Source organism: Ambystoma mexicanum, chromosome 9 (genome assembly GCF_040938575.1).
Source record: "Ambystoma mexicanum isolate Mex_15411 chromosome 9, UKY_AmexF1_1, whole genome shotgun sequence".
Taxonomy (NCBI): domain Eukaryota; kingdom Metazoa; phylum Chordata; class Amphibia; order Caudata; family Ambystomatidae; genus Ambystoma; species Ambystoma mexicanum.
The window spans coordinates 724,607,320-724,679,408 of NC_090931.1; positions in this window are offsets into that span (position 1 = coordinate 724,607,320).

Sequence of the window (72,089 nt, forward strand, 5' to 3'; positions counted from 1 at the left end):
CACGGGCGACTGTCTTCACCAAATTAGACCTGCGGGGTGCTTACAACCTGGTCCGTATACGTCAGGAAGACGAGTGGAAGACGGCATTCTGTTCCCGACAGGGTTTATTCGAATACCTGTTAATGCCCTTCGGGCTTTGTAACGCCCCTGCAACGTTCCAGCGTTTTGTCAACGAAATATTCACAGATATCCTTGATGTTTATGTAGTGATCTATTTGGATGACATCTTGGTCTTTTCGTCATCTCTGGAGGAACATATACTCCATGTCAAGGAAGTGTTATCCCGCCTTAAAAGTAACCACCTGTTTGCTAAACCAGAAAAATGCATCTTCCATAGCAATGAGCTGGATTTTCTGGGCTTCCACATAACACCTGGTGGCCTGTCCATGAACCGGTCCAAAGTCCGTGCGATCACTGAATGGCCCGTCCCATCTACCCTAAAACAGCTACAAACTTTACTTGGTTTCGCCAACTTTTACCGACGATTTATCGCCGGTTTTTCATCAATTGTATCCCCGCTTACAGCCCTGACTAGTCCTCTTGTTCCGTTTTCTTGGTCGCATGAGCAACAGCACACCTTTGAAACGCTTAAAACCAGGTTCACCACGGCCCCTGTTCTACAACACCTTAACCCAGACCTCCCGTTTATCCTAGAAGCTGATGCATCCTCCTTTGCCATGGGGGCCGTTCTATCACAGCCTTGCCCGACCACCGGTCGCCTGCATCCGGTGGCATACCATTCACGAAAATGGACATCAGCAGAGTCCCATTACACGGTCACCAAAAAAGAATTGCTAGCCATCAAGTACGCACTTCAAACATGGCGACACCATCTTATGGGGGCTAAGCATCAGACAGTGGTCTACACCGACCACAAGAACCTGCAGGATCTGGCCAGCCTAAAATGTTCAAACAGTAGACAGGTCTGTTGGCACTTGTTCTTTGCAGCCTACGATTTTGTGGTGAAGCACAGACCTGGCATTACCCATGGTAAAGCGGATGCTCTCTCTCGCTCTCCTGGGGGGGATTCCCTGTCTCAGTTTCCTGATACCATACTAGACACAGGCCATGTCATTTGTGTGTGTACCCCGTCCCCTCCCATGATCTCCATCATTAAACAATGGGTTTCCGATCACCCGAATGCTTTGACAGAATGGGATGTGGTACTTCAGGCGGGATTGCCTTTCAACCAAGGGAAACTGTTTCTTCCCTCTTGTGAGGTACGAAACCAGGCGCTTGTATGGTCCCATGACGCCGCCATCAACGGTCACCCGGGACAACATCGTACCTTAGAACTATTACAAAGTTGGTGTTGGTGGCCGTCAATGAGGCGTGACGTCGAACACTATGTAAACACATGTTCGGTATGTGCACAAAGTAAATCACGTAGGGGTCGTCGGTTAGGCTTACTCCACCCTTTGCCTATTCCTCCCAAGCCCTGGCATACAGTTACTATGGACCTCAGCATAGACCTGCCCCGCAGACGAGGTTATGATACAATCTGGGTTGTAGTTGATTCCTTTACAAAAATGGCCCGTTTTATACCCTGTACCGGGATACCGTCGGCTCCAACCCTAGCCCGGTTGTTTTTTTAGTCCGTTTTTTGTCTGTTTGGCCTACCACAGGTCATAATCTCAGACCGCGGCACGCAATTCACGTCCCGGTTTTGGCAGGCACTTACTAAACTCCTGGGTATTGACTCACACTACTCCTCAGCTTACCACCCAGAGAGTGATGGCCAGACCGAAAGAGTAAACCAGGCCCTCGAACAATATTTACGATGCTTGACCCTCCAATATCAGGACTCCTGGCTTCGGTTACTCCATCTTGCAGAATTTGCCTACAACAATTCACAGCATTCATCTATTGGCTTTTCCCCATTCTACTCATTGTACGGTCAACATCCGCGTACACTACCTCTTCCCGAGTTTGCCTCCGCAACCCCTGCTGCCAACGCCTGTTTACGGGATCTAGTTACCATACATGCCCAGACCCTTGTCCATTTACGTGAGGCCCAGACAGCAATGAAAGCCAAGGCAGACAACAAACGGTCGGAAGCCCCTACTTACCGTGTGGGCGACCGTGTCTGGATGTCAACACGTCATCTTCATATTCCCGGCTGTCGAAAACTACTGCCTTGTTTTGTTGGCCCTTACCGGGTCGCCAAGGTTCTAAACCCTGTGGCTTATCGCCTCTCTATTCCTCACTCCTGGCGCATCCATCCTTTTTACCACACTTCCTTACTCAAAACTTGTCCTGCTCCTACCCGTCTCCTTGTACCGCCTGCCCCTGTCTCTGTGTCTTCCCCGGATGTCTACGAGATCAGTGCTATTTTGGGTTCCCGTTTGCACAGGGGTAGGCTCATGTATTTAGTGGATTGGTTGGGTTACGGTCCTGAGGATCGCTCCTGGGTCCCTTCCTGTGATGTCCAAGCCCCTCTGCTGGTTTCCCGTTTTCATAGGGACAATCCCTCCAGCCCACGGGGTCGTGGGCCTTTGAAGGGGGGGCTCTGTCACGTCCACCAGGGTGCACACTGATGCAAGGAACAACCCGCAGTCACTCGCAACCCAACAGAACCTTAAACACTCACATGCTCACACACGATTACACAGGCAAAGGCAACGGTTCCCTACCAGTACGTTTGGTAGTTCAGGCGTTTACCGACCCTCCCTCCTCTGGCAACTGAAATGGAGGTACCCTTTCCTCTGGCGCAGCTATCGGCGCAATCGTCACGGCAAAACGGACTAGTTGTCACTTGATCGGCAGCCAGTATCACGTGACTCTCCTGCACGTCGACCGTGGCTTTGTGGATCTGTCACGTGACTGCTGCTATTTTGCTTAAAGCCCGCTGAGAACTCGGAAACGGTGCTTCTCAGCTGCGTATTCAACTACTGCGTGGTGCTTTGTATTCTACTGGATTTTCGGAACCTACGACTACGGATCTCTTTTGGATTTTGTTTCTGGACTCTACCCCCTGAACTGTTACGTCGCCTTGGATATATCGATTGCCTTCCTCCTACTGACCTCGGACTTTGCTTAATGGTTTTCCCTACGGATTTGCTTCAACGGATACCACGTGGATTGACTTCCTTTTGATCCTGGTGTGTGTGTTTCCCATGGTTCACCACTTTGTTGGCTCCTACCAGACTGCAACATAACACCTGTCCGCTGGTTGTCATTTGAGACCCCTTTCATATTTCCTACCTGGTGCCAAGTCCCCTCTACTCCTTTGTTGCCAGTTCATACGCATCCTTAGGTAAGCAGTGTTTATATCACCTGTGTATTCAGTTTGCCATTCTTGCACTGCTTGATTACTTGCCTATTGCCTTTCAGCGTTCAAGGGGTCTCTTCGGCAGTTCCTGGTTCCACCTTGACGACCTACCACTCACCTGTGGCCACAAAGACTTCACAGGCAGTGATTATATTCTGCCTGTGAGGTACTTGGGGACGGAGGTATCACATAATCTGCACGACCATCAAGGTTTCAGAACAGACTGAGAAGCCTCTTGGTCATCCAGATTATGGATACCTCTGCCGGGGACCCTGTGACCGCTCTAATGCAGGCGGTTGCGGCTCTTAGGACCGACATGGCCGCAGCCACAGCCGCGATTCACCATCGTCTTGACACTCTGCAAAGTGCACACCACCCGTTACCCGCAGATGCGGAATTAGGTGACCCTGGCCCTCAAGTCCTGCCACCACCCACGCCTCCCACAACACCTACCCCAGTCTTCCTTTCGACCTCATTTCCACTTGCGGCTCCTGAACGATACCAGGGTGAACCCTGGAAATATCGCACTTTCATCAACCAGTGCAAGTTACACTTCTTATGTAAACCTCAGGCTTTCTCCGATTGAGTGACTAAGGCTGCCTTTCTTCTCTTCCATTTGTCTGGTGTGGCGGCGACCTGGACAAAAACCCGTTCATGGAAAACAATCATCCTGCTTTGTATGATTTTGATCTCCTAGTCACAGAGATGGCAAAGGTGTTCGACACCAAGTATAAAGCCCAATCTCGAGATCTAGAACTCCTGGACCTTACGCAAGGTAGATAATCACTGATTGAATACATCACTCGCTTCAATCAACTTTCTGCGGAAACCTCATGGCCCGAAGAAAAAAAGGCAGTAGTGTTTTACAGAGGTTTTAGTAATGCAATGAAAGACGCATTGTCTGTGGTACCATCCCTTCCCTCTGTCTTTTCGGACCTAGTCGATCTAACCCTTCAGGTGGACGCTCGTAAAACTGAGCGCAAGACCGAGGCTGGTCATTTCAATCAATCCTCTCTAAGCCTGGCACCTGCAACCACTACCTCAGAACCCATGCAAATAGGCGCGATTCGGAGTCCCATAACTCAGGTCGAACGGGAACGCAGGAGGACGGACAATGCCTGTTTTTACTGCGGGATAAATGGGCATTACGTGAAAGAATGCCCCCGCCGACCTAGAAATAAAACTACGGTTTTCAGAAGGCTCGCCCTTAACATTGGGTGTACGGACGAGCACTTCACCAACCCCCGTTCAACCAGCTTTTGGTCCCATTAGACCCATAGTAGTCCAAGCAGTACTAAAACCCACCAAGGAAATCACCCACCCAGTACACTTAGTGATTGACTCCGGAGCCTCTGGGTGCTTCATTGACATCTCACTAGCACAACGGCTCAATCTACCACTGATTAAGAAAACACATCCAGAACCCGTGCAAGTTGTGGATGGGACCACTCTTGCTTCTGGTCCAATCATCCACCAAACCGCACCATTAGAAGTAGTAATCCAAGATATCCACAAAGAAACCATGTCCTTTGACCTCATTACTACTCCGTAGTTTGGTATAATATTGGGGATTACCTGGTTGAGACAACACAATCCTTTAATCAATTGGGGAACAGGTCAGGTGGTTTTTGAATCGGACATTTGCCAACATTTCTGTTTATCAGAACCCGACTCAACCACCTCTCCCGCCAGTCTCCTCGGCGCTATGGCCGCTTCCCATATTGCTGACAGTGCACCTGACGTCCCCACAGCACACACCGTGGGGGCAGTGATAACCAGCATTCCCATCGAATATCACGAATACTTAATGGCCTTCGATAAAGCCTCATCCGAAGGTTTGCCACCACACAGACCTTATGATTGCCCCATAGATTTGGTACCGAATGCTATGATTCCAAAGGGTAGGGTTTATTCCTTGTCACAGTCCGAGGAGAAGGTTTTGAAGGAATACATCCAGCAAGCACTAAAGTTAGGTCATATCAGACCCTCTTGTTTCCCTGCTGCTAGCCCTATCTTCTTTGTGCCAAAAAGAGAAGGGGATTTACGCCCTTGTGTCGATTATAGACGATTGAATACCATTACCATTAAGAACAGATATCCGATTATCCGATTCCACTCATCTCCACGCTGCTGGACGGGTTGTCACGGGCGACTGTCTTCACCAAATTAGACCTGCGGGGTGCTTACAACCTGGTCCGTATACGTCAGGAAGACGGCATTCTGTTCCCGACAGGGTTTATTCGAATACCTGTTAATGCCCTTCGTGCTTTGTAACGCCCCTGCAACGTTCCAGCGTTTTGTCAACGAAATATTCACAGATATCCTTGATGTTTATGTAGTGATCTATTTGGATGACATCTTGGTCTTTTCGTCATCTCTGGAGGAACATATACTCCATGTCAAGGAAGTGTTATCCCGCCTTAAAAGTAACCACCTGTTTGCTAAACCAGAAAAATGCATCTTCCATAGCAATGAGCTGGATTTTCTGGGCTTCCACATAACACCTGGTGGCCTGTCCATGAACCGGTCCAAAGTCCGTGCGATCACTGAATGGCCCGTCCCATCTACCCTAAAACAGCTACAAACTTTACTTGGTTTCGCCAACTTTTACCGACGATTTATCGCCGGTTTTTCATCAATTGTATCCCCGCTTACAGCCCTGACTAGTCCTCTTGTTCCGTTTTCTTGGTCGCATGAGCAACAGCACACCTTTGAAACGCTTAAAACCAGGTTCACCACGGCCCCTGTTCTACAACACCTTAACCCAGACCTCCCGTTTATCCTAGAAGCTGATGCATCCTCCTTTGCCATGGGGGCCGTTCTATCACAGCCTTGCCCGACCACCGGTCGCCTGCATCCGGTGGCATACCATTCACGAAAATGGACATCAGCAGAGTCCCATTACACGGTCACCAAAAAAGAATTGCTAGCCATCAAGTACGCACTTCAAACATGGCAACACCATCTTATGGGGGCTAAGCATCAGACAGTGGTCTACACCGACCACAAGAACCTGCAGGATCTGGCCAGCCTAAAATGTTCAAACAGTAGACAGGTCTGTTGGCACTTGTTCTTTTCAGCCTACGATTTTGTGGTGAAGCACAGACCTGGCATTACCCATGGTAAAGCGGATGCTCTCTCTCGCTCTCCTGGGGGGGATTCCCTGTCTCAGTTTCCTGATACCATACTAGACACAGGCCATGTCATTTGTGTGTGTACCCCGTCCCCTCCCATGATCTCCATCATTAAACAATGGGTTTCCGATCACCCGAATGCTTTGACAGAATGGGATGTGGTACTTCAGGCGGGATTGCCTTTCAACCAAGGGAAACTGTTTCTTCCCTCTTGTGAGGTACGAAACCAGGCGCTTGCATGGTCCCATGACGCCGCCATCAACGGTCACCCGGGACAACATCGTACCTTAGAACTATTACAAAGTTGGTGTTGGTGGCCGTCAATGAGGCGTGACGTCGAACACTATGTAAACACATGTTCGGTATGTGCACAAAGTAAATCACGTAGGGGTCGTCGGTTAGGCTTACTCCACCCTTTGCCTATTCCTCCCAAGCCCTGGCATACAGTTACTATGGACCTCAGCATAGACCTGCCCCGCAGACGAGGTTATGATACAATCTGGGTTGTAGTTGATTCCTTTACAAAAATGGCCCGTTTTATACCCTGTACCGGGATACCGTCGGCTCCAACCCTAGCCCGGTTGTTTTTTTAGTCTGTTTTTTGTCTGTTTGGCCTACCACAGGTCATAATCTCAGACCGCGGCACGCAATTCACGTCCCGGTTTTGGCAGGCACTTACTAAACTCCTGGGTATTGACTCACACTACTCCTCAGCTTACCACCCAGAGAGTGATGGCCAGACCGAAAGAGTAAACCAGGCCCTCGAACAATATTTACGATGCTTGACCCTCCAATATCAGGACTCCTGGCTTCGGTTACTCCATCTTGCAGAATTTGCCTACAACAATTCACAGCATTCATCTACTGGCTTTTCCCCATTCTACTCATTGTACGGTCAACATCCGCGGTCAACATCCGCGTACACTACCTCTTCCCGAGTTTGCCTCCGCAACCCCTGCTGCCAACGCCTGTTTACGGGATCTAGTTACCATACATGTCTTGTCCATTTACGTGAGGCCCAGACAGCAATGAAAGCCAAGGCAGACAACAAACGGTCGGAAGCCCCTACTTACCGTGTGGGCGACCGTGTCTGGCTGTCAACACGTCATCTTCATATTCCCGGCTGTCGAAAACTACTGCCTTGTTTTGTTGGCCCTTACCGGGTCGCCAAGGTTCTAAACCCTGTGGCTTATCGCCTCTCTATTCCTCACTCCTGGCGCATCCACCCTTTTTTCCACACTTCCTTACTCAAAACTTGTCCTGCTCCTACCCGTCTCCTTGTACCGCCTGCCCCTGTCTCTGTGTCTTCCCCGGATGTCTACGAGATCAGTGCTATTTTGGGTTCCCGTTTGCACAGGGGTAGGCTCATGTATCTAGTGGATTGGTTGGGTTACGGTCCTGAGGATCGCTCCTGGGTCCCTTCCTGTGATGTCCAAGCCCCTCTGCTGGTTTCCCGTTTTCATAGGGACAATCCCTCCAGCCCACAGGGTCGTGGGCCTTTGAAGGGGGGGCTCTGTCACGTCCACCAGGGTGCACACTGATGCAAGGAACAACCCGCAGTCACTCGCAACCCAACAGAACCTTAAACACTCACATGCTCACACACGATTACACAGGCAAAGGCAACGGTTCCCTACCAGTACGTTTGGTAGTTCGTAAAACTGAGCGCAAGACCGAGGCTGGTCATTTCAATCAATCCTCTCTAAGCCTGGCACCTGCAACCACTACCTCAGAACCCATGCAAATAGGCGCGATTCGGAGTCCCATAACTCAGGTCGAACGGGAACGCAGGAGGACGGACAATGCCTGTTTTTACTGCGGGATAAATGGGCATTACGTGAAAGAATGCCCCCGCCGACCTAGAAATAAAACTACGGTTTTCAGAAGGCTCGCCCTTAACATTGGGTGTACGGACGAGCACTTCACCAACCCCCGTTCAACCAGCTTTTGGTCCCATTAGACCCATAGTAGTCCAAGCAGTACTAAAACCCACCAAGGAAATCACCCACCCAGTACACTTAGTGATTGACTCCGGAGCCTCTGGGTGCTTCATTGACATCTCACTAGCACAACGGCTCAATCTACCACTGATTAAGAAAACACATCCAGAACCCGTGCAAGTTGTGGATGGGACCACTCTTGCTTCTGGTCCAATCATCCACCAAACCGCACCATTAGAAGTAGTAATCCAAGATATCCACAAAGAAACCATGTCCTTTGACCTCATTACTACTCCGTAGTTTGGTATAATATTGGGGATTACCTGGTTGAGACAACACAATCCTTTAATCAATTGGGGAACAGGTCAGGTGGTTTTTGAATCGGACATTTGCCAACATTTCTGTTTATCAGAACCCGACTCAACCACCTCTCCCGCCAGTCTCCTCGGCGCTATGGCCGCTTCCCATATTGCTGACAGTGCACCTGACGTCCCCACAGCACACACCGTGGGGGCAGTGATAACCAGCATTCCCATCGAATATCACGAATACTTAATGGCCTTCGATAAAGCCTCATCCGAAGGTTTGCCACCACACAGACCTTATGATTGCCCCATAGATTTGGTACCGAATGCTATGATTCCAAAGGGTAGGGTTTATTCCTTGTCACAGTCCGAGGAGAAGGTTTTGAAGGAATACATCCAGCAAGCACTAAAGTTAGGTCATATCAGACCCTCTTGTTTCCCTGCTGCTAGCCCTATCTTCTTTGTGCCAAAAAGAGAAGGGGATTTACGCCCTTGTGTCGATTATAGACGATTGAATACCATTACCATTAAGAACAGATATCCGATTATCCGATTCCACTCATCTCCACGCTGCTGGACGGGTTGTCACGGGCGACTGTCTTCACCAAATTAGACCTGCGGGGTGCTTACAACCTGGTCCGTATACGTCAGGAAGACGGCATTCTGTTCCCGACAGGGTTTATTCGAATACCTGTTAATGCCCTTCGTGCTTTGTAACGCCCCTGCAACGTTCCAGCGTTTTGTCAACGAAATATTCACAGATATCCTTGATGTTTATGTAGTGATCTATTTGGATGACATCTTGGTCTTTTCGTCATCTCTGGAGGAACATATACTCCATGTCAAGGAAGTGTTATCCCGCCTTAAAAGTAACCACCTGTTTGCTAAACCAGAAAAATGCATCTTCCATAGCAATGAGCTGGATTTTCTGGGCTTCCACATAACACCTGGTGGCCTGTCCATGAACCGGTCCAAAGTCCGTGCGATCACTGAATGGCCCGTCCCATCTACCCTAAAACAGCTACAAACTTTACTTGGTTTCGCCAACTTTTACCGACGATTTATCGCCGGTTTTTCATCAATTGTATCCCCGCTTACAGCCCTGACTAGTCCTCTTGTTCCGTTTTCTTGGTCGCATGAGCAACAGCACACCTTTGAAACGCTTAAAACCAGGTTCACCACGGCCCCTGTTCTACAACACCTTAACCCAGACCTCCCGTTTATCCTAGAAGCTGATGCATCCTCCTTTGCCATGGGGGCCGTTCTATCACAGCCTTGCCCGACCACCGGTCGCCTGCATCCGGTGGCATACCATTCACGAAAATGGACATCAGCAGAGTCCCATTACACGGTCACCAAAAAAGAATTGCTAGCCATCAAGTACGCACTTCAAACATGGCAACACCATCTTATGGGGGCTAAGCATCAGACAGTGGTCTACACCGACCACAAGAACCTGCAGGATCTGGCCAGCCTAAAATGTTCAAACAGTAGACAGGTCTGTTGGCACTTGTTCTTTTCAGCCTACGATTTTGTGGTGAAGCACAGACCTGGCATTACCCATGGTAAAGCGGATGCTCTCTCTCGCTCTCCTGGGGGGGATTCCCTGTCTCAGTTTCCTGATACCATACTAGACACAGGCCATGTCATTTGTGTGTGTACCCCGTCCCCTCCCATGATCTCCATCATTAAACAATGGGTTTCCGATCACCCGAATGCTTTGACAGAATGGGATGTGGTACTTCAGGCGGGATTGCCTTTCAACCAAGGGAAACTGTTTCTTCCCTCTTGTGAGGTACGAAACCAGGCGCTTGCATGGTCCCATGACGCCGCCATCAACGGTCACCCGGGACAACATCGTACCTTAGAACTATTACAAAGTTGGTGTTGGTGGCCGTCAATGAGGCGTGACGTCGAACACTATGTAAACACATGTTCGGTATGTGCACAAAGTAAATCACGTAGGGGTCGTCGGTTAGGCTTACTCCACCCTTTGCCTATTCCTCCCAAGCCCTGGCATACAGTTACTATGGACCTCAGCATAGACCTGCCCCGCAGACGAGGTTATGATACAATCTGGGTTGTAGTTGATTCCTTTACAAAAATGGCCCGTTTTATACCCTGTACCGGGATACCGTCGGCTCCAACCCTAGCCCGGTTGTTTTTTTAGTCTGTTTTTTGTCTGTTTGGCCTACCACAGGTCATAATCTCAGACCGCGGCACGCAATTCACGTCCCGGTTTTGGCAGGCACTTACTAAACTCCTGGGTATTGACTCACACTACTCCTCAGCTTACCACCCAGAGAGTGATGGCCAGACCGAAAGAGTAAACCAGGCCCTCGAACAATATTTACGATGCTTGACCCTCCAATATCAGGACTCCTGGCTTCGGTTACTCCATCTTGCAGAATTTGCCTACAACAATTCACAGCATTCATCTACTGGCTTTTCCCCATTCTACTCATTGTACGGTCAACATCCGCGGTCAACATCCGCGTACACTACCTCTTCCCGAGTTTGCCTCCGCAACCCCTGCTGCCAACGCCTGTTTACGGGATCTAGTTACCATACATGTCTTGTCCATTTACGTGAGGCCCAGACAGCAATGAAAGCCAAGGCAGACAACAAACGGTCGGAAGCCCCTACTTACCGTGTGGGCGACCGTGTCTGGCTGTCAACACGTCATCTTCATATTCCCGGCTGTCGAAAACTACTGCCTTGTTTTGTTGGCCCTTACCGGGTCGCCAAGGTTCTAAACCCTGTGGCTTATCGCCTCTCTATTCCTCACTCCTGGCGCATCCACCCTTTTTTCCACACTTCCTTACTCAAAACTTGTCCTGCTCCTACCCGTCTCCTTGTACCGCCTGCCCCTGTCTCTGTGTCTTCCCCGGATGTCTACGAGATCAGTGCTATTTTGGGTTCCCGTTTGCACAGGGGTAGGCTCATGTATCTAGTGGATTGGTTGGGTTACGGTCCTGAGGATCGCTCCTGGGTCCCTTCCTGTGATGTCCAAGCCCCTCTGCTGGTTTCCCGTTTTCATAGGGACAATCCCTCCAGCCCACAGGGTCGTGGGCCTTTGAAGGGGGGGCTCTGTCACGTCCACCAGGGTGCACACTGATGCAAGGAACAACCCGCAGTCACTCGCAACCCAACAGAACCTTAAACACTCACATGCTCACACACGATTACACAGGCAAAGGCAACGGTTCCCTACCAGTACGTTTGGTAGTTCGTAAAACTGAGCGCAAGACCGAGGCTGGTCATTTCAATCAATCCTCTCTAAGCCTGGCACCTGCAACCACTACCTCAGAACCCATGCAAATAGGCGCGATTCGGAGTCCCATAACTCAGGTCGAACGGGAACGCAGGAGGACGGACAATGCCTGTTTTTACTGCGGGATAAATGGGCATTACGTGAAAGAATGCCCCCGCCGACCTAGAAATAAAACTACGGTTTTCAGAAGGCTCGCCCTTAACATTGGGTGTACGGACGAGCACTTCACCAACCCCCGTTCAACCAGCTTTTGGTCCCATTAGACCCATAGTAGTCCAAGCAGTACTAAAACCCACCAAGGAAATCACCCACCCAGTACACTTAGTGATTGACTCCGGAGCCTCTGGGTGCTTCATTGACATCTCACTAGCACAACGGCTCAATCTACCACTGATTAAGAAAACACATCCAGAACCCGTGCAAGTTGTGGATGGGACCACTCTTGCTTCTGGTCCAATCATCCACCAAACCGCACCATTAGAAGTAGTAATCCAAGATATCCACAAAGAAACCATGTCCTTTGACCTCATTACTACTCCGTAGTTTGGTATAATATTGGGGATTACCTGGTTGAGACAACACAATCCTTTAATCAATTGGGGAACAGGTCAGGTGGTTTTTGAATCGGACATTTGCCAACATTTCTGTTTATCAGAACCCGACTCAACCACCTCTCCCGCCAGTCTCCTCGGCGCTATGGCCGCTTCCCATATTGCTGACAGTGCACCTGACGTCCCCACAGCACACACCGTGGGGGCAGTGATAACCAGCATTCCCATCGAATATCACGAATACTTAATGGCCTTCGATAAAGCCTCATCCGAAGGTTTGCCACCACACAGACCTTATGATTGCCCCATAGATTTGGTACCGAATGCTATGATTCCAAAGGGTAGGGTTTATTCCTTGTCACAGTCCGAGGAGAAGGTTTTGAAGGAATACATCCAGCAAGCACTAAAGTTAGGTCATATCAGACCCTCTTGTTTCCCTGCTGCTAGCCCTATCTTCTTTGTGCCAAAAAGAGAAGGGGATTTACGCCCTTGTGTCGATTATAGACGATTGAATACCATTACCATTAAGAACAGATATCCGATTATCCGATTCCACTCATCTCCACGCTGCTGGACGGGTTGTCACGGGCGACTGTCTTCACCAAATTAGACCTGCGGGGTGCTTACAACCTGGTCCGTATACGTCAGGAAGACGGCATTCTGTTCCCGACAGGGTTTATTCGAATACCTGTTAATGCCCTTCGTGCTTTGTAACGCCCCTGCAACGTTCCAGCGTTTTGTCAACGAAATATTCACAGATATCCTTGATGTTTATGTAGTGATCTATTTGGATGACATCTTGGTCTTTTCGTCATCTCTGGAGGAACATATACTCCATGTCAAGGAAGTGTTATCCCGCCTTAAAAGTAACCACCTGTTTGCTAAACCAGAAAAATGCATCTTCCATAGCAATGAGCTGGATTTTCTGGGCTTCCACATAACACCTGGTGGCCTGTCCATGAACCGGTCCAAAGTCCGTGCGATCACTGAATGGCCCGTCCCATCTACCCTAAAACAGCTACAAACTTTACTTGGTTTCGCCAACTTTTACCGACGATTTATCGCCGGTTTTTCATCAATTGTATCCCCGCTTACAGCCCTGACTAGTCCTCTTGTTCCGTTTTCTTGGTCGCATGAGCAACAGCACACCTTTGAAACGCTTAAAACCAGGTTCACCACGGCCCCTGTTCTACAACACCTTAACCCAGACCTCCCGTTTATCCTAGAAGCTGATGCATCCTCCTTTGCCATGGGGGCCGTTCTATCACAGCCTTGCCCGACCACCGGTCGCCTGCATCCGGTGGCATACCATTCACGAAAATGGACATCAGCAGAGTCCCATTACACGGTCACCAAAAAAGAATTGCTAGCCATCAAGTACGCACTTCAAACATGGCAACACCATCTTATGGGGGCTAAGCATCAGACAGTGGTCTACACCGACCACAAGAACCTGCAGGATCTGGCCAGCCTAAAATGTTCAAACAGTAGACAGGTCTGTTGGCACTTGTTCTTTTCAGCCTACGATTTTGTGGTGAAGCACAGACCTGGCATTACCCATGGTAAAGCGGATGCTCTCTCTCGCTCTCCTGGGGGGGATTCCCTGTCTCAGTTTCCTGATACCATACTAGACACAGGCCATGTCATTTGTGTGTGTACCCCGTCCCCTCCCATGATCTCCATCATTAAACAATGGGTTTCCGATCACCCGAATGCTTTGACAGAATGGGATGTGGTACTTCAGGCGGGATTGCCTTTCAACCAAGGGAAACTGTTTCTTCCCTCTTGTGAGGTACGAAACCAGGCGCTTGCATGGTCCCATGACGCCGCCATCAACGGTCACCCGGGACAACATCGTACCTTAGAACTATTACAAAGTTGGTGTTGGTGGCCGTCAATGAGGCGTGACGTCGAACACTATGTAAACACATGTTCGGTATGTGCACAAAGTAAATCACGTAGGGGTCGTCGGTTAGGCTTACTCCACCCTTTGCCTATTCCTCCCAAGCCCTGGCATACAGTTACTATGGACCTCAGCATAGACCTGCCCCGCAGACGAGGTTATGATACAATCTGGGTTGTAGTTGATTCCTTTACAAAAATGGCCCGTTTTATACCCTGTACCGGGATACCGTCGGCTCCAACCCTAGCCCGGTTGTTTTTTTAGTCTGTTTTTTGTCTGTTTGGCCTACCACAGGTCATAATCTCAGACCGCGGCACGCAATTCACGTCCCGGTTTTGGCAGGCACTTACTAAACTCCTGGGTATTGACTCACACTACTCCTCAGCTTACCACCCAGAGAGTGATGGCCAGACCGAAAGAGTAAACCAGGCCCTCGAACAATATTTACGATGCTTGACCCTCCAATATCAGGACTCCTGGCTTCGGTTACTCCATCTTGCAGAATTTGCCTACAACAATTCACAGCATTCATCTACTGGCTTTTCCCCATTCTACTCATTGTACGGTCAACATCCGCGGTCAACATCCGCGTACACTACCTCTTCCCGAGTTTGCCTCCGCAACCCCTGCTGCCAACGCCTGTTTACGGGATCTAGTTACCATACATGTCTTGTCCATTTACGTGAGGCCCAGACAGCAATGAAAGCCAAGGCAGACAACAAACGGTCGGAAGCCCCTACTTACCGTGTGGGCGACCGTGTCTGGCTGTCAACACGTCATCTTCATATTCCCGGCTGTCGAAAACTACTGCCTTGTTTTGTTGGCCCTTACCGGGTCGCCAAGGTTCTAAACCCTGTGGCTTATCGCCTCTCTATTCCTCACTCCTGGCGCATCCACCCTTTTTTCCACACTTCCTTACTCAAAACTTGTCCTGCTCCTACCCGTCTCCTTGTACCGCCTGCCCCTGTCTCTGTGTCTTCCCCGGATGTCTACGAGATCAGTGCTATTTTGGGTTCCCGTTTGCACAGGGGTAGGCTCATGTATCTAGTGGATTGGTTGGGTTACGGTCCTGAGGATCGCTCCTGGGTCCCTTCCTGTGATGTCCAAGCCCCTCTGCTGGTTTCCCGTTTTCATAGGGACAATCCCTCCAGCCCACAGGGTCGTGGGCCTTTGAAGGGGGGGCTCTGTCACGTCCACCAGGGTGCACACTGATGCAAGGAACAACCCGCAGTCACTCGCAACCCAACAGAACCTTAAACACTCACATGCTCACACACGATTACACAGGCAAAGGCAACGGTTCCCTACCAGTACGTTTGGTAGTTCAGGCGTTTACCGACCCTCCCTCCTCTGGCAACTGAAATGGAGGTACCCTTTCCTCTGGCGCAGCTATCGGCGCAATCGTCACGGCAAAACGGACTAGTTGTCACTTGATCGGCAGCCAGTATCACGTGACTCTCCTGCACGTCGACCGTGGCTTTGTGGATCTGTCACGTGACTGCTGCTATTTTGCTTAAAGCCCGCTGAGAACTCGGAAACGGTGCTTCTCAGCTGCGTATTCAACTACTGCGTGGTGCTTTGTATTCTACTGGATTTTCGGAACCTACGACTACGGATCTCTTTTGGATTTTGTTTCTGGACTCTACCCCCTGAACTGTTACGTCGCCTTGGATATATCGATTGCCTTCCTCCTACTGACCTCGGACTTTGCTTAATGGTTTTCCCTACGGATTTGCTTCAACGGATACCACGTGGATTGACTTCCTTTTGATCCTGGTGTGTGTGTTTCCCATGGTTCACCACTTTGTTGGCTCCTACCAGACTGCAACATAACACCTGTCCGCTGGTTGTCATTTGAGACCCCTTTCATTTTTCCTACCTGGTGCCAAGTCCCCTCTACTCCGTTGCCAGTTCATACGCATCCTTAGGTAAGCAGTGTTTATATCACCTGTGTATTCAGTTTGCCATTCTTGCACTGCTTGATTACTTGCCTATTGCCTTTCAGCGTTCAAGGGGTCTCTTCGGCAGTTCCTGGTTCCACCTTGACGACCTACCACTCACCTGTGGCCCAAAGACTTCACAGGCAGTGATTATATTCTGCCTGTGAGGTACTTGGGGACGGAGGTATCACATAATCTGCACGACCATCAAGGTTTCAGAACACCTGTGGACCCATGGTTTTGCCAATCCGAGATCCACTTCTTTTGTTCTTATGGTGAACATACAGTTAAAGCACATACCGCAACGAGTGTGTGCAGTTGGTTTAGGTAATCCCCACTTTTCAGTAATAGTCATCTGTTGCTGGTCTGCTTTCACTTTGTGAGTAAATCTCCACGTTTAAAGGCACAGAATGGTAGTTCCAAAGGACAATCTCCTCCCTTCAGAATGTGCCAATTTTTCCTGATAATTGTATTCACCTTGTTGGAAAGGTGATTGAAGGTGCTCACGAACACGATTCCCTTATTCTGAGGTAATTTGGTATTATACTCAAGAAGGGCCTCATGGTTGTTATTGCTCGACCTCTTAAAAGCCATCTACACAATAGTTTTTGGGTAACCCCTTGTCCTCAATTCAGAACTTAGAACTTTAGCTTGTAAGTTGAACATCTTAGTCTCAGAGATATTTCTTTTCAGGTATAAAAATTGCCCGAACAGCAGGTTCTCTCTAGTGTGGCGGGAATGACAACTATCAACGAACAACAAAGAATTACGTTATGTGGGTTTGTGGAAAGGTTTTACCTGTAGAATGTTCCTATCTGTGTCAACTCAAACTTTTATATTAGGGAAATTGATTTCAGGTGGACTAGAAACAGAAGTACATTTCAAAACATTGTTCTGCTCATTTGTCCATTCAATAAAGTGTTTAAACAATGACTCATCCCCACCCCAAATGATGAGGATATTTTCTATGTAGCGCCTCCATAGATTGATATTAGGACGAAAGGGATTTGAATCACTATATATTGCTTGTAATTCAAAAGCCTCCACATACAGGGAAGCAGCTGACGGTACCACTGATGACCCCATGGCGGAACCATGTGTTTGATGAAACATTGTTCTGTTAAAACAGAAGTTATTCTCTGTGAGGGCCAGTTCTGCACACCATAAGATAAAACTGTTAGGTGTAATGATAAAGATCCTAACAACCGAACTGTGCCCGATACAATCGGGCGACCTGGTGGATTCACTAAAGATTTATTAATCTTTAATAAGATGTAAAATGTAGGCATGTTCGGATTACATGCTTTCAAAAAATCATGTTCCTGTTTACCAATCCTACCTCTTGTCCGTTCTTTACTGACTTTGGTATTAATTCTTTCACAAAGGCATGTGTCCCCTGCATTGCTCTATACCTTCCTAAATGCAAACAACATTTATATCACAACCATCTACTTGAAAGTTGTTTGGCAACTTTGCCTTCACGCCTTATCTTCAGAAATTGGCATGATGTTTTTTAAACCTATGGAGTAAAAGTTATTTAGTACTATACAAAAAAAAGGAAATATGACCATACTAAGGTTTTGTTGAGGGGACCTTCAAAGAAGCCGTCACAAAGTTTGGGACCTGCACATTGATTCAACATCTTGTCTGAGTACATGGGAATGAAGTGGACGAATCATATAGGAATGCTCATGTGAAACAAAAAGTCAAAGCGCATTGTGCAAAATTGGCACAGCAGTATCTGTCATCTGCAGCACAGTCTTCCAATACTATCAATACTCATTTTCCACCAACCATCACCCAACCTCATCCCTTCATGCCTTCACCAATATTTCAAACTGTTCGGTAATGTGCAAAACCTGTCACAGCTGGATCAAACTTGGAGATGCCACCCTACACGGTTTAGGCAAGGCTGTTTCAGAGCACCAGGCCAATAGCCAATGCTTGGAATATTTTTAAGTGGCAATTTTGTTTTACCCCATTCTTTACAAGAAAACAAAACATATATGTACTTAATATAAAATGTGGAAAACATTTTCCTTGTTTATACCCTTTGTGTACCCTTTGTGTGTGAATCCTAATGTTTTTCCCCTCCCAGTTCCTACCTCTTTTTTTCCCTATCCCTCAAAATGGTCCATTTCAGGGCTACCTTTTCAGTTATAAAAATAGACAATAAAAACACATAATGTATTATTGGATCAACGGCCTTTAATCGATCCTTTCAATACAGTGTGTGTTAAAAAAGGACATATGTTTATATATTTTAATGTAGCCACAAGTACTTTTTGTGACAGCAGAGGGTAAACCACCGCCCCCCACCCAGTCATTGCTGGGATTGACCATTCCTCTATTGAAATAGATCATATTGATTCCTGGTAGCCACATGTACAATGCCAGCGATGGCACGTGAAGGTAGAAACACGTGTCAGCATTGAGTGTTTAGATAACCAATAAACAACGTTATTTGTTCATGAGTAGGGATTCAGAATATCGTTGGTTTCATGACTATTTTACAGAGTTTGGCTCTTGGAAGTTTATACATGGGAGTTAAGGAGCACGTGTAATAGAGTCTCACTGGTGTAATTTCCATGTATGACCGATGGCGTAGGTCTTTGACTTGAACAATGCAAGAACTCTCCTACCTCAGAGTGTTCTGGCAATAACATGTAGGTCACTCATTAGATATTGGGAAGTAGCTCGACACGATAGCCCACACAGCTTAATCATTTCTGACCATCTCATGGTTTTCTTTTGAAGTTTCACAGGCGCAGGTTAAGCCATGGCTGTCACACTAGCATTTCCATCCCCGACATGGGGATGGAAATGCTTTTTTTCCTCTTGCAAATTTCACCAAGACGGGCCCTTCAACAGCCCATCTTGATGAAGTGCACTCTCAGCAGCCACCTGTTTATTGGGAGCCTGCCATACATTACTAATGTATGCAAGGGGACTAGACAGCACATCTTTTCCCTATAGTCCAGCCACTCCAGAAATGCTGAGGATATCATTTTGGATAAGGTCACCTGAGCATTTCTGAAAGCAGCACACATGAAACAAGCACATTCTCTGTTCTCCTTTCATTTGTGTTGCTTTTTGTGAATCTGGCCGTATGATCACCTTGACCAAATGATGTACTACTTCCCTGCACAGTTGTAACTTCTGTTTGGAAGCTTTGTGACCTTTTTCTATCAAAGCAGTCAATAACACTCGTGTGTCCATTTTTACAAGACTCATAATAAGGGGAGGCTATCAACAAATTGTGTGGATACTGCAACAGCACTGATTTTACTGGGAAAAAGATGTCATCTGCATCGTTCTTTAACTGCTCATAAAACAGTGTGGGGATTCTGTATAGCCCTACAGAAGTTGAGTACAGGTGTACTGCATTCCTCCATACAAAACTTTGAATGGATATTGACTCTCTTTATGTGTAGACCTAGAGAAGAAAGCAGAACACAAGTCTACAACTGTAAAATGTGTTGATGTTGGAGGTATTCATGGAAGGATGGTGGCTGGGTTATTGACAACTGGAAAAGTTGACATGACCACTGAAATCACCGCTCTCAATTCTACCATGAAGGGGGCTAATAGGGGATGTCAGTCCAATAGAGCAGAGTTTGCTTGAGCTACACGCTGACCAGTGGAGGAAAAGGCCTGCACCCGGCCACAGCACACATATAACCCCCCCCCCCCCTCCCTGGAGTGAAGTGGCAGGTGTCAGAAGGTAGCAGAAAAAATGGGGCAAAAACCCTCTTTTTTGTTGACGGGGGGCCTGACTCTAGAAGGTAAGGTAAATGAGTAATAGAAAGGAAGGACAGAGAGTCAAGGCTACCCCTCACTTTGAGGCACAGGAAGTGCGAAAAGACCTACAGGTGGCTAGGAATTATTGTGAACTAGCCATTGAAAATGTACAATTGTCTCAAATCTTTCATCAACTTCTGTCTCAGGACGGGATATACAATTCACCTGCATAAGTGATCCATTATACTAGTCACACTTAAAGCATCATTTGGTGGTATGCTCTACAAAAATACCTTGCATGCCTACTTGCCATACATGGTCCCTTCTATTGAACCATGAACCCAATTACACCATATTCACATTATTACTTCACTGTACAATACTGCTCCACACGTCATCCCCCCGACCATAATGTCACATCCAGTCGATTATTTTAATCACTTTTTCCTGAAAAATTATCACTTCATTTCCCGACACGCAGTCTACTATTAATAACTGAGGAGTAACGGTAAGCTAGTGCATATGCACAGCTCGTATAACGTTATTGTTCATGTCAATAAAGTTGTGTCATAAATTAGACTCCTTGGGTTCTGCGCATGCGCGCACTTTAAGCCACTGATCCCTGGACTCTACAGCTCGGGCTGCATGGTAAGTGATTTCCGCGATCGCCCTCGATCACTCGCTCTACTGGTTGTCTCACAACCCCCGTCACCCACATGTATGCCTTGCTCAAACGCATACAATACCTGCATGGCACTCTAATCCTTTAACAAGTAATCCTCCAAAAAGCAACGCTGGTGACGCAGCATTTATTGTTAGGCAACATCACGCGTCCCAAGAAACGGACTCTTCGTGCCCTGTACGGCCTTCATATTCAACATCATGAACTCGTTTGTGATGGCACAACGGCACTATCAACGCCAAGTTCTAATTTTTGACAACTACTTTCTATGATAAAGTAACGCACATGACACAGTGGTTTGTTGCTAGGCAACATCACGCGCCCAACAAACAGACCCTTTATGCCCTACTTGCCTTTATATCTAACATTACGCACTTGCTTGGGATGTTGCAAAGACTCAACCGGATGACACATTTTTCAAGCAGGCCTAACAATATCCTTCTATTTTGCCTCTATAGCAACCACCAGAGTGTTTAAGAAATGTTGCCTGTACATGAGACAGCTTCCCAGTAAACTACTTCTCAAGACGCCACCCACCATTATAGGTAGGTGCTAACCTACAGCCCTTCTTCCAACCCTATACACTAGGTTTTTTGATCATTCAGCCAAATACCCACTTTTTAAACAACATTTTATTCTTGATCTTTTCAGATGAATAGGCACATCTGCTTCTACAAGGAGAAGGTCCCGGTAGTGGTTCTGTGTTGTGTTGACAGTGCCGCTCCTGGAAATATCTTTGAGATGCCCTGCACTGGAGTGGGGAGAGCTGTGGACACACTATTGGGCCTAACTCCATTCGACGGTCCAGGGCTTTACTTGAAGGTGAGGATTTGGGCATCGAGAAGAGGGCATCCTTGCGTTATGCTGTTGATTCTTCTGTGCGACCCCCCACTTAGGACTATCTGTATTTTGAAGGTGGGGCAGGTTGGATGGCCAAGGGAAATAAATGACAGGTAAAGCTGTCCTTTCAAAAAGCAGAGCCAAATACCAAAGGGAGTTCTGGTATCCCAGCTCTCAGCTCTGATCAAGGTAGCAGAGATAAAATGGCTACTGCAAGTGGCAATTCCTTGAGCGCGGAAGGAGGGGACCCCTAGAGTCCGGCAGTGAACATGCACACTAAATGACCAAAATGAAATCGGGCTTTGACTCAGTAAATAGTAAACTGGACAATATGGCCTTTAAAATGGATCACATGCAACAGCATATAGAGATGGAAAACTGCAGGATGTCGGAGACGGACCACTGCATTGTTGCACTTGAGGACACTAGTGCTGAGATGGGCCATAACCTTTGCTCACTGCAGAAAGATGTTAGAGGAATCAAGCTGAAGAATGAAGATCTGCAGGCGAGGTCTCAGCATAATAATATCTGGTTGACAGGGACCCTTGAGTCAGTCCTGCAGCAGAATATGGAAACCTTCATGGAGGACCTTGTCAACGAAGTATTTACAGATATATCACTGTTCCTACAATTTTTGGTAGGGGAATCCCATCGAGTACCTCCATTGGTTCAGAAACCTGACCATAACCCTCACCCAGTGATAGCACGTTTGTTGAATTATTGAGTCAGGTATGCAATACTTCTCAGGGCTGGAGAGCTTGCCAATGTCCAGTATCAGGGGTTGGACTTTTATTCTGATTTTACTTCAGCAGTGCAGCAGGACAAAGTTTCCTTTTTGCATTGAAGCACAAGCTGCGTGACCATGGCCTACAGTACGCTATGCTATACTCGGCGAGAATCAGGGTGGTTCACAACAAAAAAAAAAAACTTTTTTACAGATCCAGCAGAAGTTATTTCATTCCTGGTGTCTTTACAGAAGCGATGACTGGACTTTGAAGGAGTGCTTTAGTGTGATCTGATGTGACTCACTATCTATTATATTCCACCAGTCTGCAGGTCTTTATGCAATGATGTTGCGTACCTTTGTTGCATGCATGGTGTTCTAGGGATCCCATGTTATGTAATGTTTTCTGGGGGTGAGTCTATAAACTCAAGAATGTAACGATGGAGTCCATTCTGATGATGTTTTAGGTCTGGCTGGGTGCGGTTGCTCAACCTTGTCTCCTGGCTGGACAGGCAGTGTTCTTAGCGTCTCATGGTTGTTACACGGTTGTAGGTTTTGGGGTTTTCTGGTATGGCTATGTTGACGATCACTGCAAGTTGGGGTTTGGTGGTGGGTGTGGTAGTGGTGGTGATGGAGCAGGGGGTTGTTATAAGTAAACTTTGGTTTGCATTATGGTGGGCGGTATTTGAGACCACTTTGTTAAGAGGCAGTCAAATGAGAGCATGGGCATGAATCTTTTCTGTTTATAATGACAGGACTGGGTGGGCGACTTCCTGAGGAATGTCTATTTCTCAGCTTGAACGTGAGTGGGATGAATATCCATGCTAAGATGTGCAATGTGATTGCATATTGTGAATGTCACTGGGCTAAAATAATACTGATCAGGAGACATATTTGCTAGGTGGGGTAAATGAAGCTGTGGCAAAGTCTTGTGAGGTGCCAGATTTTACACATCTTTTTCATCATATTCACGAGGTGTTATCACTCTCACACATAAGTCACTGGGGTTAAGAGAGCTTCATCAGGAGCAGGACACTGAAGGCCACTTCATGATAGTCTCTGGGGTGTTAGCCCATAAACAGGTAACATTTGTTAATATTTTTGGGCTGAATACAGATGACCTGACATTCTACATGACAATACTGGACAATTGCACTGCATAATCCCATACTTTTTTGGTGTTCGCTGGGGACTTCAATACCATCTTGGATGTAGAATTAGATAGAATCATGGGTCCGAGACTATTATCTCAGGCCGCCAGGGAGATTATGGGTGGCATGCAAGTGTTTGGGCTGTTGGAACTTTGGAGGATATTACCCATTGGGATTAGAGATCTGCAGAGGAGTGCAGCAACGCCTGGCCCCCCACAGGTGAGCCCTCCATAACATCCGCAAGGCGCAAGGCCCAAGGCCCTCTGTGAGCCCTCAGCAGCCCGCTCCCACCCCGCGCCCAGTTCCTGCTTCCCGGCTTCCTGCCTCCCAACCCGCCCATCCCCACTCCCATTGGTCCTTTGGACTGTGTGAGGGGAACCTAGCCCCACTGCTAGCGTCTCTGCGGCCCTTCTGCAGAGGAGCCCAGCAACGCCTGCCCCACCACAGGTGATCCCTCCATAACATCTGCAAGGCCCAAGGTCCTCAGTGAGCCCCCATCAGCCCGCTTCCACCCCGCGCCCATTTCCTGCTTCCCCGGCCTCCCGCCTCACGACCCGCCCATCCCGGCTCCCATTGGTCCTTAGGACTGTGTGAGGGGAACCTAGCCCCACTGCTAGCGTCTCTGCAACCCATTTGCAGAGGAGCGCAGCAACGCCTGGCCTCCCACAGGTGAGCCCTCCATAACATCTGCAAGGCCCAAGGCCCTCTGTGAGCCCCCAGCAGCCTGCTCCCACCCCGCACCCAGTTCCTGCTTCCCCAGCCTCCCGCCTCCGACCCGCCCATCCCCGCTTCCATTGGTCCTTAGAACCATGGGATCAGGAAGCCTGCCGGTGAGTCCGACCATCTAGGCCTCTAACTTTATCTCCCCCACCAGGCCAGAGGCCCCCCAGGCCCAGGTGCAGCCCCATCAGCCCCGCTCCCCAGTTCGCCTCCTCTCCGTGTTTCCCTTCCAGCCCGCCCACTCCCTGATTGGTACCCTATCTAGGTCACAACCGACTCTCCCAGGGCAGCCCTTCTGCCTGTGCAGCCCTGCGGCTAAGGGCCCCAAGGCCAAGTGCGGCTCCAACAGAGGCGGCCACAAGAAGTGTCAGCCGGTGTCTGCAGGGGAAGCAGTGGCCGGCCGTCAACCATCACCTACAAGGACCAGTAAGGTAGGAGTGGCCCGGGTCAGGAGTAGAGCAACTACTCTACCCCAGACTCCGAGCCAGTTACCAAACCCAAAGTAAAGAAGATGATTGCATTGTATGATGTTTAGATTGCATGATTAGGCCTCTCAAATCTAGCAGGAGTTCTGTCTCCAAATTGCATTGTATGATGTTTAGATTGCATGATTAGGCCTCTCAAATTTTGCAGGGGTTCTGTCTCCAAATTGTATTGTATGATGTTTGGATTGCACTGATAGGCCTCTCTCCCACTATACAGGTCTCTCAAATCTAGCAGGGGTTATTTCTCCAAATTGCATTATATGATGTTTAGATTGCACTGATAGGCCTCTTTCCCACTATACAGGTCTCTCAAACTTAGCGGGGTCTCTGTCTCCAAACTGCTTTGTATGATGCTTAGATTGCACTGATAGGCCTCTTTCACACTACACAGATCACTCAAATTTAGCAGGGGTTCTGTCTCCAAATTGCATTGTATGATGTTTAGATTGCACTGATAGGCCTCTCTCCCACTATACAGGTCTCTCAAATCTAGCAGCGGTTCTTTCTCCAAATTGCATTATATGATGCTTAGATTGCACTGATAGGCCTCTCTCCCACTATACAGGTCTCTCAAACTTAGCGGGGTCTCTGTCTCCAAACTGCATTGTATGATGCTTAGATTGCACTGATAGGCCTCTTTCACACTACACAGATCACTCAAATTTAGCAGGGGTTCTGTCTCCAAATTGCATTGTATGATGTTTAGATTGCACTGGTAGGCCTCTCTCCCACTATACAGGTCTCTCAAATCTAGCAGGGGTTCTGTCTCCAAATTGCATTGTATGATGTTTAGATTGCACTGATAGGCCTCTCTCCAACTATACAGGTCTCTCAAATCTAGCAGGGGTTCTTTCTCCAAATTGCATTATATGATGCTTAGATTGCACTGATAGGCCTCTCTCCCACTATACAGGTCTCTCAAATTTAGCAGGAGTTCTTTCTCCAAATTTTATTATATGATGCTTAGATTGCACTGATAGACCTCTCTCCCACTATACAGGTCTCTCAAATTTAGCAGGGGTTCTATCTCCAAATTGCATTGTATGATGTTTAGATTGCACTGATAGGCCTCTCTCCCACTATACAGGTCTCCCAAACTTAGCGGGGTCTCTGTCTCCAAACTGCATTGTATGATGATTAGATTGCACTGATAGGCCTCTCTCACACTACACAGGTCACTCAAATTTAGCAGGGGTTCTGTCTCCAAATTGCATTGGATGATGTTTAGATTGCACTGATAGGCCTCTCTCCCACTATACAGGTATCTCAAATTTGAGCAGGGTCTCTGTCTCCAACCTGCACTGTATGATCCTTAGATTGCAGTGATTGGCCGCTCTCCCACTATACAGGTCTCTCAAATTTTAGCAAGGGCTCTGTCTCCAAACTGCCTTGTATGATGCTTAGATCGCACTGATAGGCCTCTCACACCTAGCAGGGGCTCTGTCTTGAAACCGCGCTATGTGATGTTTAGACTGCATGGTTAGGCAACTCTCCCACTGTACAGGTCTCTCAAATCTAGCAGGGGATCTGTCTCCAAACTGCATTGTGTGATGTTTAGATTGCACTGATAGGACTCTCTCCCACTGTACAGGTCTCTCAAATAACCTAACTGTGCTTAGTTCAGTACTCTATCAACCCTGGAAACCCACCACAACCTAACTCAACTAAGTCACATTCCAGCAGACCGTTAACACCCTAAACCCCCGACAGTGCACCCTTAGGAAACACACCATACCCACTGACAGAAAAGTAACACTGAGCCAGACTACACCCCAACGTATCCAGAGAAGGTAAACCGAGGTCACTGCGAAAGCACAACACAGCATAGAGGACCAGCTACCTTACTACACCTGCACTTAAACTGGAATATGGCCCGACCCAGAAAAGGACGCTGAGAAAGAGAACAAGATGTTGCAACAAGAGACGCGAACACACAACACCGACAGAACCCACAAGAAGCAGCCCCATTGGAAGGAAACACGCCTAACACAGCCATAACCGGAACAAAATCTACAAAAGAAAAATCCTTATACCTCACACCCTACCTCGCAACAACCACGGTACACCGACACCCCAACACAGAAACCTCGAAATATGCAAAACATTTCCTGAAACACGCGGAAAAAAGATCGGAGCACCCAACAAGAGAGTGGGAGGGCTCCGACCTCATTACCCCTTACCTCACAAGAACAGAGGGGCAACATCGATTTCCACTACATCCCGCACAATACGACGAAGCACCAACAACCAACAATTCCACCCCCCACCCAAAAATCGGACTCAATGAAGAAACCACCGCTGACCCTCATCCGAGCACCATCACAGCAGAAACACCAAGACTAATCATCCCGGTTATCAACTTATTGGACCGCTTCAATGAAGAAGTGGCCGTCGCCGTTCTTCATCAAACCAACATCAATGCGGAAACACCACGAACAGACAATTACAACCTTGAACAACAAATAAACTCAAAACAAAATCTCACACAGAAAATCCACTGTAACCTAATAAACGCAAGTTCAATGTCCAAACATTCAACTGAAATATACAACCTCCTGTCAGAAGGAGGCATAGACATCCTATTTGTAACCGAAACATGGATAGACGACAACTACAAGATCACCCTCAACAACTGCCTGATATACAGACCACCAACCTATGATGCGACTTTCATAGATGCTTTCACAGAAGCAATCACCATCCTAGCCATCAAATACAACCATCTGATCATCCTCAGAGATTTTAACATCTGGTTCGATGAAGAAACCACAACTACACAAAAATCCTTAACCGCCCAACTAGCAGCCATGAACCTACAACAACTAATCAAAGGAGCAACCCACTCAGCAGGGCACACATTTAACACAATCTTCGCCAACAAGGATCTCATCACCACGGCACCCCCAATTCAAATACTTGGGGCGACCACCTCATCATTCCATTCATAATCATTCATAATCACAACGGCCGCTACAACAAAAAAGCAACAAGAAAAACCTAACCGAGCTCATGGAAGAAGCAGACCTAGACAATAAAGTTACCCTACTTCATACCTGGATCGCAACAACCCTAGATGACATTGCCAAAGAAAAGCCCTTCACCCCATCACGTAAGAAAACTACAGCAAAATGGTTCACCCCACTACTCGATGCCATGAAAAGAAAAAAACAAAAACTAGAATCTGAATGGAGGACCAACAACACCACTGCAAACAAATTGAAATTCCTACAACAGATCCGCTCATATAAAAAGGAAATACAAAAAGCGAAGAGGAAACATTACGACAACCGAATCTTCAGAGTACCAAACGCCCAAAAAGAACTATTCAAAATCATAAACGAAATAAAAAACCCACCGGGCTGCAATAACACACCAATTCCTCGGAGACCACTTCAAAAACAAAATAACCTCCATCCAACACACCATACACAACAGACCAAGCAATTACAGCTCAGACCCACCGACACCGACGAGGAACACGCAAACAAGCTACGAAATTTCCTAGAAATATCAGTTGAGGCTTTCGTCAAACTGGTAAACCAAAGCAACAAATCAGGCTCTCCTGAAGACCCTTGCCCCCCCGGACATATACAAAATAATCCTCAAACAAGGAACCCCCATGGAATACCACAGGAACCTTCTCAACCTCTCAATATCAACTGGTAAAGTACCACAGGCCTTCAAATCAGCCTACATCAAGCCGCTTCTCAAAGACACAACAGGAAACGTAGAGGACTTATCCAACTACAGACCCATCTCCAACATACCCTACATAGCCAAACTGCTAGAAACGTATGTCTACCAAATAATCCAGGAATTCATAGAAGAGCATTGCCTACTAGACCAGGCACAAGTTGGTTTCAGACCCATGAGAGGAACAGAATCAGCTCTCCTCTCAATATGGGATGACCTAAAAACAAACACAGACTCGGACAACAGTACTGCCCTGATTCTCCTTGATCTGTCTGCAGCCTTCGACACTGTCAACCACGCCATCCTCATAAAGAGATTAGAAGGACTAGGGATAACAGACACTGCCCTACTATGGATCAAATCCTTCCTAACAAACAGAACAGAAACAGTATGGATGAAACCTTTTAAATCCAAACCCAGAGACTCCACGTGCGGAATACCACAAGGATCATCCTTCTCACTGTTTCTATTCAACATCTACATGTACCTACTAATCAAACTCATCAAAAAACACGGCCTCACATGCTACAACTACGCCGACGATACTCAAATAATCTTCAACATACAAGATACCTGAGAAGAAAACACCACACTAAAGTATTGCCTTCGCGACATATTCAACTGGATGAACCTCAACCATCTCAAAATCAACCCAGGCAATCAGAGATAATGATTGTTTCAAAAAAGGAGGAACATCAACTACATCCCCTGGCCAAGGGAGCTCGGCACCACACCATCATCAAATGGAAAAAACCTAGGGGTCCTGATGGATAGCAACCTCACTCTAGAGCCACAAGTAAACTCTGTAATCAAGAAATGTTTCTTTCTCCTGCGAGCAGCAAAAAGGATCCTACTGTTCCTGTTGTTCACCAACAAAACGCTTACCATCATCGCTCTGATCATGTCCAGAGTAGACTATGCCAATAGCCTATACCTGGGCATGCCCGAACGACTTCTAAAAAAACTGCAACGCATACAAAATGCAGCAGCCAGACTCCTCCTCAAGCTACCCAGAAGAGAACACATCACACCCGCGCTAAAAATACTACACTGGCTACCACTTAAACAGCTAATAAAGTTCAAGTCCATGTGCATCACGCACAGAGCAATACGCAAACAAGGCGACAAACTACGCCTACATTAACCAACAAGAACACTAAGATCAAGCACCGACATACGCCTGGAACCAAAACCCTACAACAGAAAAAAACTCGGAGGATCCTCGTTCTCTCACCAGGCACCCAAAACCTAGAACTACCTACCTAAAAATATACGGAACACAACAAACCACCTAGCATCCTAGCATTCAGGAAACTCCTCAAATCATGGCACTTCACAGCGTAACCACAACAGAGACGCACTAGAATGCGCAGACATTAAAACAACTGTGAAAAAAACTCCAACCTCGGCCACTCTCAAATTGGGCAAACACTCAAACCAAAGAACCAACCACTCAACAGAGCATAAGATATCATGGAAAATAGCCACTAAAGGAAGTCTCCAGAGACTGATCACATACTTAGACCCAGACGAAAGCCCTCAAGTGACTCACCCACTCGTATGTACCAGACGGACAATACCCAGACCGGCAGATAGAATTGTGAATGTTAGCATGGCCACACTTAGAAGGAGTTGTGGATATTGGCCGATGTCGCATCTGGATGGGACTTTGAATGTTGGAATGCTCGCACTTGGGTGAATCCTGAATGTCAACATGCCTACACTTGGATGGACCATACCCAGACCGGCAGACGCATTTAGATAGAATTGTGAATGTTAGCATGGCCACACTTAGATGGAGTTGTGGATATTGGCCGGCGTCGCATCTGGATGGGACTTTGAATGTTGGCATGCCTGCACTTGGATAGAATTATGAATACTGTCCTGCGTCGCATCTAGATAGGACTCTGAATATTGGCATGCCCGCACCTACGCTAAACTTGAAGACTAGCACAGGCCACACTTAGAATTGTGGACAATTGGCCTGCGTCGCATCTAGATAGGATTGATTGAGGGATAACATGCTCGCGCCTAGATGAAACTTGAATGTTAGCAGGTGCCACACTTAGAATTGTGAATACCAGCCGAGTAGCATCCAGATTAAGTTATGAATGTTAGCCTGCCCACACCTAGACAGATTTCTAAACACTAGCCAGCGCCGCACCTGTGAAGGCAAACAAGTGCCACACTTAGACAAAACTGTGAATGTTAGCATACTAAAGGTCATGTAACCCACTAACAAACATAAGCTCAAACTCTGCATACTTATCTCACTCAAAAAACTCACACACCCATCTCTCGCACAACAAGCCGCACGCACTTCACAACACTGCAACAACACATAAGCCGGAGCAACAGCACACGCGGACTGACACTGATCCAATACCCGCACCAAAGCTCAGCACCCGGTGTACACCGAGTTGAAGCTGCCAACAGAACACCACTCCTCTTACTATCCTACTCCCTCTTCACCCTACTAACCAACCCCCCCACCCCTTATCACTTACAGATCCGTCAGAGTGCCTGGGGACCAATTTCGTTGGTGACGGTGCACGGTACAAATACCTTTAACATTTAACATTTTTACATTACTCATTTTATTCCTCGCTGTCCGATATGAGGTCCCAGATTGATTCTATACTAACAGGGCCTAACTAAGTACATGCTACCAGGGAAGGACTCCTCCTACCTAGGACACTGCCTGACCACTTTCTGATCCTATGGAAATGGATGATGGATGGTATGGTGATAAGTAGACCTTATTGACATTTTAAAGCACAGACATTATTAGATGTTGTATTTCGGAGTGAAATTTTGAAGGTTAGAAATTCCTTCTTCGCAACGAATGTAGGCTTTGTGTCATCTATAGGGACTGTGTGGGAGACATTTAAGATTTATCTCAGGGGTTGCTACATTGCCCTGGAGAATGCCATGATTAAGGGAATATGCAGACAATTAGCAGAACTGGAAATAGACCTGAAATCGATACGAGATGCTGAATGGTCTCGTAGTGAGAGTACTCTGGTCGCAATCAAAACAGTGCTAGGTCATTTAAGGCCCGAAGCGGACAGGGAGGTGGGGTACCTGTCTGCCCCGCGTTTTGAGCAAGTATGGAGAAGAGGGTCACACAGGTAGACATTTGGCAAATGTACTACAATGTGAAAGAGTTATGGCGACATTGTGGTGATTAGTGCAGAGGATGGGTCCTTTCAAACAGATCCTGACTTTATACTGGGGGTGTTTCAACATTTTTATAGGAAGTTTTATGCAGAGCGAGCGGTTCCTCACCCGGATGTGTTATATTCATTTTTGCATGAGGTCCCATTACCCACCCTTGGTAGTGAGGCCAGAGATGCATTGGATGCCCCTATTACCACTGAGGGCATCAAGGCAGCGATCAAGGGCCTCCAGGTGTCTAAGGCCCCTGGTTCAGATGGTATCACAGCAGAATTCTTTAGGCAATTTGGACCCATGTGGTGAGATATTTAATGGAGGTATGGCAGGAGGTTCTGAAAATGGGGAGCTTGCCCCCTACTATGCGAGAGGGAATTATCTCTGTGATCCTAAAGCCAGGCGAAGAACCCGTGGACTGTGCTTACTACAGGCTGATTTCTCTAATAAATCCTGATACCAAAATTTCCTCTAAAACATTAGCTGATACATTTCTCCCTTAAATGCCCTCAATTGTACATTTGGACCAGTCCGACTTTGTCCTGGATCGCTCTAAGGCTATTAATCTGCAGCGTTTGAAATGCTGGCACAAATCGGCCCTGATGGGCAAGCACTTGGGGCATTCATCGATATGTAAAATGCTTTTGACTTGGTTTCATGTGAGTACCTCTTTAAGGCCTTGGAGAGGGTGGGGTTCATACCTTATTTCCTAACGTGCATTAAACTGTTGTACATTGATGTCACGGCGCATATAGGCCTATTTGGCAAGCGTTCTGATTAGTTCTATTTGGGCCGTGGAATGCCTCAAGAGTGCCCTCTTTCTCTGCTCCTGTTTAAGGTCACCATGGAGCCACTGGCAATCTGTTTACAGATGCGGGCAGTCTATTTACAGATGCTGCATTAGCAGTGATACTTAGTGCATGGGGGAGTAAGGGAGCTGATCTCAATTTACGCGGACGATATAGTGCTGTGCATCAAGGACCCCATGTGTAATCTGCCACCCCTAGTGCATGAAATAGAAAACTTCGGTGAAAGGTTCAATCTGCAGGTAAACTGGACACAATCTAGTTTCTTTCCCCTAAATGATGGCACTAAGGAACCACTAGGGATGGGATCCTTTCGTTGGGAACAATCCTCGGTTCAGTATTTGGGAGTGAAGGTCAGTAGAATTCAGGTTACTCTGCTGAGGGAGAATCATCTTGCTTACTTTGATCAAATTAAAAGGAAGGTTGACCGTTGGATCGTTATACCACTCTGTCTGGTTAGCCGAATGGCTCTTATGAAAATGGTTAGGCTCCCTAAAATGTTGTATTTTGTTCTTAATATTCCAGTGTGGCACGGAGTTAATTTTTTGAAAACACAGAGAGTTAGTTGGGAAACCTTACTAGGCTGTCTGATCACTGGGAGTGGAATGCACCAGACATACAACTATACTTCCTGGTGGCTCAGATCTCATTTGTATAATTCTGGATGCAGGCTCATTGCCTTTTCCACAAACACGGATTGAGAGGAAATTGATGCATCACTATTCCCTGCAAGGTGCTCTTGTTTCCAGATGATCAGTGTAAGTTTGATCTGGTGTCATGCACACTTTTTACATGGAGGTGGCTACGTAGTTGCCTACAGATCCAGTCACCGTATACTCCTGAATTGGGCATTTGGGGGATTCATGGGTCTGACTCCAACGTGTGACATTGCAATACCATCCCCGTGGTACCAACTGGGGATACATTATATGTTCGATTTCTATCCTAACAGGGTGTTTGTCTCTTGGGCACATGACAAGCGAAGTTAAGTTGGGATTTTAGACTAACATTTCAATATTACCAAATTCAAACGTCTATTCGACATGGCCTCCGGTATTCCCCTCGGAACAAGCTGTCTTTTCTATTCTAAAGAACTTTGTTAATTCAGCAAACACGAGGAGGGTGGTCTCTGTTGTATACCAGATGGCACACGAGAATGTGCCGAGTGAAGCACTGCATGTAGGATGAAATGGGAGACGGATGTCGGGATGTAATCAGGGCTCAAGTCGAGGGTACACGCGGGGGGGGGGCGGAGTCCCCCCACTTTATTCAGAGGGTGGACTCAGTCCCCCCAGCAATGAGAAAGATTGAATGTCCTCTTTGAATTTATGAATTAACACCGACCTCGGGGATCAGACCTCGGGGATCAGACCGCAGTTGGCAGATTGGTAGGCCGGAGACGTCACGACTGCACTATATAACCTGATGAAAAATAAAACAGCTAAAAGTGAGATGTCCCATTTCAGTACTGCACGACCCAGGGAAAATATTTGTATTGAGTTTAAAACATGCACACATTTTAAAGTTTTCAAAAATACTATTAGAAGAAAATATCCTCTCTTGGTTTTGTGTGTGTGTTGATTTTATGAAAGGCAAATGCCATTCGTCCTGTTCAATTTGGGTGGTTATGCAAAGGCAATTTAATAAAATGTGCATATTTCACCATGATATGCTCATTGCTGGCGACGTCACATCCCATTGTGTTTGTTGATGAGTCCTCCCACTTTAATTTTTAGGACTTCACCCCTGGATGTAATAGGTGACAGACTTTGGAAATATATGTGTAAATACACGCAGAGGGTCGCTCAGAACACGAGGTTCAAGCTAATTCCGTTCAAAACTTTTCATATAGCATATATATACCATTCAAGGCAGCTAACGGTTAATAGGATAGCAGACAGCAGTTGCCCTAGATGTAAAGACCGCAAAACTGGGTTCCTAAATATGCTTTGGAGGTATCTGATGCTATCCACATTCTGGGAACAAGTTGTGGAAATGACAGTCCAAATGATTGGGCAGGTGGTCCCATGGGAAATACTGACCTGTTTATTTTGGTTGATGCCTGGCATCTCCAAAGGATCTAGGAAACTATTGTCTATTTGCATGTTGATAGCTAGGAGTTGAAAATGGATGCTTTGGTCGAGCTCATCCCTTCCCACGAGAACTATGCGGCTGTCAGATTCAACGTGGTGTTGTGATGCAGAGTTGTGGCACTGCTCCTTGTTATCAAAGAGATCTAGGCCCAGCAACATTTGGGAGCCATTTAAAGCATTTCATAGGAGCTGGGGACCTGAGAGAACCTCAAGCTAACAAATATGGGTCTTGAGGAGTGGACGGGGATATACCTGCAGGGAGGAGTGTTGACGATAGAGGTGAACCCTTCCTTCAAGATCACATCATCCCTCAAGCCTAGGAGATTTCTCCCTACCATGCATCGTTTTGTACGCATGTGGGTTTTTGAGGAACATGGGGTGCTGCATCATGATCCGGGTTTGTAGTCGACTTGCTCTAGAAAATGTTGGAATCCCATTTACCTGGTTTGCGACTTTCCATGTTGTGTACGGTACGCCGTACCAGTTTTTGCTTTGGTACTGTCTCTGATTGATGTGAAACAAATAAATAAAGTTTGTTTTAAAAAAAAGTCTAGCATGAAGCTATTGGTCTTTCTACCAGCGTTCTTGATCAGCAATATCAGAGCATTCCACTGGATAGTGGTAGGAATTATATTTTCATGCCACAGATGTGATTCAATGAATGGAGTGATTTCTTCTTCTGCCTCTTCTTTTATGGAGGTACCCGGGAATATGTGCTAATCACTTAGAAGGGTAAATCTTAACCTTTACTGGTTCAATATTATTAATGTAATCCACCTCATTATCGTGGACTGACCACAGATACTAGAGCGTAGACTCTATCAACTCTTGCAAATAATGCAACCATCTGCTACCCCTGGCTGTACCATTGTATCTGTTTAATTTTGAGGGCCACTAAAACTGCTTCAGTGTTACGGCTGGGGATGCTAAGTGGAGAGTTATAAGAGGTAGGCACAATTAGCTTAACTGGAAGTCCAGGGGCACCTGGGGTGCTAGGTCCTGGCAGCTCTTCGGCAGCAGATGCCAGCATGTGTCGCTGCCCTGTAATAGGTGCTTGTGAGAGACCCAGTGTTGGGGCACTTAGACATGCCACCTGACTATGCCCGCCCACTGTCCTGGAAAGAACACTTGTGAACAAGTGAATAATGTCCTTTTCGGAGTCCACATCTTATTTTTCATACGACTTTTCAGTTATTGCCAGGGGCCATACTAAAGAGGACAACCCACCAGTTACCGTTTCCCTCTGGAATTTAATGTGTCCCTTCAATCGATCATTAGAATATTTTAGCCGTCTTATCTTTGATGTATTTTGTCCTGTTATTGCATATTACCTACACTGTCTAGAGCTTGCTATTCTATTCTGCGCCTGTACAGCATGCCTTAGAGCTAGCAGTTTATCCAGATGAAAATGACCCTCTTGTGAAACTGGGTGTGGCTATAATATTTCTATAAGCACAAAAGTGATGGGTGGAAGGTTTTGAATGAATCTGAACCACTGGCATTGCTCTGGGCAACCTCCCACACAACCGTTTTTTAGCCCATCTGCGCCATTGCAAAAGGGGTCCAGCCATATGCAAATCAGTCAGGTACTGCCACAAATGGTAGCAGCCCAGCCCGAAATGCTAGGACAGGTCCCCTCTGCACGGAAACACAAGCAACCCCAGGCATGTTTCGGCCTTGTTGGGCCTCCTCAGTAAGGTGCAGCTTGGACCCCTATGGCGCAGCGAGCAAGGGACCCACGTCTGAAGGGTTACCCAGAGCTTTGCCCGTGGTTATGATGAATTAAAAACCTTCCAGACATCACATTTCTGTTTTGCTAAAGTCACCCCGAGTGGGACGGGTATGCCCAGATGTGGGTCCCAAGTCTGCCGGGCCTAGAGACCCAAGCTACTCCTCACTGATGATGACCAACAAGGCTGAAACATGTCTGGAGATGCTTGTGGTCTCGTGCAAAAGGGATGTGAGCTAGCAGTTCGGGCTGGACTGCCCCTTTTGGGGTAGGACCAAGCCTGATTTGCATATGGTTTTTCCCCTTCTGTAATGGCTTGGGCGGCACAAAAACAATGGTCTGGAGGGTTGCCCAGAGCTTTGCCCATGGTTATTATTAATTGAAAATGCTCCAGCCATCACCTTTCTGTTTTGCTAAAGTCACCCCGAGTGGGACGGGTATGCCCAGACGTGGGTCCCGAGTCTGCCGGTCCTAGCGACCCTAGCTACTCCTCACTGATGACGCCCAACAAGGCTGAAACATGTCTGGTGATGCTTGTGGTCTCGTGCAGAAGGGATGTGACCTAGCAGTTCAGGCTGGACTGCCCCTTTTGGGGTAGGACCAAGCCTGATTTGCATATGGTTTTTCCCCTTCTGTAATGGATTGGAAGGCTGAAAAACGATGGTCTGGAGGGTTGCCCAGAGCTTTGCCCGTGTTTATGATTAATTCAAAACCTTCCAGCCATCACCTTTCTGTTTTGCTATAATATTTCTATACCAGGTACCAGACCTTGAAGAACTCACAGGTGACACTGTTATATTTGGCATACATAAATTTGGCTGGTGTGCCCATAGTTGGGGCTTCCACCTGCTTAGTTTGTTCCTCGCCCATTTCTTGTCCATTGTTTTAGTGCCAAACACTCCCTTCTACTTAACCCTGTGCCAATCACACTTTGACTACACTCTTGCATGGTTCTGAGAAGAGTGAGGACTTGATTGAGAGTCCCCCGAGTGTTCCTGAAAGGTCTCACAGGGCACTCTGTTCACACCCCAACTCACCTCAACAATACTTATTTAATGTTCTCCCTTCTTTAATTTCAACATTTCATTATTCTTATTTATACTTTCTCTTTCCATTTCCTAACTAATTATACAAGCATATCGAAAAATATTTGGGATCCACCAACCTTTACCAGACTAGAAACCTGAATACTCTAGTGATGCGCTTAGCTCTTACCAGTCCAGCCTCAACAACCCAATAACCGCTGGTATTTTGCCACAAATATATCAGGACGGTTCTATGTTCAATCATCCCTTTACTTTTTCTGGTGCTTTTTTTGTCGAAAAATATTTTGCCGAAAAATTGCATCCATTTTTTTATTTTTTTTATTTGGGGAGGTCCCCCTCAACCTCCCCACCATTATTATTTATTCCCTATACCCCACCACACCCTACCCTTATATGCCCTTACCCGCCCCCTTCATATTTTTTGATTACTTTTTTCCGACAAAACAATTTCGGCAAGAAGTGCTGCAAAAAAAAAAACAGGCAATGGATGAACGTCATACCATCAGGACATATCACACCCTAAATCATGATAATAAGCCATGCAAAAAACAAAAAAAATTAAACCGGACACACAACTTAAAACGTCCACTCCATATTCAATTAACCCTGAAATAAATCATTGTCTTGTTTAGCTACTGGAAAAAATCTTGGCTCCCCTGAGTGGCCCATACACTCATGAACCCTATGATCAGCCTCCTTCCAGCTACCTTTGGAGCTTTTTTAACGAGGACTCCTTGCATCTTTTTGTTAATGCACATTGGGGGTTTGAGAGGAGGTCATTCATACGTTTGCAACATGTCCAAGTTGCAGGTACCAAACTCTCAGAGAAAACTCAACTAACACTTATATTTAGGTTGCTGGCAAACTGAGGTGATTTATTCATTGCCTTGCAGGTCATGGAGCACAGCATCCTGCCTACAACTGAACTCATCAAACTAACCTAGCTCACCTTACAGACCTGTTATCTTTATAGGCTTCTGGTCACCTGACCTCGGAATGTTCCAGAAAACTTTAGTGTATGCCTTCCAGCATGTTTATCCTGCCTGGTGCCAAACAATGGCCCTGTTGATCTGTGAATCGATTAATTCTACAATGGTCATAAATGGAAGTGGTGTTTACTGACGTACTGCATGATCCAACGGATAGTTGGGAACCCCTCTGTAGAAGTGCTTTGGGTCTTGCCTCATCAGCCGAGGGGCATAGCCCTTCTGCACCCATCACAACTTTCACTTTATTTTAACAATCCTATACTCAGGCCTGCAACCTTGCTCCAGTAACCCCTGAAGGGATGGGGTCTATATTCCTTAAACTATGCCCATCCACCCTTTCTAGAAGAATCAGCATTGGGTGGAGAATCAGCATTGGCTTTAACCAACTGGAAAGAGGGAAAATAAAATAAAAGTCAGCTAAAATAAAAAATAAACGAGGAGCATGAATGAGCATGTATGGGCATGATACCTGATCCATTTCCCCAGACGTTCTTTCAATCATTAATTTACTATTTATTTATCAAAAGAAAATACATTTCTTCAGGTGCAATATATACTGTGCTATTAGAAAGATTTCAATGTGTGATCTTCTGTTTTATCCATCCCTAGATTAGGAGTGATAACATGGATTTGAGCTAAATGTGTTAATGCTTTTTTCAAATTGTCTTGCAACCAACAGCTGTAGTCAAGACTAACCCATAGACTTTCAGATATGTTTCCAATCAGTATAAGAAACCTCTTTTTTCCATGTGAAGACTCTGTTCTTTTGATGTCCCTCCAAATTACAGGAAAGCTGTTAAAGGAATGCTGGAGAATGTGACCATTTCTTTAAGAGTCTGTGGCAATGATATCCTCTAGAAATAAAGTGGCGAGTTGGAGCTATAACCCTCTGAGCCGGAGTAGTGAATGCTTAAATGATTGTGGTGATCTTGGATAGTCAATTCATGTCTACATTACTAGGCCAAGCCCTTTTCTACATTCCTCTGCCAGTGAGTTTCAGAGTATTTTCTCCCTCCAACAGGGAGCATAATTCTGATCACATGACAATGAAAATAGGAAACGGTCTGCAGAGTCATCTTTATTAAAGGCCTCAAAGGGGACATTTCTCAACAATCACATGCTGTTTAAGTTCTTCAAGTTGTGTTGAGCTTAGCTCATGCAAGAATTAGGTAATGGATGTATCCACCTGAACATGAACCCACCATGTGTGTGGCTGCCATCCCCTCCTTTTTTAGTGGTCAGGCAGACAATTTACACCTCAGGCTCAGTTTTGTTGAGCTGCTCGCCTTTGGGTTTTATCAAAATGTCGCATTGCCACAGTGAGGACAGCATTACTATGAGTATGCCCTGTTTCACATACATGGTGAATAATGAAAGTAACATGACATGCTAGTGCCACCTCCGTATGCTGCATCACCACAGAGTTCAGATTAGTACATTCCCGTGCAAATCCTATTTTGCAAGGAAGCTATGAACTTTCACTTCAGTGATCTACTCTAAAATCGTTTCATTTTCGCCTGGAATCCAATCGTTTAGTTCAGGAAAAGTCTACAATGTATTTGCTGTAAAGGTCAAATAAATAATGATCTTAATTTTTTGCATCGAGTTACAGGAAATTCTTGGCAAAACACTCCAAAGTTGCATAATAATATCAATATATGCTTTTAATTATTAATCCCTGACTGACTGTTTCTTTAGAGTTAATGAGCACAATTATATTAAAGTCTTCAAGAATCCTTCGATGTTAATTTAAGTAATACAGGAGTGAATGTGCATGGTTCAGATGGGGGACGCTGATGCCATTGTTCATAAAATTAGAATAGAAAAAAATGATACCTCACTAGGTTTCTAGTTCTAGCTCTTACAATGTGTTCTAAAGGCTCATTTCTCTATGGTTGGTGCCTTTTGTAACAGCTTTGCAAATTAAGAAATGTGGCATTCTGGTTAGATAACTAACCCTGCAGATGAAACTTAGGTTCAATTTTTTCACCCGACACACTAGGAATAAATCAGGATGGTTGGGAGTAGGATCTCTGAGATTAGAATAACTAATGCTGCCACACAATAACAATGCTTTTCTCCAGAAAGCAGCACACCAATTGGATAGTTTCCAAGACTTACCATCCAAGACTTACTATATGGTAAACCCAGATACATCCATGCGTGTATCGTGCCATGGTCCGACGCGACTTTTCCATTCCAGAGAGGCCGCTATCGAAAGGGAGAAAGGACTATGCATAGTCCCTTCTCCCTGCCCCATGGTGGTAATTTGTGTTGTTTATTTCTTTTTAATTTACACTAATGCCACAGTGAAGGAAATAGGGACTATGTGTAGTCCCTTCTTCCCTTCCGTGGCGACCATTTTCTTTGTTTAATAGGGCCATCACGGAAAGAGAAAACTGACTCTGTTTTCCTGTCTCCGGCGGCCAATTTTTAAACTTGTTTTTCTGGCTGTGAAACGCAATGCATCTCGCAGCTGAAAGAAAACACCATTAGTACCCCGGTCTAACGGGCCCGGGTACTAATGGCAATAAGCCCCTCACCTGTGGGCCATTACGGCATACATTAATGCTGCGGGGTCTTCGTTATTGCCAAATTGTTTGTGAATGATTCTGCATTAGAACACCAATAAGGTTCTTTGGAATACAGTGTGGTTCAATGATAATCGCCCACATCCAAACAAGATGATGACTGCTCCAGCTGACTGCCTATGGCCCATCTTTTCTCTGCCCCACCCAGTTTGTTGTTACCCACAGCTTATTAGATACATGATTTACCACTTTCTCTATTGTGCCATCTCTTCACCCCGACATCTACATCCGCTTCGCTGCCACCATCCCTTCCTGGGTTCCTGTAAAATAGAAAAAAAGACTCGTCTAAAGGCACCCTTTCCGATTTGACTGGAGGCAATCAGGTTTGTTGATTTGTTTTCTGGGAACATTGTGTGCATGCAATGTGCAATTCCTTGTTCCACTAAAAAGTGGTTTTCATTAACCTCTCCCCCTGTTCTCCCCCAGGTATTAGGGAAGAGTGATGATGACAATAATGGTGTGTTCTTATATAATTTGCACACACCATGGCTCAGCATCGACTCTGGCTGGAGAACCAATAAACGACCAGTGTGGCCCTTAGAACCTGAATGACATTTCTCTCTGTGCTGCTGGGTAAGTGTAAGCAGAGTACATCTCATATCGAAAGATGAAGAAGACCTCTGATAACCTCTTTGAGTTAGACGTGTGTTACCCAGGAAGATATCTCAATCAAAGAATAAAGAAGACAGGGTTTCAAAAACACCTACATGTCCGTGAATAAGTGGTATTTTTCTTCTTTTTGATTTCTTGCATCACTCAGTTTTTGGCCATGAGATATGTTGGGAGGTAGATGGAAAGTGTGAGGCCTTGTGAGAGAAATAAGTAATGGGCAGGGAAAGGATCGGAAGGTGAAGGTTGTTTGTTTGGCTCTGCCTTTCAATCAAGGATCTTAATAATATAAGAGTTGGAATGGGAAACAATTATAGGATAATTGTCCCAGATTCAAATGATCACAAGAGCATATTTATTTTTGCTGAAATTGTTTTCTGGAACATGTTCTCCCCACTTATATTCTCACCTGTTTTTAAAATGATGAGCAGTTACAGATGGGCATGCTTTACTTTGTAATTTTCTGAACAAAAGGTCCATTCCAAAATGAAAATTGGGGAATGGAAATGCATTTTGACAGCAATCCAGTTCCTTTCTTGGCTCTAAACTCAATGCAAAAAAAGGATGATATTAAAAATATGTGGTTTTCATATATAATGCAAGCCTTTCTTCTTTCGTACACTGCAATTTGGAAATATCACGGCTTTTAAATGTAAAATGTGCACTTTCTTCTTGCAAAGATATCTCAAACTCTGTAAATGCAGTGTAATTTGGGTGGGTTAACCAACTAAGGAAGACCTTATACAACCAGGTGGTCTTCCTTGTGTCACAGTCTGTTTGTGAGAATTCTGCGAAATAATGTTAACATCGAATTTAATGTCATAGACTAATCACAGAAATATTCTTGAGAAGCAATAATTCCACTGTAATCATCTTCTTAGGTAAACTGTTTTAAATATATACGTAGGCCTCCTACTGTGTACATTGCAAGTGTTTTGTATGTCACTGAGGGGTTTTGTGACAAATCACAGGGATGAGGACATTTTGAGGACATAGAACTTCAAGATGACTTTTAATATACTTTTTTATGAACCATAGGGGGCGCGTTAGTACTTAGCACAGCCACACTGCCATCCTCTTAGTAGTTGGTCTCTTGCTCACTCAAATGTAGGAGATGCTCCCGTGTTGATACACATCAGCAGGGTTGGATCTGTTGGGATGGAAATCACACCACTAATGTACAGCTTATATTTTTTTGAAAAAGTATTTCATGCAATTTAATATAATGAATTTAATGCATCCAAAACAGTTTGTGTTTCGAAAATAAGTGAACATATGCCAAAAGATTCCTGCTTTCCTCTGTCAAACTCCAGTAGTACACAACATCAACACAGTGGGCCTCATTACGAGTATGGAGGTAGCCATGGTGCTATTAGCTCCATGGCTGCCTCCATACCGGGCTCCAATACCGGGTTCCTTCAATGAGGAATTACCGAGTCATTCCAACATTGTAGGATCCGGTAATTCCTCCTTGAAGGAACCATTCCCCATTCCCATTTGAGCCCGCATAGGGCTCAATGGGAATGGGGAGGGAGGTAATAACGGGCACATTACAAATGGCCCGTTATTAGCTCCCTCTTCCCCTCGTGGGACCCGGAAAGGACGTCTGGTTTTACCAGACGTCTGTTCCGGGTCCCTCAAAGGGAACCTCGTAATAGGCGCTGCCGTAATGAATGGTGCCGGTCCTGTACTGGCACCCTTCATTACGGGACTGCCAGGGTCGTAATGAGGCCCAGTATCATAGACACTTCTTTATATAATAATGCTGGTGAAGTGGCTCAGAACGTATATCAGAAGAAAGGAATGAACAATGAACCCACCATATATTTAATTAAGTCTCCCAAATGAAGCAGACATTTTGCTCTGTGCTTGCTCAAGTAGCAGGCAGTATCATGTCACAACTTGTCTAGTATGTTACTACAATTACAGCAGTGACCTAATGTAACACCAGAATAGATGAGATGAGTAGATATGTCACTAATATAGGTAATAGTGACATTGTAGTTATGGTTACATTGAACTCCAAATAGGAAGAGACCTTTTTAGCTAGTTTATGGCGTTGGCACTGTGAAACTGCACAAAACGTTCCCAATTATATAAAATTGCATCTGAATTACTTTGGCAAGATTTGCTTGTTCTGTCAAGAGGTGAGCAAAGTAATAGGATGGTCACAAAACATGTGTGTTTACATTCATTCCTGTAGAAACATTTTTGGTCACAGACACATCCCATGACACTGAATTGAGGTGTCAAACCTTTGCGAGGATGTCGCATCTGGTCTGATTAACACTGCTTTTGTGGATTGGCGCAACTGAGCTCTTTTGTTTCTTTTAAAAGTGCAGAAAAGGAGGTAAAAATCAGTTGGCAGTGTCTGGGTCCTTTCATAAAGTTGAGTGGGTTCAACAAAACGCTCAACTCTTGGGCTGTAAGGAAACAAGGGACCTTGTTACATGGTAGGCGGTAAGGGATTACCAGCACCGGTAAGGGCACCGGTGCTGGTAATCCCTTACCGCCCTACTACGAGGTCCCTTAGCGGGTCCCTCCCCTAGAAAAGCCAGGCGTTATGGAAGGGACCTGCTAAGGGACTTCAGATCTAATACCGGTACCGCAAATTGCGGTACCGTTATCAGCTCCTTCCCCATTCCCATTGAGCCCAATGGGGGCTCAAATGGGAATGGGGAATGGTTCCCGGAATGGGGACTTACCGGTCCCGCCAAGGTCGGAATGACCTGGTAAGTCACCATTCCGGGAACACGGACCCGGAATGCGGTAAATGGGTAGCCATGGCGCTAATAGCGCCATTGGCTACTGCCAAGCGTGTAATGAGGCTGAAGGTCTATTCAGACAATTCACTTGATTGGACCCATTATAACATAGTAAAATCAAACGCATCGCTACTGGATGTCCTAATGTTTACTAACACAGGCTTTTCCTGGTCTTCTCGAGGATTCAAACACTCTGTTACTCACTGTGTCTAGGTGCAATTACTTTCTTTATCTGCAGTACAAGGATGTTCATAATTGAGCCATACTTTCATCTTTTCTGGACACGAAATAGAGTTCTCATATGAAATTATATTTAGTTTGGAAACTTGGTAAAATCAAATAGATCATTATTTCTCCATTGTATATTCCATTGGGGGCTCCTTTTTTGTATATTATATGTCTTCATGTAACTCCTATCTGAGAGGGTTATTCTCCAAAATATAAAGTTGTATTGTACAGTGTTGGTGCTGCAAGGGAAACTATTTTGGAAGGAATACGTGCACATACTATACTTCTCTTCTGTTTCTGAAATATATGACTCTTCATATTCATGGTAGATCCTATATTGTCCTATGGCATTCAATAGGACATTAAGGATTGCAATTATTACATTAATTACATTAATTGAATAGTTAATTTAATCTGCAGACTCTCTAATTTTCTGAGGAGACCTAATGTATTAGATCATGAGAGAGGCCTTCACCTTTGAGTTCTACAGAAGAGCAAGTGTGCAAACTAATAAAAGGATCAACAATAAGTAACCCTATGGGTGGCACTAAAGAATGAAACACTGGCCAGATATCAAATGCTGATTAGATCAAATTAATAAAGAGATGTTTTCAGACTGATTTACAAACTAATATCATTCCAGCAAGCTTAATTTTCCATAGCACTTCCATTCATTTCCTCGATGATGATGAACAGAAGAAGAAGTTAAGTTACATTGGTACTAAATGTAGCCCGTTAACGTATGGTCCCCGCTATCATCACAATCCAATGTAAAAGCATTATTATCCAAACAGAATTGGATGAAGCAGAACACACATTCTTACATAATCCCACTCTGAGAAATGTTACGGTGGAAACATTATATCTTGTAAATAAACAACTTGACACTCATTTTCGAGTCCCCTGGAGTATATTGAGGGGATAAAGGCCTGTCCTATTGTCTCTGTTCGTGCTCCATGGGATTTTAATTGTGACGTCTCTGCCTCCCGTTTGCCCTCCTCCTTAAAAATAAAATAGCTTTTACACCAGTATGAGATTTTCCTGCTAGTGGTTTCCTGTGGAAATGATCTTTTTTGCACGAGCAAAAAGCAGGTCATTTCCATAGGAAATCATTGTAAACATCACTGCCATGCATACATGGCAGGTAGCATATACTCCATTTGCACTGCAGAGTTCAACCAGAAAAGTGTAAATAGACTTCCACCGTCTTTTTACACTTCAAATTTGCACTCTGCAAGTCAAATGATGAAAAATTACCTGGGGGACCTGTCTGCACGTAACTGAAAATGTAAGGGCTCACCTCTAGGCAATTTACAAATATTTTGAAAAATGAGCTCTCTTGTGTAATTCAAAATATCTAATATAACTAAAAAGACCAATAACTACGTAGAGATATAAAAGAATGTTACACCAAGGCTATATATCACTACTCAGCAGAAGATTATTTGTCGCCTACATGGGACCTCAGTAGCAGAGGTTGATAGTCAAAAACGTGCACATGATTGTTAGATAACTAATTTAAGATCTTTGGTACAATAGTTCAAGGGAGGTTACAAGCATTAGTGGGTGTTTATAACATCTCTTAACCCACCCAGATGAGCTTTATACTGAGCCTTGGGACTGATATTCAGGCTCTGAATCTGTACCTGATCACAGCTAAATTCATATTTGCCAAAGGTGAAAATGTAAATGTGACTTTTACAGATTTGGTGGTGACCTTTCAATGTTGGATTTCTGCAAATTTTGGGCCTACCTGCTAGCTACCGAGATCCCTATAGAGTTGTTGAATTTCATAGTCGCTGTTCAGAAAAAGTAATACTGTTGTAGTTATATATAGTAGTGGCAATGTGAGCTCTCAAATATTAATAAAAAGGGGGGTGAGACAGGGCTGTGTTCTGACCCCCCCATTCGGTGAATCTGTTCACAAATTCCCTGTGTAATCATGTCCGAGCAGTGCTGGCATCCTCAAAGTGGTCTGTTTTAAGATTCTGGTTTAGTCCTATGCGGTTGAAATAGCCTTCAAATGTTGGAAATGCCAATGTCATGGGTACTACACAAACTCAGCCTAAGGACGAACCATAAAACTACACACTAAACCTTAAGTCACATTATATCACTACTTCACAACACTCGCTTTGGACTTTGTTTACAGGCCCCCCAGGGCCTCTCAACACCTTTACTGAGGATCTTACATCCATCCTATTAGAAAAAATCAAGACAAACTCCGATATCATTTTACTTGGTGACCTTAACCTTGCACTCCTTGACCCTAATGACCAGCCTGCACAGGAAATTGCCGGCACTCTAATAAAGGCCGAACACTTGACTGGGTAGCCGACCTTAATTGTAACATTAATTTAGAACAGAACACTCTCTGTGTGTGGTCTGTCCACCACATTATGACCTTCACCATCCCAGCCAATAACTTTTGTACCAAACAGGACATTATGCCTGCCATATTCATAAGAAAAGAAAAAGGATATCACACGGGACACGCTTCTCCCCATCATTCTGCCATGCTTAACAATATCGCACAATCATGTTCAGACTCCACTATCCTTGTGGATGCCTACAACTGTGCCATGCTCAAGGCCATTAACACTATAGGCCCCTCCAAACTTAGGAAACATAAACGCGTGCGCTCCTTAACTCCTGGTTTACCCCACAACTGAGAGCGTTAAGCAAAGAAAAACGAATGGCTGAAAGCCGTTGGAAAAGCCTCCCTTGCCTCGCCAACAAAGAGAACCTTAAAGTTGCTACTTATAAGGAAGCTATCCTCCAAGCTAAAAAAGAGACTTACAACATATGCATAACTCAAGCCGACTCCAACACTAAGGAGCTCTTCAAAATCCTGAAGGAACTAGAATCCCCCCCGACACTTTTAGCAAAGACAGTGTGGTGTTCCAACATCCAAAAAGCTCTATTAGACAAAATTGCTATGCTCCAGTTGAAAATCAATAACAAAAAAAAGCCTTCAAAATGTTGCACCACCTAATCTTTCAAACACCAATGGTTCACACTCAGGCACCTTTTAACTTCTCACCACTTACTATCTTAGAAGTTGAAAATATTATCCGCAAACTTAAACCCTCCAACTGTCAGGGTGATACATGTCCTGCTGCCATCATCAAGGAAGCTGCTCACGAACTAGCCACATTCATCACTTCCTTTATTAATGCCTCCTTCAATACTGGTACTGTCCCCGACAACCTCAAGGAGGCCTGGGTCATTCCCCTCTTTAAAAAAAATGGCACTGGCCGCAAGCATACCAACCAACTACAGGCCCATCACCACTGTCCCTTTCTTACTCAAGATCCTAGATCATGCAGTTTATCTGCAAATACAGGACTACCTGGAATCAAACAATCTTCTTGTCCTAAGACAATCCGGCTTCTGCCCCAGGCATGGAACTGAAACTATGCTTATCGACCTTAAGACACAAATTGAGGACTTTAAAGATAACGGCAAATTAGCCTTGCTACTTCTTCTTGACTTATCAGCGGCATTTGACCTTGTTAACCACCATATCCTCTGTCAACACCTCATAACTGTGGCTTATTTCTCCGACAAAGCAACAACTTTGATCAGATAATTCCTGAACAACAGATCCATGTGGGTCTTCTTCCCCTCTGCCGCGGCTGAACCATCTCCAGTCTTCTGTGGGGTCCCTCAAGGATCTTGTGTCTCTCCTACACTCTATAATGTGTTTAGTAAGCCTCTATTTGACATACTTGACTATGTGGGTGTCTCATACACAAACTATGCCGATGACACCCAGATACTCATTCCAATTATGGGTGACCACATTATAGACACTAAGGCACTGAATGAGGTCTATCAAGTCATACAGGCTTGGATGGCCCATCATGAGCTCTGTCTTGATGATGACTAGACAGAGCTCCTCATCCTTGGCTCTCAGAATTGAATTAACAAATTGGACCCTGGCTTCAAAGCCTTCAATATTGATGGCAACACCATCTAGGTCTCCAATAATGCCAAAACCCTCAGAATCTACCTCGATTCCACACTCTCGCTAAATAGGCAAACTAACGCCATCATTGCAGCCTTGGCTTACACCTGCAAACTGATATCAGCCTGCCGCCCCTTCCTTTCCACCCCTAATTGCATTACTCTTGCCAGGACATTGATTATGTCTAAACTAGATTAATGCAATGCACTATATCTAGAGACTAGTCAACGCAATTTAGACAAACTCCAGGTCTTTTCAAAACAATGTCATTAGGGCTGCCTTTCACTTTCCTAGATCCTCACAATTCTCTCATACTAGACAAAGCCTTCTCTGGTTATCAGGCACCCATAGAATATCACTTAAAACACTTTCCCTCAACCACAAATGTATGTACAATCAAGCCTCTTACTACTTGGCAAATCGTTTTATTCATCATTCCTCAACACGTCCACTGAGATCTGTCCAAAAGCTTAGCCTCAATGTACCTAGAAATAAACTTCAAAAAGAGGGCAAGGTGAGCTTCCCTGTCCTCGCTGCTGAATTAGGAAACTCACTTCCCAACCCCATTAGGATCGAGCCCTCGTTCCACTCTTTTAAGCACAAAGCCTAGATGTCTAAGCCGTCATACTGTACTTTATCTCTTCTTGTAAAATTGCGTAACTATACTTTTGCTGTTCATCTATAACTTCAACTTAATACCTGTGTTCTTGCTGTTTGTAAATATGTGTAACTGTCTTTATGTAACTGTATTATAAGATATGCACCCAGATGCCCTTGGGCCAAGCACACTTTGCAAATAAAACAAATACAAATAATTTAGGTTTGTGGTATTTACCATCAGTAATATAGTTAAAATATTTCATGCAAAGTAGTGTTGTGGTGTGATTTAGGGTTACAATTGCAATGATAACATTTTATTTACATGAATTGTTTGTAATTCACTTGTTGTCAGAGAACAAGACCACAGAGAGATCCAGAGAAATATGAGGCAGCTGTGGTTCAAGAACAAGACAAGAACAGCTTCTTTTCATAGCAGAGACAATGACAAGTGTTTCAAGTGTGGCAGGTTTGGGCACTATGAGAATTCAAAAAATTGCCTGGCAATTAACCAGAAAAACTGTAATTGTCACGCTATCACCTCATTCCGGACCGGAAGCATTCTGTGGTCCCTTCATTTGCTGTGGGGGATAGAGTTTGTCTTTCTTCTCGCCATCTACATATGCAGGGTTGCCGCAAGTTGATGCCCCATTTCGTTGGTCCTTTTGTGGTCTCCCGGGTGATCAACCCTGTGGCCTATCGCCTTCGAGTCCCAGTTTCGTGGCGGCTTCACCCTATCTTTCATGTCTCTCTTCTGAAACCTTGCCCTGGTCCTACCCGTCTTCGTTCCCCTGGGGCCCCGATTTCCCCTTCCTCCCCAGATGTCTTTGAAGTGTCTGCTATTCTGGGTTCTCGTTTCTTCAAGGGGGCTTGCAGTACCTAGTGGATTGGAAGGGTTATGGCCCAGAGGAGCGCTCATGGATTCCCGCAGGTGATGTTCATGCCCCTTGTTTGGTTTCCCGTTTTCATAGGGACAATCCGCTGTGCCCACGGGGTCGTGGGCCTTTGGGGGCGGGGGGCTCTGTCACGCTATCACCTCATTCCATCCCTATTTCACAAGCATCTAGGACAGGCAACACTCACACTCTATCTAGGACAAGCAACACTCACAATGCATCAGTTACCCCAGCCAGGTTTCCATTTCTTGTCACTCACAGTGGACGGGTGTCACGTGAGCGGGTTTACCCCAAGGGCCACACATGCAGACTCAAGGGTTCCCCGTTCCTTCACTGGTATCTGCCATGGCGTCTGCAGGAGGGAGCTCGCAGGCACCGGCTACAGGATGCTGCGCGCAGAAAGTCATTTCTGCAATCATGGAGACCATTGAGATCTAAACAACACTCACGTGTCGCACTTGCGGGTCACGTGACACGTTCATCCGTCTCACTCGCAGATCAGGTGATGCGGAAGCATCCACAACTTAAGCGCTGAACTTCCACACGTCTGCGCTTCACAGCTGTTTCTTTGGAGGACTCTGTACGGCGTTTGGATACTTGTGTTTCACGGCTCTTGACTCTTGGACTGTTTTCGGATTTGCTTTGCTCTCGTCTTTTGGCTCTGTTTACTTGATCATTTGAACTCGGAACGCCTTTTGGACTGTCTTGGATTACCCTGAATTGGACTTTGGCATTTTCCTCTTCACTGCATTACGTTATCAAGTACTTTGCATTTTGGTCCTTTCGTTTCATCAAGTTACAGGAGGGCAGGTTGGGTTTTAACCCAGTCTACGGTTCTTCTCCCTATTGTCATCGGGGAAACCAGCTCACGTGCCCCTCCACGGAATTATCAACCATCATAGGATTCTGGGCCTCGTCACCCATCAGCTTAGGTAAGCCCTGCTCTTTATTCCGCTTGTTTGCTTGTACTGTACTCATTTGATTGCTAATAAAGGTTTTCCTTTACAGCTGCCTTGGGTTTCAACATTCCGTGGTTCCGGGCTTCAAGAACTACCCACATGTGGCCTCAATGATCGCATAGGGAGTGATCTTGTATTCTCTCTCTGTGGTACTTGGGGACGGAAGTTTCATACTCTTCACGACAATCAAGCAACCTGACAGTAATACATAGAAAGGCAAGACCAATACCTTTTGCCTTGGTGAACAGATTAGAGCAAGAATTGAACAGACTGGAGAAGGAGGATGTTATCGAAAAGTTTGAGTCATCTCAATGGGTGAGTCCGATTGTAGTGGCAGTGAAAAGGAATGGTAAATTGAGGATTTGTGTAGACCTCAGAGAAGTGAACAAAAATATAGTGGTGGAACTCTATCCATTACCCATCATTTCAGATATGCTAAATTGCATCGTAGGTGCAGATACATTCACTACCTTAGATTTAATAAAGTGCATATCATCAGATCAGGCTTACAGAAGATTGTAGAAATGTAACTGTGTTCATCACACCATTTAGATTATACAGATACAAAAGGAAGCCGTTTGGTTTGACCTCCATGGCTGCTGTGTTCCAGAGGGTGATGACACAGGTTTTTAAAGGAGTAAAGGGGACATTGGTCTACCAAGATGACATAGTGTTTAGGAAAGGAGAAAGTGAACATGATGAGAGGTTGCAAAATGTTTTGTCCAGATTCAGTGAGAAGGGATTGAAAATAGATCAGAGCAAGTGAAAATTTAAGAAGGAGGAAGTGGAATATTTAAGGCATGTAGTTAGTGGAAAAGCGTACAAGCCGTGAAGTGGAGGCTATGAAGGCTATCAGAGAAGTACCTAGCCCCAAGAGTAAAGAAGATCTTAGATCTATGTGAGTATTAAAATAAGTTTGTACAAAATGTTGCCAGCCTTACAGAACTAATGAGGAGGTTACTTAAGAAAGATGTCAATTTTGTGTGGGATAGCGAATGTGAGGCGTCGGCGGAGTACATTAAAAAGTGCATATTTGAGTCAATTGAGTTGGGAGGATTCATGTTTCGTAGGAGCCAAGAGTGACTTTAGATGCTAGTGGTGTTGGCTTAAGGGCGGTTCTGTCATAAACATCTGTAAGCGGTAATGAGAACGTCATATGTTACGCATCAAGAGCTATAACAGAAATTGATAGCAGGTATTCAGTGATTGAGAGAGAAATGTTGGCATGTCTATGAGCAGTAAACTATTTCAAGAAGTTTTTGTGGGGCAACACGTTTGTCGTTTGTACTGACCATAAGCCATTGGTAGACGTGTTATCTGTGCAAGGGATAAGTAGGGCATCTCCCAGGAGCCAGGTTGAGTTTAAAACTGCAGGACTATCATTTTGACATAATTTATGTTCCAGGAAAAAAGAATCGGGTAGCTGATTTTCTTTCGAGGTTACCATTCTAAATGGATGGAGTAGATCAAAGTGATGATGTGGAAGGTGTGGCTGTAGTTGTGGAGGTGACTTAGAGGGATAAATGGATAGAGGAAGTTCAGAAGGATGAAGTGTTAGGTAAGGTCATCAAGTATACGAGAAAGGGTTGGCCTGAGAAAATACTGTTGGACGAAGGTTGTCTTCAATTTTGGCAGATTAGGGATGAATGTATTGTGGAGGACGGTTTGCTACTGAGATGAGATAAATCAATACTGCCCCGAAGTGTGCATGAAGGATTGATAGAGAAAGCTCATCAAGGACATCCAGGTTCATTGGGCACGAAACATAATATTCGTTCCAAGTATTGGTGGCCCAGAGTTGATATTATGGTAGAAAGATATTTGAGATGTTTTTGGCCTTGCCAAAATTGTGATAAGAGCTGCAGAGTGTTAAAGACAGCACCAATTAAAATACATAGGCCCATACAGCCGTGGGAACAGATTGGCGTTGATATTGTTGGTCCTTATGACAATTTAGCAGAAGAAATGCCATTTTTGATTGTGATGGTTGATTATTCCTCGAGGTGGATGGAAGTTAAGTTGGTGAATAGAATAGACTCTTTTATTTTATTTATTTATTTATTTATTTATTAAGCACCTTACGCCAAAGCGCTGTACAATAGAACAACATAATACATAAACAGAAAATAACAATAACAGCTGAAGCAAATACATAGTGAATCATTCAACAAAAACAGTGAAAAGAGCAATTAACTGAGGGGGATAGGTAGGGAAAGGGAGAGGAGAGGGAGAGGATTGGAGGGGAGTGGTGGTGAATGGTAGGAGGAGGGAAGGGGGAGGGTGAGAAGTGGGCTAGGAGAGGGGGGTGGTAGTTAGGGGAAAGAATAAGGTGGGGGAATCAGGAGGCGGGAGGAGCTTCAGGGAGGGGAATGGAGGAGGAGGGATTTAAGGGAAGTGCAGAATGAGGTGAGGGTGGGGTAGAGCGGATAGCAAGAGGGAGGGAGTTTCAGTGTAGAGGTGCTAGGAGTTGGAAGGAGCGGAAACGGGAGGAGGCACAACGGGAGGGAGGTACAGTGAGAAGGAAATGGTCAGCAGACCGAAGGGGACGGGAGGGAGAGTAGAAGGAGAGAAGGGAGGAGAGATAAGGGGGAGCGAGGCCATAGAGAGATTTGAAGACGAGGCAGAGAAATTGAAATTTAAGCTGGGAGTGAAAAGGAAGCCAGCCAAGGGAAGAGAGAGAGGCAGAGATGGAGTCGCGGGTGGTAAGCAGACATAGGGTACGGAGAGCGGAGTGGTAGATAGATTTAAGAGGGGCAAGATGAGATGTAGGAAGTCCAAAGAGTAGGGAGGAGCAGTAGAAGAGGCGAGAGAATATGAGGGAGGAGATTAGGAGTTTAGCAGCGTGGAAAGTGAGAAAAGGGCAGATTTTGCAAATATTCACGAGGTGGTAGCGACAGGTGCGAGAAGTGAGGGAAATATGTTGGGAGAAGGAGAGAGAGGAGTCAAAGAGAACCCTTAAGTTACAAGCCTGAGGAGAGATAGGAAGATTGGAGGGAGGAAAGTGAATAAATGGGGGAGGAGAGGGACGGGGGAGTAGAGTTAGAGGGAAAGAATATAACTTCGGTTTTGTCAGTGTTGCGAGAGAGAAATCGGGAAGACATCCAATTCTTAATGGCAGTAAGGCAGGAGGAGAGTTTTTGGTGGAGGTCAGATGGGAAGGAGGAGAAAGAGAGGAAGAGTTGAGTGTTGTCGGCATAGAAGTGGTGGGAGATGCCAAACGAAGAGATTACAGGGGCAATGAGGGAGGTGTAAAGAGAGAAGAGGAAAGGACCAAGTACCGACCCTTGGGGTACGCCGTACTCAAGAGGATAGGTAGGAGAGGACTGGCCACCCAGGAGTCAGTAAAGGAGCGGGAAGAGAGGTAAGAGGATAGCTAGTTGAGGACAGAACCTTTGAAACCAAAGGAAGAAAGAGTGTGAATGAGGAGGGGATGATCGACGGTGTCAAAGGCTGCAGAGGTCGAGGAGAATAAGGATAGAGGATTGTTTGGCATGGCGAGCAGAGAGAAGGGAGTTGAGAATAGAGGTGAGAGCAGTTTATGTGGAATGTTTGTGACGGAAGCCTGATTGGTAGGGTGGTAGGAGAGAGGAGTTAGTGATAAAGGATGAGAGCTGAGAGTAGGCAAGGCACTCGAGAAGCTTGGAATGGGAGAAGAGAGATGGGTCTGAAGTTAGAGGTGAGAAGAGGATCAGCAGAAGGTTTCTTCAGGATAGGGATGATTGTAGCATGCTTGAAAGCAGAGGGAAAAGTAGCTGAGGAGAGACAGATGTTGAAAAAGGAGGTGAGGTAGGGGATAAGAAGAGGGTAAATCTTAGTGATGAGAAAGGAAGGGAGAGGGTCAGATGGGGCCACAGTGGGGTGGGCTTTGGATAGTAGGGTGGAGACTTCAGAAGGGGAGACGGGAGAGAAGATGGTCATGCAGGAAGAGGGAGGGGGAAGGAGTAGAAGTGAAATCAGAGGGGGTGTGGATTTTTTGACAAAGGGTAAGAATCTTAGAGGAGAAGAAGTTGGCGAAATCAGAAAGGGAGAGTGTAGAATTGGAAGAGGGATCAGGAGTGGGGGGTGAGAGAAGTCGAGAGAGAGTTTGGAAGATACAGCGAGGGCGAGTGGCTTGAGAATGTAGAAGGTTAGAGAACTAAGAGGATTTAGCAGAGGCGAGACAAGAGTCATAGAGTGTGTGGTAAGAGAAGTAAGAGGTTTGGTTAGAGAGCGAGGGAGTTTTGAGCGAGAGTCTCTCGAGATGACGGAGAAAGCGTCGCATAGAGAGGAGTTGAGGAGTACGCCAAGGTTGAGAGCGTTTCCAGGTAGGGCGGAAAAGAGAAAGGGGGTAGAGTCGATCAAGGGAGGAGGAGATAGCAGAGGAGAGGGAGGATAGAGCATCATTCGCAGGTAATATGGAGAAGTCATGAAGAGCTGGAAGGGAGGAAGAGCAGGAGTCAATAAAGAGGGAGGGGTCAAAGTTGCAGAAGTCCCGCTGTGAGAAGGAAGGAGGGGAGGGGTTAGGAGTGGTGGTGTGTGGTCGAGGAGAAAGGGAGAAAGAGAATAAGGCATGATCCGAGAGATAGATAGGAAGAGTAGAGACAGTGGAAGACGGGTAGGAAGATGATGTCCAGGGTGGAGCCAGAGGAGTGAGTGGAGGAGGAAGGGAGAGGGGAAAGGAGGTAGGAGTCAAAGATGGAGAGGAGGGGAGAGGATTGAGGGGGAGAAGGGAGATAGAGATTGAAGTCACCAAGCACGGTTAGAGGAGAGGGGGAGGGAGAGATAAGTGAGAGGAGGTGATCCAGGTCTTCATAGAAGGAAGAGAGAGGGCCAGGGGGACGGTATATGATCAGGAAAGAGATAGGGTGGGGGGAGTTGAAAGATTTGTAAAGGAATTCAAAGGTAGGGAAAGAAGGGAGAGATGGTGAGGAGGAAGAGGAGGTGAACTTGGGGTTGTGGAGGAGGCCAACGCCTCCACCACGGCCAGTAGCGTGTGGAGTGTGAATAAAGGATGAAGAGGAGGTGGTTAAGGAAGCAGGAACAGAAGTGTTATGAGGGGGGATCCAGGTTTCAGTTAGGCATAGAAAATGGAGGTTAAGGCGAAAGAAGAGGTCAAGAACAGCTGCGGTTTTGTTGCAGATGGATCTGACGTTCCAGAGTGCCATGTTCAAGTGGCTGGAGTGGTGGATGGTAGGCAGGTAAAGAAGGTTAGGGCGGAGAGAGAGAGGGAAGGAGTGTAATGGGAGGGATGAGGGGGGATAGGGGAGAGGGCTGGGCATTAGGAGGGAGAAGGAGAGTAGGAGAGAGAAGAGAAGAGGGCAGTAGGGGAAAGGGGGGAGAAGGGAAGGAAGGGTGGTGAGAAGGGGATTTGGAAAATTGCATAACAGAGGCTTCTAAAGAGTATGGAAGGATTGTTGCTGTTGAGTCTTTTGGTGGTGAAAACAGAAACCAGTGGGGCAGTTTCAGGTAGAGGTGGTGATCAGGGAGCCGGATTAGAAGAGTGATGGGGGGAGGGTAGCAGCAGGTTTGAAGTAAGTGGAGTGAAAATTATTAAGGTACCGGCGGGAGAACTTCAAGCTGCTGCAGCAGATGGACTGTGGTCGGAATCCAGAACTGCCACTCTGGTCGTAAGGCAGGGAGGGCTGCAAGCAGGGAGGCACCCCAAGCAGTCACAACCCCGACTGGACCGTGACTACCAGTGTGGGAGCAGGATGGCACAGAGACAGTGTGGAGACGCCTCACGCAGCTGCTGCCCCGTTGGGATCCCGAGCAGCAACGTCAGTCTTGAGGTGGATGAAGAGCGCAAGTGAGCCTCCAGGAATAATACTTGGTGCCTGGTGTCACAAGGAGACAGCCGAGCTGGAGGAGCACTGGAGGAGCTGGGCCGGCACCGGCGAACGTGCTTGGCAGGATCTGCTCTTGAGCGGGGAGGATCGCTGGAAATTTGGTGCAGAGTGTCCCAGGAGATAGGAAGAACAGACCTCTGACTCTGTAGGTCGTCAGCCAGAGGAGATCAGGAGGAGCTGGGCTGGTGTTGACAAACGTGTGTGGCTGGACCCGCTCTCGCCAGCGAACGTGCATGGCAGGAACTGCTATAGAGCGGGGGGGACCACTGGAAATTTGGCGCTGGGTGGCCCAGGAGACAGAAAGAATAGACCGCTGTCTCAGTCAGTCGTCAGCCAGAGGAGCACTGGAGGAGCTGGGCTGACGTGTGTGGCAGGACCCGTTTGCTGGACCCGTTCGCTGGACCCGTTTGCTGGACCCAGCAAACGTGTGTGGCTGGACCCGGTGTTGAGCGGGGAGGACTGCTGGAGGCGAGCTGGAGGCAATATGGCAGAATCCCGAACTGCCACAATCTCGCCAGGACATAGAGAGCCGGTGTGGAGGCGGTGTATCTGGGAGGCAGTGTGGAGGCGCCACCTTCCCGCCGGGGCTCAGGGCGGATGAGTAACGCAAGCGAAGCACCAGGAATTGGCATAGATGCAGGGCGAGACTTGGAGAAAGGACACACTGCTGGAGCCGGTCTGAAGGTGGAGCAGGAGGAGGCCTCACCAACGTCCGATCCAGAAACAGTGCAAGGCGGATCCGATTTCGGCTAAGATCGTTGTTGGAGGGAGCCTTGGAGACGAGCAACAGGAACTGAGACAGGTAAGGAGCAGAATTGCTGTTTAAATTGTTTTATTTAGGAATGATTCAGCCTGAATGAGAGGAGGCGCTGGCTGCCGAGCTTCTGCGCCCCCTGGTGGACTTTTGATGTCATTAGGTTCATGCAACAATTATTCAGGAGAGAGGGATACCTGACAACGGTGCACAGTTCAGGAGCAGAGAGATGGGTGAATTTGCCAGATGTGTGGGCATTATTGGGAATATTTTCAGCAAATTATCTTCCTCAAACCAATGAATTAGTTGAAAGATGCAACAGAGTAATAGTTGAAAATGTGCAACAAGCTTTGAACAACAACAAGTCAGTAGATAGGGCATTGCAGGAAAAGGTATGGAGTTGTAGATCGTCAGTTAGAAGCAACAACGGCAAATTGCTGCTTGAGTTAATGAGAGGTAGAGAGCATAATACAGTGTTGAATCCGGTGTGGGTAAACCATAGGAGGTTGAAGATGAAAGATGAAAAAGATGTGAGTCATGAATAGAGTATTACAACGAAAGTTAAGCTTGGTTTTTTGTAAGAATTTAAAAGGGGAGGATGGTGAGAAAAGGGGAATCTAAATATTCCAAGCCCATGAGAGTCAAGGAAGCGTTTATGAACACAGTCAGAGTTCAGGATGGTTCCATATGGAATTTAGATCATGTGAGCAAGTGGAGATGGCAAGGTGAGTCTGTGAAAACAGAGAGAAGAACGAGAAATGCGGATGAGTTGTTTGTAGAAGATGGTGGACGAGAATCTATGCTTAGGAGAGCAGAGCAAGATGGTGTGTCCAAAGAGTGAGTTTTGGTGATGTTGATAGTAGAATGAGCCAGTCAAGGGGTAGGATTCGAAAACCTCCAACATGGTCCAAGGACTATGTGATGTGTGCTTTAAAGTTAATCAGTTTAGCAGCTTACTAGATTTGTCATTCAGAGTTTTCTTATATTCATACTTTGCAATTACATGTCAGTTATGTGGTCACACTGATTATGGTTTAGTTTGTTTGTATATAGCTGTTTAGTTTAAATTGTTCTTTGTTCAAAAGGGGGGTATGTTGTATTCCATGTAGTTCACGTGGTTGGGCTTGTGTTATATGGTCTAGCTGGCGCTCATTTCACAGTGAGTATGGTAGAGTGTTTGGATTCAGAAGGTGGATTGGAACGAGAGAACGGGACGGTTGTTTGTGGTCAGTTGGAGAATGGATGGTGAGGGTGCGCTGGGTTATCTATAAATTAGGAAACTCAAACTTATTAAGGCTCACCTGTTTGTTCATTGTGGTACAACAGTTATAAAAGAAAAAATGAAACCTCACTAGGTTTCTAGTTCTAGCTCTTAGAATGTGTTCTAAAGGCTCATTTATCCATTAACACAATTCACACCAAATTGGTATGAATTCAAAAATTACAATGATATTGAATATCTTTAGGTTTTTACTTTCCTACAAAATGTGTAACAAAAATAACAATTTTGTAGACATCCGCCATATTTTATTACTACTAGTACCCGGCGCACCGCCAGAAAGCAGCACAACAATTGGATAGTTTCCGAGCCTTACCCTACAGTAAACCCAGAGACGTCCATGCGTTCTGACGTGACTTTTTCATTCCGGAGAGCTTGCCATGGAAATGGAGAAGGGACTATGCGTAGTCTCTTCTCCCTGCACCATGGTGGCCATTTTTGTTGTTTACATTTTTTTTTCATTTACACTAATGGCCGCCATGGAAAAGGAGTAAGGACTAGGTGTAGTCCCTTCTTCCCTTCCATGGCGACCATTTTTTTTGTGTACTAGGGCCACCACAAAAAGGGAAAACAGACTCTATTTTCCTCTCTGCAGCAGCCATTTTTGTAACTTTTATTTAAAAAATACACCATTAGTACCCTGGTCTAATGGGCCAGGGTAATAATGGCAATAAGCCACTCGTCTGTGGGACATTACTGCATACGGTAATGCTCCTGGGGCCTTCATTTAGAACCCGGGGGCATTACCTTATGTGGTAATGGCCTGCAGGCTCTGGACTTATTGCCTTGTGAATGATTCTGCATTAGAACCGAAAATTGCCAGAACAGCCAAGAAGGTCCTTTGGAACAAAGTCTGGTTCAATGATAATCGCCCACATTCCAAGCAAGGTGATGGCTGCTCCATCTGGCTGCCTATGGCCAATCCTTTCTCTGCCTCACCCGATGTTATTACCCCCAAATTATTAGATGCATTATTTATCACTTTCTCTACTGTGCCATCTCTTCACCACTGACATCTAGATCCTCTCTGCTGCCACCATCCCTTCCTGGAAAATAGAAAAAGGGCTTGTCTAAGGGGACCCTTTCCAACTTGACTGGTTGCCATCTGGTTTGTTGATTTGTTTTCTGGGAACATTGTGAGCATGCAATGTGCAATTCTTTGTTCCACTAAAAAGTGGTTTTCCACATCCTCTCCCCCCTATCCTGCCGCCAGGTAATAGGGAAGGGTGATAATGGCAATTATGGTGTGTTCTTATAGAATATGCACCCACCATGGCTCAGCATCGACTCTGGCTGGAGGACCAATAAACGACCAGTGTGGCCCTTAGAACCTGAATGATTTTGCTCTCTTAGCTGCTGGTGTAAATGTAATGTGAGTGCATCTCATAGCGAAGGATGAAGAAGACCTCGGATAACCTCTTTGAGCTAGACGTGTGTTACCCAGGAAGATATCTCAATTGAAGAATAAAGAAGACAGTGTTTAAAAAAACACCTACATGTCCGTGAATAAGTGGTATTTTTCTTCTTTTTGATTTCATGCATCACTCAGTTTTTGGCCATGAGTTATGTTGGGAGGTAGATGGAAAGTGTGAGGCCTTGTGAGAGAAATAAGTAATGGGCAGGGGGAGGATCAGAAGACGCAGGTTGTTTGTTTGGCTCTGCCTTTCAATCAAGGATCCGAATCAAAATAATAAACGAGTTGGAAAGGGAAACAATTATATAATTGTCCCAGATTCAAATGATCACAAGAACATAATTATTCTTGCTGAAATTGTTTTGTGCAACATGTTATCCCCGCCTACATTCTCACCTGTTTTTCGAAATAATGATCATTACATATGAGCGTGCTTTTACTTTGTAATCTTCTCAACAATGGGTCCATTCCAAAATGAAACTTGTGGAATGGAAATGCATTTTGATAGCAATCCAGTGATTCCAGTTTCTTTCTCAGCTCTAAACAGAATGCAAAAAAAGATTGTATTAAAAATATGTGGTTTCCATCTAGAATGCAAAGCTTTCTTCTTTCGGACACTGCAATTTGGAAATAATACATGCATTTAATGTAAAATGTGCACTTCCTTCTGGCAAAGATATCTCAAACTGTGTAAATGCAGTATCATTTGGGTGGGTTCACCAACTAGGAAACATGATACAACCAGGTGATCGTTCTTACATCACAGTCTGTTTGTGAGAATTCTGCGAAATAATGTTAAAATCGGATTTAATGTCATAGAAGAATCACAGAAATATTCTTGAGAAGCATTCATTCCACTTTATCTTCTTCTTTGGTAACCTGTTTTTAATTATATATGTATGCCTTCTACAGCATACAATATAAGAATAGTGCATGTCACTGGGGAGTTTTGTGACAAATCGCAGGAATTAGGTCATTATGACATAGAACTACAAGAATACTTTTAATACACGTTTTATGACCCATTGCGGGCGTGTTAGTACTTGTAATGCACGGCCACACTGACATCCTCTTAGTAGTCGGTCTCTTGCTCACTCTAATGCAGGAGATCCTCCCATTTTGATAAACATGATCAGAGTTGGATCTGTTGGGATGGAAATAACTCCACTAATGTACAGCTTACATTGTTTTGAACAAGCATTTTAATCAGTTTAATATAATGAATGGAAATTGAACATATGAATTGAACATATGCCAAAAGATTCCTGCTTTCCTCTGACAAATTAAAGTAGTACACAACATCAACACAGTGGGCCTCATTACGAGGCTGGTCGGCCAGGGAATGAACGGTGCCAGTAAGGTACCGGCATCGTTCATTCCGGGCCGCCACATTATGAGTTTGCTCGCGGGTGGCAGAATGCACGTCTGGGCCAGACCAGCCGTGCATACCACCACCCATGAGCAGACCAGGATGCTAACATTAACGGGTCCATTGTTAGCATCCTCCCCATTCCCATTGAGCCCTACGGGGGCTCGAATGGGAATGGGGATTCCCCTGGGTCCGGGTACCAAGAAAAGGGAATTACCGGGCCTGCAAAAGTCGGAATGCCTCAGTAATTTCCTTTTTTCAGGACCCGGACCAGGACAAAAGTTTGGAGGCAGCCATGCCGCTAAGAATGGCATGGCTACCTCCAAACTCGTAATGAGGCCCAGTATCATAAACACTTCCTTATGTACTAATGTTGGTGAATTGGCACAGAAAGGTATGTCAGAAGAAAGGAATAAACAATAAACCCACCATGAATTTAATTAAGTGGCCCAGTTGAAGCAGATATTTTGTTCTGTGCTGGCTGAAGTAGCAGGCAGTATCATGTCACAACTTGCTTAGTATGTTACTACAATTACAGCAATGACGTAATGTAATGACATAATAGCTGAGATGAGTAGAGATGTCACTAATAGTGGTAGTAGCAACTTGGTAGTTATGGTTACATTGATGTCCAAGTTGGAAGAGATCTTTTTAGCTAGTTTATGATGTTGGCGCTCTGAAACTGCACAAAACGTTCACAATTATAAAAAATTGCATCTGAATAACTTTGACAAGATGTGCTTGTTCTGTCAAGACGTCAGCAAAGTAAAAGTATGGTCCCAAAACATGTGTTTACATTCCTTCCTGAAGACACATTTTTGGTCACAGACATATCCCGTTGCACTGAATTGAGTTGTGTCAAACCTTTGCGAGGACCTGTCATGTGGTCTGATAACACTGCTCTTGTGGAGTGGTGCAACTGGGCTCTTTCGTTTCTTTTAAAAATGCCAAAAAGGAGGTAAAAACATTTTCCGATATCAGGGTCCTTTCATACAGTTGAGTGCATTCTACAAAACACTTAATTTTGGGTTGTAAGGAACCAAGGTCTATTCAGACCATTCACAGGATTGGACCCATTAAAACATAATACACTCAAACTTATCACTACTGGATGTCCTAATGTTTAATAACACATGCTTTTCCTGGTCTTCTCAAGGATTCTTAGGCTCTCAGTCATTCACTGTGTCTAGGTGGAATTACTTCCTTGAGCTGCAGTAAAAGGATGTTCATAATTGAGCCATACTTTTATCTTTTCTGGACACAAAATCATGTTCTCAGATGAAATTATATTTAGTTTGTAAACTTGGTAAAATCAAATAGATCATTACTTCTCCATTAAATATTCCATTAGGGGCCCCTTTTTTGTATATTATATGAACCTTTATGCAACTGTTATCCGAGAGGGTTCTTCACTTTAATATAAAGTTGTAATGTGCAGTGAGGCTGCTGCAAGGGAAACTATTTTGGAAGGAATATGTACATATACTATACTTCTCATCTTTTTCTGTAAAATATTACTCCTCATATTCATGGTAGATCCTATATTGTCCTATGGCATTGAATAGGACATTATTGATTGCAATTATTACATTAATTACATTAATTAAATGCCTGTGTTAGGGGAGGTTTGACAGTAACATTTTGGGATGATTTCAGAATGTTGGATTTGTAGCCTCCTCCACTTAAAGGCCTGTGTTAGGGGAAGTTAGACAGTAAAATTGGGATGATTTAGGAATTTTGGATTTTCAGCCCCACTGCACTTAAAGACCTGTGTTGGGGAAGCTGGACCCATAGGATGACCCAGTTACATTGCAGTCTATACTTTTCAGCACACACAGTGAATGAGTTTTATTAATTTTTTATTTTGACAAAAATCACCATGTGGTGTTCTGCCAAGGGGAATAAATTAAATGAATATTTTTAGTTGAATAGGCTAAAGACCTACACAGTTGGCTAATTTCTACTCACATTGTAAGCCTTTGTTTAAAGTTCAGGAAAGCAAGCCAGCTGTTTTCAGGGCCCTCTTGGAGAACAGGGCAGGGGTCTGGTCACTGCACTCTCAAGGATATTCCCTAGCTCTTCGCTACAGGACCCAGTCAGCTTTTAGGCCTCCCCAGCAATAGACAGCTCCACCAAGTGCAGTTTTAGCAATCTCCTTTGGTGTTTCCGTGTGGCTGTCAGATGGTAATTTTTAGCAGCACTCTCCTTTGCTCATAGTGCATCCACTTTATATACCAGTGATGACAACATCAAAACATCAATACTGGATGATGCCCTGCAAGAATTTCCGCCACCAGGATAGGACAGTTACCCTTATCTCTACCCAAAGTCCAACCTCTCTCTAAGGATTGGTTTTGGAGTCTGGAGCAGGCATATGCCATTTCCCATTTGCGATCACCTTTGTTTTCATGTCAACTTTTGACAGAAATCTAGCTATGTGTCAAAAATGTTGTGATTTATGCCATTGTATAAATAAATATATATGTGTGTGTATATATATATATATATATATATATATATATATTCTGCTTCAGCTAATCATGGGTAATTTAACAACCCAATAGCCAGCTCTGCACCATGTTGACAAGACGCCTGGCAATTTTCTGTCACTTTTACAAAAATCATAATAGTTAGGACCATACATTTAATTCTCTCCCCACATTCCTAATGTTACCCACCACCAGCATGCCAATTGCCAAATTCGGGACATTTTCAGCGTAGCCAGGAATACCTTTTAGCTGGCCATTACAATTCCCTGCATCACAGGTGGGTGAATTGTATTTCTACAAAATCACAAGCACATTATCTAAAACATGACATGAAAATGAAGGCAGTATGACTTATGGATGCTGAGAAAAATGCCTACATGATAATAGTCCTTTTGAATTAATATCAAATCTCCATGTTATGTAAATTGCAGATCTCTGGTCTTCAGGCCATTTGCCACTCTGGCCAGTCTGTGACCAGACTACTATGATTTTTTTAAATTTATTTTTTAGTCTCTTTGTTGATTGATAATAGTCCTTTCAAATTAACAGCAGATCTTGATGTTATGCAAATTGCAGCTCGCTGGTCTCCAGGCCATTTGCCATTCTGGGCCAGTCTGTGACCAGAGGTTTTTATTTTTGAATTAGTTTCTTTGTTGTTTGAAGGGTAGGATGCAGATCATACATATGTGGGATGCACAGGCCAACACAGAGATCCTCCTCCCCACATTCAAATCATGCAACAGCTAGAACATTTGGCCTGAACAGAACTTCCCTCCGAGACAGCAGATTTAGGGAAACTTGGTTTTCACACCCTTCACACAGCCCCCATTTTATTGCAGTTGTAAATGGTGGGGATGCAGAAACCAAACTGCATTGCTAACATCAGCCTTTGTTCTTTCACAAAATATGGGCCTCATTACGAGTTTGGAGGTAACTATGGTGCTATTAGCGCCATGGCTGCCTCCAAACCCTTACTGATTCTGCCCTGGTGAATGGAGCTATTACTGCCCCATTCCAAGGTTGGCAGGGGCGGTAATTCCCCATTCACCAGGGCCCTTCCCCATTCCCATTTGATCCCCCATAGGGCTCAATGGGAATGGGGAAGGCGCTACTAACGGTACCGCTAATTGCGGTACCGTTATTAGCTCCAAAGTCCTTTTGCGGGTCCTGTCCTTAACGCCAAGGGATGACCCACAAAGGGACCCCGGAATAGGGCGGTAAGGATTTACTGGCACCGGTGCCCTTACCGGTGCCGGTAATCCCTTACCACCTTGGTCGTAATGAGGCCCTGTGTGTTTTACTGATCAGGGTTCACTTTACTTTTGCGCTGAAAGTGCAAAGATGTTTCTTTCAGCCATTAATAAAACACACTTTAATTATCTTTAATACTCTGCTGTCCCTTTTTGTGCTGAAAAGTGGGTCTGAATTGTCACAGTGTGCCACCTTTCAATGGCCGGCAATTTCAGTGAAAATGCTGCATTTATTTCTCAGCCAGCAATGTGATGTGCTTTTCCAATCAGTGCTTGGATTACATTTTTGTTTTAGCTTTCTCTGGACTTCAACTGCAATAAGAAACCAACATAGGCTGCCTAAATAGCCCCCTTTTCAGTGTGCAGGTTTCTGGATGCTGGCAGGTAATTTCCCCAGGGGGCCCTTCAGTTCTGTTGGTTTGGGGCCTTTGATTACATCCCACATAAAGTAGTATGTGTGGTCCCAGAGGATCCTTCTTGAGCTCAATTTCTATTTAATCTGTGCTTGCATCTTTAGCAGAGTGGATCCACTTGTGTATTTCAACTGTATGCTAATGCAGATGAAATGCAACTGATTGTGCCCTCTGTGTTTGATCCATAATGCAATAAACAATTAGCAAACTTCTCATCTTAAAAGTAGTGCTTTCATCCCTGCAGACACATTAGTAGGTCCCCCAATTGGCTGTGCAATATTCCCAAAGCTATATTGCAATCATACTGGTTGAATAATGTTTTCTTAGTAGTCAGTAGGCTATGGAACATGTACTTTTAAGCTACTGGAGGTCATGGCTATACTGGTTATTTATCTCTTGATCAGCTGATCTTCAGACTCTGGAATAAGTGAAACAAACCATTGCTTTACCACCAAGATGCTACAATGCAAATGTTTGCACTTCATACATATGTATGGCTCTATTCTACACAATTAAAATCCAGACTTCATGTGTGCCTTTGCTCCCTTCTCCTTTTCCTCCTTGTCATACCACTTCATACCACTTTAGTGGACACGGTTTCGAAGATGACAGTGCATTTTATCTTTGTGCATTGCAAATCATCGTCTACTCCACCTGCAGTACTCTCCACTGATCAGCCACACTGTTGCCCCTTAGATGAATACCAATTTGAAAGCATTATTTGCTGCTGGTTATAGCATGAAGAATTCCAGCAAATGCTCATAATTCTTCGGATTTCTCTCACACAATCTTCCATTTGCTACCGCACTGAGAGAGAAACACACCCAAAGAAGAGGATAATGAAGTGGCATGGTGAGAAAGCACTTTGAGGTGCTGTGTTTTTACAGTATGGTGTGCCATGTGAAATAATACAGTGCCCCGTATGAGGTGCAGTTGCCTGATCGGACTGTTTACTGGGCATGTAGGACCTTTTTGTTAATTTGGAACAGTACAGTAACAGCCACCTTTCCTTTGATCTGCATGTATGTGCCTGTGTGAGATTATTGCCACAGGAGTAAAGTGGATGAAGAGTTAACTGTGTACCAGATCAAATCCCTGCAGTCATCTATTCAGAGTATATTGAGTATATTGCATGCAAAACAGTGTATCTATACAGGGTAGGACTTCAAAGACATAGGGCTTCATTACGACCCTGGTGGTAGGGGGTTAACAGGGCCGGTAGAGCTGCCGGCCCTGTTAACCCCCTACCGCCTGTAGGATATTTTATGTAAATTTGGGGTTTGACTGTATTTTCTTACTGCTAAAAGATGAGCGGTAGTTTGGTAATATTTATCCTTGCCTTTAGATTGGGTTTGTCCTCATATCACTCTAGTGACCATACCTTCTTATATTATATTGGAGAATCTAGTAATATATACTATTGGTGGTATTTTGTGGCAATAGATTATTTAGTGGTGAGCATAGCTTCCTTCCCTACATTATAACTCCATCATAAACAAAACCTTCCTTTCTATTAGAATACCTCCTAGTGATCTATAGAGGACCTTGGAAGTATACGCATAATGGGACCCAACACTTTTATATATAGTGCCACCTACAGTTTGTGGCCGGTATCACTGGCTTATGTACACCAGCGATCTAGGTGCCCATAGGCATTGCTGGCTCATGGACCTCCAGCAATCTATATTATATTAGATACCCTCCAACAACATGCAAGGAGGGCACACACCTGTTTATCACTGCTTATTCTTGGCTATTATTCTATCTGCATGGGCAAATTGACAAATGTATTACCAAAGAGAATGAATCTCCCCTGTGTCACAAATACAATCCCAAATGCAATATATATATATATATATAAAAATCTCTACACAATCTGCTTTTATATATTATTTGTATTGCAAACAAATACAAATCAAAATGGCAATCTTACCACATGCATTTTCAATAATCTGTAACAAAAAGAAAAGAAGAAAGAATGCAGAAACAGAGCAAACAAGCTTTTTTCTTTTTAAAAATATGAATTGCTTTTTAACATTATACACTTGACAAATCAAGATGCAGAGGGTTTCCCTTGCTACTCTGCCTACGTGATATTTTTAGATTGGTCATTTGTACAATGGCACACAGTAGCCTTACTTAAACTGTGTCTTCTTACCAGAAATATTTGTGGCTCTCTCCCACACATGACCTTCCTTCGCTCGCCTCCGAAGAACAGGCCCAGTCAACATGAATTATCTCTGTAATCTTGGTGTCTGGGAATGCACGGCGAAACTTCCAAGCCAGTGCCAGTGACACCAAGATCATCTATCTCCAGAGCCCAGCCAACACAAATTAACTTCCCTCTGTGAGTTTTCCCCTTAGCAGACCTCTGCACCTACCCACTTTGCCTACGTGATATATCTGCAGACACTTTCCTCCAATCAGGTTAAAAGGCAGCATCACCCTTCACTTTTACAAAATAGAATCTTTGCTCAGTGAGCAACTGTTTCAATTATTATTTCCTTTCGCGCATACGTTCTGCTTTCTGAAAACACAGAAAGAGAAAGAAGAAAAAAAATGTCAGTGCACATTTGAAAAACGAATTTCAAAATATGTATGTTCACCTCATTTTGTACATGGGACTACATTATAATGTTAATCAGTTAGCATTAGTGATTAGTAATGGTTAATTAAATCAGGCAGTTATATACATAATGTTCAATAATGTAGTCTTCTATGCATGAGGTATTCAAGAGAAGAGAAAAAAAAAATTGGTGCACTTTTACTCTCTGCAGTTTCACATTGAGCTTTTTGCTGCATTATGAATCCCGCACCTTGCATGCCACCAGCATCCTATTCACATGTTATACTAGCAACATAAAAATGGCTATATGTGTGTGCCACATTATTGCTGGCAACAAAATGCCAACACATTTATTGAAGCGCTATATACTCTAAAGCGCTATAGATATTATAAAGCGCTATATATATTACTACATGCCTCATTACGAGGTCTGCTTGTGGGCCCCGTTAAGGACGCCTGGTAAAACCATGCGTCCTTAGCGGGTCCCGCGAGCAGACCAGGATGCTAATAACGGGCCCATCATTAATGGGCCCGTTGTTAGCATCATCCCCATTCCCAGAGAGCCCTATGGGGGCTGAAATGGGAATGGGGATGTACCAGGTCCGGGTTCCTTGAATGGGGAAATGCCAGGTCCTCCAAGGCCGGAATGGCCTGGTATTTCCTCATTCAGGGAACCCAGACACGGTACCCAGAATAGGGGAGCAATGCCACAAAAAGCGGTATGTTTACCTCCAGGGTCGTAATGAGGCCCATACTGTTTATAGACAATATATGCATTCCACTAGAATTCTTCAGCATGTTGGTGTTTCACAAAGGAAGGTGCCTGTCTCGTAGACTACAGTAGGCTACAAACAAAGCACCCCCTGAATGTCCAAAACAGGGGAATCTGCAAGAATTGAAATTTGGTGGGGCAATGCAACTTCTGTAGAGTCCTCTGAAGAAGACCATTGCTCTAGCATTACTGAAGAAATGTTTAGGACAAATCCATGTCAATTCACATATTAATTCATAAGTGATTTGACCTCACAGGGAAACTGATCCAATATTTCTCACGTCAAAATAAGTGGTTTCATACTAAAAATAAATCATGTTTCCTCCGTCCATATGATAGAATTCAAATGTCAATAAAAATGTTCTGCATTATACAGGAATTAGCAAAACTATCTGTCAAGCATGAGATAACGTTTAAATCAGAGAAGTCTGCAATGATAAATGAAAAGGCAATGGGCCTGATTCATGGAATATTTTGAGTGTTGCAAAGCTGCTTTGCACTGCCAACAAAAACCCTGATTCACAAAGTGGTGCAAAGTGCATTTTTGCATGCACGTTCATTTTGCACTGCAAAAGTACTATTTGCACTGTTAATTAGGCCCATTTAGTGCAGGCCCAATATTTCACTCAAAACATCTTCCAAATGCCAATATTGCACAGATTCTTTTTCATGCAATGCCAGGAACAAAGCCGGACAGCAACCGCATCTTTCTTCCTAGTAGCACATCAATCCTGAATGGACCAAGCACTTCCAATTTATACTAAAGTATCACAATAGATTTTAAAGTAAAAGTAATGTCTGCTTCCCTCCGAGAGATATCAATTTTGTCTGCCTCTCTTGTCAGTACTATGAGCATTAGTCATATTCCCCTAGAAAAAGTCATGCATTGTAGAATGTGAAGTAATGTCTTCACACTGACACGTTAATTGTAGCATAACATATTTGCTCTCACAACTTGTTAAATTCTGGCTGAAAATGTTTCAGAAATATTATTATGCCAGCTTTGTCACCTCAGGTAATATTATATCATTTATTTCAGCCACAATGTGTGCCTTGAAAAGAAGCTATCTGACTATAATGCTGCTTAAGCTTTTAGCATATGTTTCCATCAAATGACATTTTTAACGACGAAGACTACTTTTAGATTTTTCCTCATATATACACTATGGTCACTCTGCACAATGACCTTTTAAGGTTTAGAAAGGGTTTGACTCAAACTGACATTTTTAATTGGAAATATACAGCAGTTTGAAATACAGGCAACTAATGTAAATGGGATCACTTAGGTCTGTGTACTAGTATATGTAGAAATTCATGAATACTGAAATGTTTATAAATATGTGGGATGATATGCTGCTTCCCTTTCTTCCAACTCCCTCATATGTTAGATGGAGGTATTGTACGCCCATTTAAAAAAAAAAACAAATAACTTTCACATGCTCCTTTCGGAATGCAGTGATATTAAGCAAGTGAAAAACAAAATATAGACTAGCTGCCCCAAAGGATTCACTGACACTTGATAATAATAATTAAAAAAAAAGAACCATGCTATGAAGGATCTCTTCAATTTCTGGCTTACATTTCTTTTTCAGCTGCATATTAATGGAATTAAACTATATGTAATATATTGTGTAGAAGACATAATATAAATGTTATTAACATCATACAAATGTATTTTCGGTCAAAATAACCCCAAACAATAAAATGCAGGAGCTTCAATTGAGAGATTGCACATGAGACGTAATTTCATGCTGGATCTCCTACGCTCCCGCACTAAAACACGGTAGAGGCGGACAAAAGTTCACAAAGCCTATTTCTGTGCTTTTAGGCCATATCCCCCCATGCGCGCCAACATTTCCATCAGAGATTTTGAAGGTGTGGCCCTGCCAAAAAGGTCCAGAGGGACTTAGGTGAAGAAAGGATCATACATGGATTCAGATTCTAAACGATGAGCACATTCAAATGCTCCATTGTAAATTCATAACTATGCATATTTGCAAATGTCCCATTTTCCATGTGCACCTGTGCATCCACAAATGGAGAATTAGCATGGTCTAGTGCATCATGTGGAGTCGCACTACTGCTACATCAAAACATATTATTTAACACATCCCAGAGACATGAGATCTCTGATTTTCATGATAGGAGGAATCCATTACGCACCAAAATAAAAAAGAACATAATCGGAAAATATGTCTTCCTAAATCGGGTACTCAATCTGCACAAATGGCATTAACATTCACATACAGAGAATCTGTAGTTTGCAAAAAATACAATTCCCTGCAAGTGCACGATTTAAGTTGCGTGGTCAGCATGTTAGCACCAGCGCATTTGGCCAGTCTGCGTCTAATAATGCAGTCCTCTGTCTCCCTTCAGATTTCCATTTGTGTATGACTGAGTGAATGTATTGCTCTACTTGAATAAGGGCCACATGTAATGCTAGGAATTAAGGCCAAATTGAATGCAGAGTGTAAATAATGCGGTGTACTATTACTGTGACTGCTGAAGTTACGTTTGTGTATGCAGCACCATTTCTTTGCTGTTATTTCTTTGTGTCAAAGTGGATTACACAATTGTTCAGCTAAACTTGCAAAGCCTTTACTGAACATTTGGATAATTTCCACCTAGGTTTAAGTTATTTCTACTGCCCGAAATCAGCTGCTCCGTTTTCACAGTGACTTGCAGCTCGACCCTGCTGACAGTCACGTGGCGAGAATCTGTTGTTTGCAAAAACTAAAATTCCCTGTAAGTGCAGGATACAAGTTTAATTGTCGGCGTGGTAGTGCCGGCGTGTTTGGCCAGACTGCGCTGGTCCAAGTCTAGGAGCGGGTCAGGACGGGCTGCTGCATTGAACTACAGCGATTATAAGGGTAAGCCTATTTCCGTTCCCCCAATTAAATCTACAAACGCTATTATGGGGCTACATCCTGAGAAGGTGCTGCTACTTGCTGCACAAAAACTACGGAGAGAGGCGGTAGTTCAAAGCTTCCTATCCTAATTACACACAAATGATATATCACCTCCTCCAAAATATCCTGATGCTATTGATACAACGGAGGGTAGATCAACTCAAGCAACACCTTCCAACTCTAACCATGTGTACACAGGCATGGGAAAAATCACCAGCCACTGACACCTAGCGCTCATGTAAATAC